Genomic DNA, 72,089 nt, shown 5'->3' with positions numbered 1-72,089 from the left:
GTTTTCCTACTATTCAGAAGGCAGGGCAACTGAGAAGTATCCCCAACACCATTAATTTCAGCATTTTTTTTTTCTCAGAAAGCAAAGAACTCCAAAGTTAAGGACGTTGCTTAGCTACCTGTATTTAATACCATGACAGAATTTCGGAGAAACTACTGTCTAATCCTTATCCCCTGAGAAGATTTGACCGCCAGGCATAGGGCAATATGATTCTGAAATATGGGGTTAAGAATGGGTTAGGCTAGAAAACTGACCCAATTGAAAGTCTGATGCCAGGAGCTGGCTAGAGGGCCTGATCATGGAGTAGATTGGTTTGTTGCGTCTGATCCATGCCTTGTTTGTACTGAGTTTAAACTAGTTGGGGTGATGATGACACCAGAAGGGTAGGAAGGAGGGAGTATAGGAGTCAGAGTCTTGGGGGCAGTGGCAATAAACATGATCCGGTGTAATGAAGTAGAAATTCCATCTTCAAGTGGCAGAATGCTCAATGTAACTTGAGGTTAGAGGGAGTGAGTCCCATCTTTAAGTGATGAAACCAAGGATTGGCAATAGTGGAGATGAGGCAGGGGCTCTCATCTTGGAAGGGAACTCAGTGTAACCAAGGTTCAGGGTGGAACTCATTGTTGCCATTGCAGGGGGAAGTGCGTTGTTGCCCAGGGAAGAGGCTGGGCTCAATTAGCCCTGTAGGCACCAAGCCCTTGGTCCGGAGAACCTGGGCTGTTGTGGAGAATGAGGACTGGGATCATGACACACTGCCAGGTTAATATCCCATGGACTCAGAAAGAGGGCAGGTTGAATACAGAGGTCAAAGTTCTTCTAGACCTATGACCAGGGTAGGAGGTACGCGCACTTGACTCACCCTTGTCCTGGCCATGACCGAGTGACAGAACCATGCCCTAACTTATGAAAATGATCTGTTAGACTTTGCCCTTAGACTTTCTCTAGTATATGTCCTGTTTTGGACTCTAATTGAAGCCATCTTTGAAGAAACTCATCCACTTGGTTTTTTATTACAAAGAAAAATGCTTTGAATCACTTGAGGATTTAATTTAGGGGTCTTCATCTGACGCAGTGTTACGTCATTTCCCTTTATGGGTATTTTGTCTTCCCCCTAGCATATAAGCTCTTTGAGGATAGAAAAAATTTTTTTAATTATTTTCACTCTTTAAAAAATAATCCCTGGACTCAAAAACAAAACAGACTAAGAGCTGAAGCCTGTATACATGACCTATTCCAGGTGACAACCAACTGCTTTCTGTGGCCAGGAGTGGGGGACAGCAGGATGGAAGAGGAGAGGAGGGTAGGGGGTGATATTATACTTAGATTATTGCTGTTTTACTCAACATGGAGCCAGGCAGCAACCAATCACAACCCCTAATACTGGAGATTATCGTATGTGACATTAATGCATGTGAAAATTGGACCTTTAAGACTGCACATTCAGAGGCTAATCACCCTCTTTAACACCCCCTCCAACAACCAAGTCTTGGTCTTTGCCTTCATTTGTAAAGACTCTGGGTACCGCTGGTTAACTGAAATTTTCCAGCAATATTTTGAATCACTGGCATTAGAACTGCAACTGAGTGGTTTACAGTATTTCAGGCAAAGGTCTTCTTTAATGGAGGCAAGGATTTTCCGCTTATCTTCCTGTAATGGTGCAGTAGCTTTGCTAGGGGGTGGATTCTGAAGTATCACTTAACAGCAATCTATTTCCTTAAGATTCTTGATAACATGGTTTGTATTTCACCACTAATAAATAGAACTAGTTTCGGGGAAAGGCTTTTAAAAACACAGAAGCGTTGGATTTGCCTGTACTTAAATATATATATATATGATTTTGTTTGTTTTTTGACCCTCTCATTGTCATTTTTAAAGCCATCTTTGAGAAGGGAGGCATCTTCCCTGTCCTCTCTGGTGAGACAAGCGAATAAAGATGCTTCTCACAGCCTCTTCTGAGATGCATCTTGTCCTGGCACTTTGCAATTCCAAACTGTAGGGCACAGCCTTCAGCTGAGAATATTTTAGCAACTACTCTGACAGGGAAATTCCTAAGACAGATGCAAACCTGGCAGATCCCAGGAAGTATTCAGATTCAAAATAGCTTCCCCGATTCTGGAATAAGCTGCTTCAGATAAATTTACTGGACTGTCTTTGAAAAACGACATTCATGATTTATCTGGATATTTATAAATAGGTCCACTCTGACTAGAAAAGTTGCTGTATAGATTTTTATCTTGCTCTCTTCTCAACATTCATTCATTCATTCATGTCGGCACTTTCTTCCCAAGCAGAGTTAATAAGGCAACCTAGGGGCCTTGCTTTTATTTCTGAGAGTTGAAGTGTGTACCTGCTCCAGGGTACAGAGGAGGCCCACCCAGCCCAGCTTAGTCATCCCAAAGCCCACAGAGATGGGTCAAATATCCTGGGAGATCCTGGAACAACTAAAATCAACTTTTGATTAGAATTAGTGTCATAGAACTTAGTATTTTTGTTTCCTTTTCAAGAATAAGACTCTTTTAGGTAATGAGATTTTGTTCTAATCTGAAGGGAAAAGAGAAAGCAATCACTGAGGGAACATTAGTTGCCTTGAGTAAAATATGAGAACAATAAACCCTAGTTATTTTGAACTTGATAAATTCCAAAGTTGTGATACTTTGACCTGGTTAGGAGAAATTTTAGGCTTCTGTTATCTTTGCACTAAGTTTGTAAATGTGGACTATGACAAAATATGATGGAGCATTTGTAGACTGAAGTAACAGAACTATTTTTAAGGGTTTGAACTAATTAATTGTGATATGCAAGTATTTAACTTTTGTTGTCTATATATCTTTTTTTTAAGGCCTTTCACATAGTTGGAAATCATTTTTTAAATTTTTGGTGATTTAGGGAATTGTGTATACAATGAAAGTGGTAAAACTGATTTTTTAAGTTAAAAAACTCTAAAATTCAGATGTTTCATGAAGAATGACCTTATTACATGGTTCACATCTGTACATTTATGTAAACTGAAACATGTTACTTGCCTTCAGTCTGCTTTCAGTAGAAAATTTTAGAATTCCAGTCTCCTGCCTTTGAAAATCAAATGGGTTCAAATTCAGTATGGAGTTGTCAGATTTAGCAAATAGAAACACAGAACACCAAGATAAATATGAATTTCAGATAAACAACAATTACCTTTTTTTAGTCTAAGTATGCCCCATATTTGTACATACTTATACTAAATATTTTATACTAAATATAGTAAATATTTTATTGTGTTACCTATATATAGTACATCCTATATTTTATCTAGTGACTCTAATTAGGGAGAAATTTAAATTGTGATTATTCCTTTTCTCTAATGATTTCGTACTGTTTTTCCCATTTAATCAAACCTTCCGAGGTACCTATATTTTAAATAAGGAACAGAATAACACCTCTCAGTCTCATGGAGTATTTTAACTGGGCCTGTCTCTAACCCGATGTATCATGAAGTGGAAATAGTGCACGCAAGTGAAATTTCAGAGGCCGTATCAGAGATCACAGACACCTCACTCTCCCCTCTCCTGGTTATGGGACCTCATTTTTAAATCACAGGTAGCATCCATGTGCCTCATGTGCTCTGGATCCCAGGAAGGTTCAGAGACTCCTTCTGAATCCCCATCTGGGGCTCCTCCTTAGCGCCTTGGAATTCCACAGGGGTTTTATCATTCTGACCTGGACCCGCTCCAAACACTCGCCTGGCAATTAAGATGATGGTGATGATGATTCAGGCTTTATGAAGTACTGACTTGATGGGGTAACATAAGAATGGAACTACAGAGCCATAAATGTAGAGAACAAGCATGAAATCAGTGGGAATCTTGGCATCCAAGAAGCATTTAAAAAATCAGCCCTGTCAGTGTCTTTATGATAAAATAGTGTTGATTTTTTTTAAAGGGCTTTGCAGCCATTCCAAGCACTGACGGGTGTAATAATGGTCTGTTTTTCTTTTCTCTGCTACCTGTATGTTGCGGTGGGGGTGGGGCGGCTGGGGAGGGGATCTTGTTTTTTAGTGTGATATTTACCCAGAGATAATAAACTGAAAATCCTTTGCACATCTGTGGTCTCTGAAAGTGGCTGTGAAAAGATTTCTGTAATTGGGAAATCGCCAGCATCTTGTGACTTATTTAACATTTGGTGTAAAAACCAGTCAATAGAAAACAAGTGAAAGCCAAACAGGGGCAAACTTGACAGACAAGCCTCGGATCATCATAACGCTGGGTTTTCCACCCCCCACCCCCCCACCCCCAGGTCTTCAGTGGATGAAATGTCAAACGAAACAAGACCTTTTAATTCTTCTATTAAATCCAGCTTTTAATAACAAGCATCCTGGAAGAGGAACAGATAATATTTGTCTTATGAAATGTAACAGCCGATTCCCTTCTTGAACACAAACCTGCTCACAGGACTTTATCACAGGCTCAGGCTTGACAGGTTTGCCAATGCTCCAGCTTGTCAATTAATCAGATCCATATGCTTCTTCCAAACGGTTTTCTCACTGTCCCTGCATCCCTTCCTATGGAGGGGATGGTGCAGGAGAGACGGATCTGGGAGACCAAGGGTTGGCTAAAGGCCTTTTTATTCTAAGAAGTTCTGCCATTTTAAAAAAATAGTAATAATTCTATGTTTGTCTCAGTCATGGAGTATTTGCACTGGCCAGCACAGAAGCATGGTGGGGGGAAGTTGCCCATCAGACATGGCTGCTTGGATTAGGTACATCTCCAGCATCTAGACTGGAGAGGCATGTGAGTCTTTATTTCCATCCTTCACTCTTCTGCCAATTCAGGTGGCCCCTATCTCCCGAGTTGAACTTGGAAGGATGCACAGACCTGGAAGAAGATCTGAAAGAGGGTAATTCCATCCAGGCCCCAGGGGCTCTTTCCAGCCATTGGATTCAGCGTCTATCAGTGTCCCACCAGCGGAGGCTTTGACTTATATTTGGAAATGGGTTGGGGGGAGGGCAGGGGCCAGAGAAGGGAGAAGAGGACAGTAGAGATAAAGATGTTCTCCTTGTGTATTGGGAGGGGATGTGAATGGAGGGCCCATCCTCTGGTTTTAGTCCCACTGCTTCACCGTGGTCTCTCCAGCCACCCACTTGTCCTCGCACCCACCATTGCCCTCCTGACACTTGGGATGAAGAACTTGGCAGCTTTCTGTATTTAATCAACGTGTCTGCATCTGCTCTGGCAAAGAGAAACAAGAGTCCCCGTCAGTTACTCCAGGCATTGTGGTAAAAGATTTCGAGCTGCCACGCTCGTGGGTAAGGAAAGGGATTGTCCTGCCACCACATGGCGCTAGTCTCTGAAAGTGCCTTCCTTTAGAAAATTCCAGGTGCTTTTGCTCTCTGAACACACCAACTGTTTATGAGGCAAAGTTGTCCTCATTTATAGGGGGTCTGTTTTCTTTCTTTCCCTCTTGAAGAAACCTGTTACTCAGTGGGCTGTAAAATGGAAAGTAAAGATCAGAGGTAGTGGAAACAATATAATGTACCTGGGTAGAAACATTAGAACTCGCCCATAAAACATAAGGCATTTAGAAGTTTTCACCCTATTATTTCCCCGCAGCCTGTCGGGAATCTCTTCTCCCTCCTGATCCCACCAGCCTTGTTCGGGGACATCTTCTTAAATGGGTGTCCTCCAGTCCTTTAATCCTCAGCTTCCTAAAAGAGGAATGTCCATTAAGAACCATTCTGGTGATTAAATTTGTTTTTCTTAGTTAGAATTGCTTTGATACAGACTCACATGTTATGCCCCCACTGAGAGACTCTGGAATAGTTTTGGTCTCTGCCTGGCCATCCTAAGTGCAGTGCTGTGATTTGGGGGATTTTGTACAGTGGGTATGTTGTTGTTTGTTTGTTTGTTTTTCCCTTTTTTCTGTATTTTGGGCTTTTTTTTTTTCCAGCCTACAAATTGTCTATCAGACAGTGCAGTACTAACAGATTTGTATTTTCCCAGAGCCCCATTTCTCTCTGCCTTTCAGTCTTCCTTCTTTGATGGCGTCAGGAGACCTTTGTTGACTGGGCGTTCACTACCTTCTGGGCAGCCCCACCACATTTGTGATCCTAGTGGTTGGCCCCCCAGCTGCTGCTGACCAGGCATTGGGGTCAACTATGCCATGGGCCCTAATGCATCCTGCCCATCCTCAAATCATCATCTGTCTCAGTTCACTGGGACTATCTTAGAACCAGTCGCATTTTTAAAACACATCCTCCAGCGGAGGGTGTTCAGCACGCAGGGTCCGGAGGGCAGGTGAGGCCACCCAGGCAACACGAGATGTCAACCCAGTTTGAATTAAGTCACCTCTCAGAACTCCTTCCTCTGGTCCCTAGATATCATCATTTTTTTCAATCCTCCTTCCTAACCACCTCCCCCCCCCCCCCCAGTAAAACCCCTGTAGGTTTCTCTGGAGAACAATAAGCCTCCGTCTTTGGTGCCCATCCAGAGAGTGGAGGGAAAGTTGAGGTCAGCGTGGCAGGCTGTACAGCTTTCTTTTGAGGCAAACAGATGGTGAAGGTTAAATGACAGATCTCTGACTGCCTCTTTTGAAGTAATTGGAGATAATTTGTATTTTGAATCAGAACTTGACCATTGTCAGAAGGGAAGAAGGTTAATATGGAAACGATTTTACATTAGCCCCTGTTTCTTGCGCTGCCCCCCTCCCCACTTCTTTCTTTCTCTCCTTCGGATCCTTGTTTCTTTAATCCTTGCTCCAGGCAATTGGTGAGATCGTCTCTGGGCTCGGTGTGCCTCGTTTTAGGCTGTGGCTGTTATGAAAGCCAACAACAGCTTATTAAGGCCAGTGATAATCTCTTCTACTGATGCATTGTTGCTTTCCAGAGGTCCAATTAAGGCTGCGCATTGGAAACAAGATCTTGTAAACCTACCGCTCCTTACCTAGGATAGTTTGCAAACAAATGCAGGGACTGCTTCTTCGTTTCTGCTTCTGAACGCGAACTGACTTCATATCACAGAGAACAGGGTGTCTGCCTTGAAGAAAGGGACATGCTTGTCTTTCACTGCCTGCGACCTTTCTTCTCTAGATGCTTAAAAAAATTTATTTTAATTTCAAAGCCTGGCTTTGGGCCCCACCTCTGATGTGAAGCGTGGTATTGTTTACCTCCTCACTGCATCCTTTCAAAGAATTTACGGTACTTCCTGAAATCCCACTCTGGGAGGGAAGGGTAAGTGAGCCCCTGAAAAATAAATGCTTTGCATGTTCTAGAAAAGAGACTTAAGGGAGTGGCCTGTGGACTTTCCCTCTTCCTATCCCCATCATAAATTTGCCCAGAGCCAGCAGGTTCTTAAAGCACAAGTGAACAAGGGAAGGAAGTTTGATATTATTGTCATTTCAGGGGAATCTGGGTAGAAAAGATGCTGCCTTTCAGAGGTGGCTCTGATATTAATGTAGCCATTTCATAAGTGCATCATCCGGGTATTGCCAAGTACCGGGGCATCTGGTTGAAGACGGGCACATTTTTAATTTCCTGGCACTTTGGACACTAAGTATCATGCCCACAGCTGATAAGAACAGGCTAGCCCGCACTTTCCTAGGCAAGCACTGTCCCTCATAGGCTTGTCCAGGGGGTGCTGGTTAAGAGGAGTACTTAGCTACCTGTGTACCCCACGTCTCCTGGGTGTCAGCAGGAGGAGGGAAATCTGACCACCAGTTGGGTGAAGATGAAAATCTTTCCTACACTGAGATCTGAAAAGCAAGACATTTGCCATACTTTGCCATAAAAAGAATCTGGATGTAATAACTTATGTTAAAAAAAATAGAAGTTTTATTTGATGCCACCATGAAAAGTTTTAATTCATAGAATCCAGAGGGAAGGCGTGAAAGCAGAGACTGAAGTCTGTCTACAGCATGTTTCAGTGCTATTTGTAACAGAAGTGCCGAAGGCAATATTGTATTTTACTCATATACATCTGGTTTATTATGAAGCATGTTTCTTCCCCCCACTAACTTCGAGAAAGAAAAGGAGATATTGTCGTGTTATCTGTGGCTTTTTCTTAACCATCCAAAGTAAAGAAATGGTTGCGAAACCTTTAGAAGCAATTCAAGTACCTCCGTCGCTTTCATCAGATGGTCTCTGTACAAGGAGAAGAAAAAAAAAATCGTTCTATCTTTTTATTTTTACTTTGCTTTAATCTTATTTGATGATGTCTCAACAGGCTGGGACATGCTTTCTTGGATGGCAATTTCCCTGCACCATATGTGTCTCTCACAAGATAGCAGAGTGAGATGAATCTTGGCAGGAAGAGAACTAAACATATCGACAAAGAAAAGAAAAAATTTATTTACTTAACTCCCTGTTGCCTGCATACATTTTCCCCCTTGTACTCCGGCTCCCAGTGCAGTAGTTCAGACTCAGTTTGTTATAAACAACTGTCTGAGATGCAGGCCCCCATTTATCACTTTTTCTGATCACCTGCCCTAGTTTCTCTGAAAACCCACATTAAGCGTTTCCGTGACCAGATGATGAAGCGCAGTGTATGGAAAGAGGAAATCTGGTTCCCCGCCTGGACCCTCTACGTGGGATAAGCCCCAGGCCTGCCCCTAGAAGCAGCAAGAGCCCCTCCCTCCCCACCCTGTACTGGGTGATGAACCTGGGTCCACTCTGCCACCTAGTCAGGAGGGATCCTCAGTTCTGCTGGGCACCCTGTCGCCATCTTGCCCTCACGTTTGCTCTGGACATTGGGTTGCCATTAGGCCATCATAAACTGATTAATGTAGCCAGTCTGTGCAGGATAGATTACCGTCTAATAACTGCTGAATAAATAGAAAGAAGTGATGGCAAGTGACATGGAGGTTACTGCCTGGTTTGAAAATGGCTCTGATAGACCAGAGTTCCATCACTTTCATCACAGGGACCAAGGGCTATTTCAAAGGACAGGCCAGAGTCCTGGTCTGAACTCCTTAGTCACCTTGAAATGGGGAAGGGGACTTGTTTGTTACCATGCACTCAGGTCATGGGGGCTAGAGTTCCTGATGACAGTGTTAAAACTCTGAATTATGTACATTTTTATACCGTGTGATATTTTCAGAGAATAGCCTGGTGACCTTGTTGTGACCTCTAGTGGCCTTTAGTGACATTCAGCACAGAGAATGAAGCTCAATGAGTTATTTCAAAATGTGTTGAGATTTAAGTGAAATCCAGAACTTAGATAAAAAATACAAATAAGGAGTACTTTTCATCTGCCATCTTTGAGAAAAAAGAAGGTACAAAACTTCTTTTCCAGGTGTCAATTTAAATTATGTTCGGAAGTGTTATTTTATGGGGGTAGAACATCCATGTTTGCTTTTTCATAGGCCTGATGAGTGAGTGGAATACGCTGCACTTGTCACCCTGGGGTCAGATTCACAGGTGACGTGACTAGGGCAGTTAGCCGAGCATGGCGACATGTGACAAAGGTGCTGAAGAATTAAGTTCCCTTGGAATACTCAAGGGTGTGAACACAGGTGGGATCACGTGAAGATGACTTAGGTCACAAGAAAAGAGAGTCAGATTCAGAATTAGCTGCCTTCAGATGTGCATGATGACTGGTATGTTATTTTCTAAGAATTTTAGAGGTCAAAATATCAGTCTAGAGCAGGGCAATTTAAGGTTTTTTTTTTTCAATACATAAAAAGGAATATAAACACAGCATGACAAACAGGTATCTAATGTTCTTTTGCTACTGGACAAAAATACTTTTCTTCTCTCACGTGTACTCAGGTCCTTAGAGAGCAGAGTTCAGAGAAAATTCTGTCTTCTATTCTCAGAAAAAAATCTACGATTTTGGAGTTGTGCAGAACCCACCCCAACAGTACTGATTTTTCAGTTGGAACTCTAATTGCAGTTATTAAATGAAAATGTAAATGTAAATGTGAAATTACAGATCCTAATTGTTTTAAAAATCAAGCGGATTTAATTAATTTAGCGGAGTCCACGTCTTAGGCATTTTAAGCTTCTCCCTCAGAAATTTACATTGGGATCAGGACAGAGTGATTTCTGAATGAAGTGGCAGAATGTTAGTCAATATGGATTTCACGACTAATTTTTAAAATACTAATGGTATACTTATTAGGTGCTAAAAACTTGTATAGGGCATAATAGATAGATATATTTCTCTTAATTGTGCACTTTCTTGGCTTAGCAAATTGAAAGGAAGAGGTGGGGAAAATTACCGAAAGCAGGGTGGAGAGAGAAGGTTACTGGCAATGATGTAATTTCCCTTTGGTATCTCGTCCCACTAAAAATTCAAGATTGCCCCATTATAAATACCGGATCAATGCAATTTATTTCTTGAGTTAGGGCTCTAGTTAGAAGTCTATTTGGATGAGATGAGTAAAAGATGCATGACCATGTGCTTTCTCTCTCTCTCCCCACCCCCAATCCCTGTCTCCCCACCTCCCTCTCTTTCTTACATGCACACACACACAAACACACACACATTCATTCAGTCACAGACATACTCACAGACATATCTGTGCTGGGATTATTTATATCCTTTCAACATAAAACATCCGAGATGGAGTTAGCAAATGTTGATGATAGCTATGCACACATTATATACATTGTACACACGATATCAATTGTACATTGAAAGAAAATGAGTTACTATAACTCCTTGTCTAAACAACATACCAAAATATAAAACCCCTTAAATCATTCAAAGTCTCCAAATCCACAAAAATCTTACTTTTAAGCTTCAGGAACAGGCTATCATAAAGCAGGGCATGGGTGTGTTTTAATTTATCCAATTTCTCTGGAATGAAACAGTACTGAAATAGATATGAAAATGAGATGTAATCTACATGGTTTGATAAACTGACTTCTTTTAGAAGCAATAATTCTGAATTTTAGTAAGCTCTAAGGATTCCAGACTGCATTAGGAGGCAAAGCTTATGAATTCTGGAAAAGTCTCTCAGGTTTAGCTCATGCAAAGTGGACAATATGAGCCCGATGGTAACTCCACCTCCCAAACTTTCTATTAAACATGTCCCACAGCTGCTTCCTTATTTATCAGAAGGGTAGTTAATATAGTTCAGTAAACAGATTATCTTGTTAATTAGATTTAAACTTTTAAGACAAAATAGATGCATAATTTGGTCAAATTATTAGCCCATTTGTTTTTTTTGTTTGTTTGTTTTTTTGTTTTTTTTTTGCCAATTGCGTAGTACTTACTAGTGTTCAAAGAATAGAGGGTTGTTTCTGTGGGATTCAGTTTTTGATGGTGGGGGCCGCTTAAAAATTCCTTCTCATTTTCCCTTCTAATGTAATATCAGTTAATTCTCAAGAGGAATCCAGACAAGGTGTTAAAACTAGGATAAAAGCATTGTAATACGAGAAAATCTGCTCTGTCAAACCAGAGGCCGCTTTGCTGGTGGGAAGGCAGAAAAAGTAAACAGTAGCAATCTCTCGTGTAACGGAAGATTTAGGTATAATTTGTTTAAATAGTAGCAATAATGATTATTAATTCACCCTTTGAATGTTAACAAAGACCTGGTTTTTGTTAGTTTGTGCTTTTGATTCATTTTCAAGCTAAAGTTTGTTTTAGGCTAATGCTGCCATCAATGGGAAATGCAATTATCTTTAACTTCCAACTCCCCTGCCCCCCCAAAATATATTTGATGTTCGGCAATACAAAATAAAGTAATTCCCTTCCAGAACACTGCCTGGCAAATGTTGTGATCTCACTGGAGTGAATTTTGTTGAATTCTTCTCTACTTCTCTGGGAAACAATAAGGAATTCTTTTTGTTCTTCACCACAGAAGGTATAACAAATGGATTTCGAAATACCTGTACTCTATCAGTGGTGCTTAGAACAAAAAGAAAAATCAAAGCAAGAAATAAAAATTATAAAATGGTAGAGCCTGACCACTTTATCCACAATTTGCGTCTGACCTCATTGTTGAAAAATTTCATGAAGGATCACAGTGGCTAGTTTTTCTCCCTTTGACGCTGTAACATTAAAACTAGTTTTAGGTATATTTTATCCTGTTTGGTATAAAAGGGATGGAATCCTTAAGGGGCCTGACCACGGGGACCCGTTGCTTCCAAAAGGCAGCCCTGTACCGGGCCTGCCGTCAGCAGAGGCTGCCTCTAGAGCGGGGTCCGGCTTGTCCCGTCAAGTTTATCGTCCACTCCATCAAAGGGCCTAATGGTCAGCCGAGGGGGCTAAATGTGTCCCCCGTGACCTGACATTAACGGAGTGGACTGGTTTAAGTGTTACTGAGGGTGTCTCAGAATGATTTGGACGCCAATACCCGTTTCCCTCAATAAGCCGTCATTTGGGTCATGACTCAATACAGCTTTTCACTGACACAGCCCAGCCCCGAAGTGCTCCTGGGGGACATGGCCTCACCTCTGAGACCAGCAGACAGCAGGGCTGATCAATGCCCTCTGACAACAAGTGAAACAATCACCTCTTCCCTCACCCCTCCACCTCTTGGCACCTCCCGCCCCCCCAGCCCGTCTGACCAGCTTGAAAATGATAAAGATAAATTGTTTTATCTAAACATAGGCTCTGACACTGAGAAAAGACAGGAGTGAGGAGAACCGCCCAGTTTGTCGAGAGTCTTAGATTCCAGCTTTTTGCTTCTCATGTAATTTTGATGGGGGAAAAAAAATCAGTCTGTATATCAAATGTACAGCTTGACTGATCCAGAAGGGAAAAAAAAAAAAAAAAAAAGCCTGCTGGAGTTGTGGTGAATATTTTCTTCTCAGATTTAAGCTGCCCTAAAAACATTAGCTTCATAGGTGTTAAGGAGACACAGGGCATTTTCTGTGTTTGGATTGGGATTTTGACAAAACCATATGCATAGGAAATAAATTTAAATTATAAGGTTCTTTAAAAAGCAGAGTATTTTTCAAAAGGAAGCCAATGACATAATACTGATGTGAGAAATCTTTAGAAAAGGCTTGAAATACTTTTAAAAAGAAGATTCCCTGCAGAGTTCTAAAATAGCCATTTAAACCATTTTTACATGCCTATTTATTTGGATTTGAAATAAAACCAAAGACAGAAAAATGTACATATTTTCTTGCTATCATGACTGTCGTTTTCTTCGTGATATTAAAAAAAAAATTTGTAATTGTACCCAAGTAAGAATTGTGATGTATATAAAAATATATATGAAAAATATTTTAACTGTTTTTTTAAATTGTTTTGTAATACTTGAAACAAATGGACTAAAATGTTGAGGAATTATGTTCCATGTACTAATGGTAATATCATTTTTTCATATAGATTTTACTGTAATATTTCTTTGTGAAATAACTTAAAAATCATTTTCCTTTAGGCATAAAAGGGGAAAAAACATTTCTGTTAGATCCAGACTTACACATCCTCATCTAAGAGTATGATTACTTCTGAATATTTAAAAGGAAAAAAAAAATCAGAAAATTTCATTTCGGAACATCATCATTTGAACAGTACTAAACATCCCTTTTATAATTCCTGAGAAGTAACTAAAATCGTATACACAATTTTTTAAAACAAATATCTTTTTTTTTTTTTGACTGGTGAGATCTGTCTCTACTAATATTTTTTCATTTGCTTAAGCAAACTGGGAACGTAAATCAATGGGAAAAGAGTCAAATAGTTTTATCTTTGATAGAGGCTTAGAATTTACTAGTGCTTGTTATCATTTGATGTCTAATTTGTTTAAACAGCAATTCAGAAGCACATTTTATTTACATAATTTATATAAGTTATCTTTCCTTCTTGGCTTTATTAATCTTTCTTTTTTTCTATTTTGTTTACGTCTTCTAATAGAGTAAATATATTGTGTATATATAAGGTTTCAGTGTGTTATTTCAAAATAGTTTATACAATTAGTTGCTTAAAGATGATATTTAGAAAATGTACATCTTTATGTGGGTTATTTATAACAGAAGATTGTATACTAGCTTTAATAACAGATTAACATTTTCCTTTTGGGAAGCACAAATATTTATTATATAATTGCACTTAAAAAAAGAAAAGGACTAAACATCCAAAGTGTCAAAAGTCAAGCTTAGCAAATTTAAAAGCAATGAAATGAAAACACAGTAAAGCACAAAAGGTCTTTTTTGAATTTAGTGAAAAGCTGTTGCAAGAACTAAGGCAAGATCTGTGCCTCCAGTACTCGGTTTATTAGGTCCAATGCTCGTCTTCAAAGGAATATCACAGCCGTGTGGCATTTAAGGATTTAGAGGAATTCTGAGAATTTGAGTGCTTTTTGCCAAAATGGATTCCGTGTACACTGTAGCCATGAAAACTGATTTAGGACCTTTTACTCACCCTTTGTCGTCCAGCTATATTTGTACAGTTCGATAACTGCAAAATTATCAATCAGCAAAGGTAGAAAAACTGCAGAGTGAGGAACCTAAACAGAAATTACACATCTTAGCAAAAGAAACATCAGACTCCTCTGTTTACTGTGAGAAGCAGGCACGTGTGGTTGCAGAGTTGGCCACCAAAATAAGAGGCTGTAAGTTTTCAGATGCTTGAGTAGCATTTGGGTATATATTTGCTCAAATCATATAAAGATGTTTGTAAACGGTTTTAAAGTAACATTTGGTATCATCCAGATTCAGAAATTCCAAAGCAATCAAGAAAATCAGATTTTTCTTGCACTTGAGAAATATAGAAGGAGCTGCAAGACTGCGGTGCGGCCCGATCATAAATGCCCCAGGGAAGCCCGGAGCCAGGACGTGGCACCAGGGCAGACTTGGTTAGTATCCACCCACGACAAGGCCCTTTCTCAATTCAGGTTTAAAGAGGGCACCTTAGACCTAGCATTTAGATTAAAAGAGCCAAGTCAAGCTTGTATCATGGAAAGCAAACCCTATTTGCTACTGAGATCGTCAGCCAGAGCTCTTTCTCCCCTTTCCACCCCACCCTCTGCTCCCTCCTTCTATGCGTGGATGGAACTTGGTTCTAGGGTTAGGAAGGAAAGTGACAGGAATCCCGAAACCTCATTTTGGAATGAGGGCTTCTTGTCCCTGGAACTAAAGGAATAAAGTCAAGGAAAGGAATATTTCGGGAAAGGGACTGAGAGGAAGAAGGGTCTGAACTTGGAATAAAAGGAATGAAGTAGGATTTAATTTAAACCAGGGCATTTCTTTCTTCTTATTAGCTTTGATTGTACATAAGGCATTGTCCAGTTTTCTTTCTTCTTTCCTTTCTTTCATTCTTTCTATTTTTAATTTAAAGCCAATTTGGTAACATGGGGGGTGTTCTATAAATACAAAAATAGAACAGTACAATAGCCCATGGGCAGGAGGGGAGGGAATGGGGCATGTACCCTGCTACCAAGATCACTGAATTTTTTACACAAAGAACAAATCTCTCTATCCTACACTGTCATTAGGACAGAAAGATTTTTTTTCCTTTTCCTTCTTTTTTTTTTTTTATCATTTCAATATAAGAAAAGGACCCCTCTCAAGATGAGGTTTCTGCTTTTGCAGGGTTGGATATGTTATTATTATAAAATGTGGTTATATTCTCTGCCTCTTACATTAACAATGGGGGCAGGGGTAGGGGGTGGGTCTGAGGGGCCTGAAATGACAGAATGAGGGACACACAATAGGATGGCCGTGACTCTGAACAAATAAATAAAACATGTGAATCACAGTCTTTGCTCTCCCTCCCTCCCCCCTCACCCCCCAACTGTGATTAAATTTGCTGTGGTCATTTCCCAAATGTCTGCCTGATAAAAAAAAAAAAAAAAAAAAAGGAAGCAGCAGCAGCAGCAGCAGCACCCAGACCCCTTTCTCACACTGTGATGTGACTCAGAGTGAGGGCCCTTCCTGGAGCTGGCAGTCTCCACTCCTGCCAGTCAATCCTACTAGCACAGACACGCATGCCGCTTTCATTAGCGAAAATGCTCCACATCTGATTGCTGTCCTCCCCTAGCCCCCTAAACAGAAAAAAGAAGAAGAAGAAAAAAAAAAAACCCTACCAACCCTATAGCACTAACTCTGCCCTCTTAATAAACAGCTTCCCAAACTACCCCCAGCTCACGCTGAAACCCTAGGCGCCTGGGGCTCAGTAATGGGATTTCTCGTACCCCTTCCTACAACCACCAACGCAGCTTCCCAGCAACCTATTGAGTGCACAGGGGGAGAAAAAGAATACATTTTAATAAATCGAGGGGAAAAATGATTTTGGTCCCGTAGCCCTGTTCTTTAGTAATAGAAAAAGGTGAGGTTGTTGGGGGGGAGGGGAGGGGGAATTTAATATTGCAAGAGATAATAGCAACTATGTTAATATCCGGAATTTTCAATGTACCATAAGTACATTTTGTTTTTCCTTTTAGCACGATTTATAATTAAAGATTTTAATCTGGCTTCACATTGAGTTAATAAGCCCTTTGATTGATTAGGATTCATAAAATTGCCATTTCCCGCTGATGCTTTGTGTTTCTGGGGATGTTCTTTTGAAAAGCTGGGTTAAGGTGAATAGGAAGCAGCCATTGTTTAGGCTGAGCTCTGCCAATTCTGGGAACTCGGAACTGCTTTATTCAGAGTTTGTCCCCTGCAATATCTTGTTGTTCAGCCAAATTAATGCAGATAGGATCTGCTGGGCTACAGTTTAGCCATTTTTAGGGGGAAACTTTCATTTTATTTTATTATTATTTCAGCAGGTGTTCCATGCAATTTCTGTCTCTGTTTCCTGGCCTGTTCTTTGGCTTAAAAAATAAAATAAAATAAAAAATCCATGATGAAAGAGCATCCAGTTGATAAGTAGAATGCTACAAACTGTTTCCAAGCGAAAGGAGAGAAAGGTACAAACCAAATACATATGAATGCAGCAAACCCAAGAAAACTGGGCTCTGCTTTTTCTTTCAAAAATTCAACCTCAGAGGCTGTGCAACCAATAAATTATCCTTTTGCATTAATGGCCAATACTGCAATATGTGGGAAGTGTCCTCCTTCAGCTAAAGGGATGTCTTAGAAATGTAAACACAAATGAATAAATAGGAGAGAGAGGCCGAGGGAGGGAGGCAGTGAGGCGGGGTGCTCACACTGTTTATCAAGTAAAATAATATAATCTGCCACCCCCTCCCGCCAAAGCCAAACCAAAATTAAGGGCAAAATCAAGAAACAACAATAAATTCTTCGAAGGGAAAAAAAAAAGGAGAGAAAGAAAGAAAGAAAGAAAAGAAAGAAAGAAAGAAATGTGAGAAAGCCAGTGATTTGAAATGTCCCGTCAAAGGGCCCCATTTCTTCAGTTCATTGTACCCCGCATGTCTATACGGGAGTGTGTACAAGAGAATTCTTTTCTCCCCCTTATTTTTAGCAGGGGGAAAAAAAGTGATTCTCTTGAGCTTCCGAAGGGCCTCACTGTGGGGACTGAACCAGAGCAAATTCCCTTTGTGTTTCCTGCTCTGAAGGGACCTGCTATTGTTGGTCGCGGGGCCTCTTGTAAGACCCAGCCAAGCCGTGGGCTGCGGGCAGAGCTGCTTCAGATAACACTCAACTTGTTTTGGAATCGATATTGCCTCTCCTCCCTGGTCATCCACCCCAATTTACTTGGCACAACTACTATTTTCCTATCCTTTTATCGTCATTCAGATGTTCTCCAAATGCAAACGTTTTTAGGGCTTCATGACAAAAACCAGAAGCCACAGCCAGGGCATGTCCAGCCTGGAGAAGGAGCCCAGAAAGCCGCCCGCAGGTGGGCTGGGAGGTGATGCTGGATTCGCTTCTCTCCCACACCTTTACCTGGGGCTCTGCCTGGCTTTCATTCCTAACATGCAGTCCCCATCCTGATGCCCATGTTGCCAAAGACCTCATCCCAGGCGGCATCCCCAGTCCTTTCTCACTCAGTCCCCATCACACATCCCCATCGGCCCCCTATCTGGCCCCCTTTTCCCCTGAGGTTTCTGTTTTTGCCATAAAATAGCAAACACCAGCACAAAGTAGATAGCGGCTAAATCATCGGGGAGAAAACGGGTTTTGGTTTGCAAACAGGCAGCGATGTTGCTACCTACCCCAGGAGTCCTTGCTTTGCCATCACTGACCTCATGAATCCTGGACCGGCGGGTCTGATTGGTGGGCTTTTAAACATGACTAATGAAGAAAATTTACTCGGGGTGGGGCAGGACCCCCTCCCTACAACCAAATAGAATGTGCCCTGATGCGTTCTCTTTTTTTAACAAGAAAATAATGAAAAAGAATACAAAGCCCAACAGACATGTTTGTGGCAATGCAGAAATAAATTTAAAACAAACTCCCTTTTATTCCCCCCACCCCAGGTCCTAGGCAGTGACAGCAGAGAACGAATAATTCCCGGTGCAGTGCCTTACATCAGTTAAAGGTACCTTTGAATGAATGTCAGCTCCTTTCTACCTTAGTGCCAGTCGATCGATGCTTCATTAGGGCCGAATTGTCTTTTGCCCATGCAACCTTGAAAACAGTCCCTTTAATTACCTGTGAGGAAGTCGGGGACCTTCCTTTTCCCTCTCTCTCCCTCTCTCCCTCCACCACCTTCTTCTCCAGCAGAAGGCTCAGGGAAGTGGGGGTGGCTAGAGTTGGGGGGGGTCACTCACATTTTTATTCACAGCCAGTCTGAGTACATCACTCCTGGATGGAGAAGCTGGGAGGAGAGGAGAAAGGTGGGGGAAGGGGGAAAGAAAGGAGAAGAAAGAAATATCAGACCCTGAGGTGAGAGGGCAGGGTTCAAGTCCAGACTACAGATCTATTGAAGAGGTTTCAGCCAGGCAGGCCTTCACTTGACTTTCTCATCAGCCAGCTTTCCGGATTCTCAGCTGCTCCCTTCACACCATGGCTTCGTGCCTCTCCCTGCAGCTAATTACCAGGGATTTCTCAAGGACACAGAGCCTGGCCTTGCCAGGGATCCCAGAGGATTTTGTTCATCCAGGTCACCAGGAAAACAGGGAACCTGTTGACTAAATATTTTACTGGGATTGGGGAGAGAAAACAAGGAACCTCACAGCTTGATTTAATCCCTCCCATTGAAACTGAAGGCATTGGCCTGGCAAGTTGAGTACAGGAAGAAAGTGCATAAGTAATCGTGTTTGTTATGCACTATTAAAAATTCAGAAAGATTTTAAATTCAAGTGATAATCTGGTCATCCTGAGGGATAGGCTTGTATTTAATAGCCAGGTATTTTTACCTATTCAATTATGATGAGAAATATTCTAATGAAGTCATAAACCTCAGTGGAGGAATGTTAATCACTGTGCATGCTCTGTCAGTGCCGTGTTGAAAAACATACCTGCCTGAGCTGAGCGGCCTCCTAACGTGGTAATTCAGTATCGCCTTTGGAACCCTTTTCCCTTCAGAGGTCCCCAGGCATCTGGAAATACCTGGCTGAAGACTCTGAAGCTCATCTGATCTTCTCTCCAGTGGCCATATTGCTATCCGAGCAAGGAGTCAGGGGTCAAGGATGCACATCCCCCCAAATTTACACACAAGGGTGAAGTTACATGGCACTGCCCCCTTCCCCAGCCTCCTACCACCTCCACATGCATGCGCACAAACTCATGCATGTGCACAAACTCTGCAGATAAAATATGGGACGCCAGTTCAATATGATTTTCAGGTAAATAAATAATTTTTATATAAGTATGTCTCAAATATTATACCCCCAAATTATTCATTGTTCATCTGAAATTCAGATTAAACTGGGCATCTTGGTTTTTTTATTTTTGTTTCTGTTTTTTATTTTTGTTTTTGTTTTTGTTTTTTCATTTGCTAAGTCTGGCAGCCAAGTTTCCTCTTAAACGCTGGTATTTCCTGCAAACAAATGAGGGTAGCAATGATTTCAAGTCACTTAGAAGATACATAATTATAAAAGAACTTAATTTGGATATTTGGGGGTCTAGCTTGTGACACAGAAACATGAGTTGTTATGCTGTGTGCAGTTGCCCTGCTGTGTCAAAAGCCATCTCATTCAGTCTCGACATGTAAACTCCACCAATTGAAGAGGTGATAATAGGCATGTGTCTGCCGATTCAGCTCAGTTGTATAAAAATGAGGACGCTGGATAAAAAGTCACCAAGCCCCGTGTACACAGGCTGGGGCCAGGCTGTCATCGTCACCTGTCAGTCCTGGTGTATTAGCCGAGTCCTGCCCAGCCTGCGTCGGAGGCATGTGGGCACACACATCTCCGTGCAGCCCCCACACGGGCCTGCATCTTCCAGTCCAGCAATGGACAGTGAGCCTTCACGTACACTGCATCTGGTCACTGGAAAGTGCGTGGGGAGGAGGGAGGAATCTATCCTGCATCTGTGCGCAGCACTTGACCTCACTCAGGAACCTGTGATGTCATCACATTAAGCTAAAAGAACCACCTCACAGGAGAGCAGGAGCCCAGGGCTGGGAGGGGAGGCTGAGGAGGAAGGGGAAACACACTTCTGTGTCTGCATTGCCAGTGGGACTGTGAGCAGATTTGTACTCAAGAGTGTCCCAAGTAAGAAGGGAGGAGGGCGGGACCCAGGCCTCGGTCTCAGCATGCAGGGTCCTCATGCTTGCTCTCAGCTGGGAGGTCAGAGGGCGTTTTCCTAGCCTTTATTTAGTCTGCTAAATAAATAGAAGATTTGATTTCTATTTATGTGTTTCTGCCTGCATGTTTTTAGTACTTTGTGCAAGGCAGGCGACATGTCAAATCTCACAGAAGTTTTCTGAGCACAATATAAATATTCATGAAAATAAGAATGTGTTTCAGGATGCAGACGAGTGGGTCAGGCTGACCTGATGCTTCTGGATAACTCCTGCCCGGTGGGCAAGGGGCAGTGCTGTCATTTCCGGGAGGAGCGGAGGAGATGTGGTCTTTGAGGTGACTGCACTGCCTGTTCCGAAACACCATCTGTCTCATTTGCCTGGATCCCAGATTCCCCTCATGTATGAAGCATAAGCAGAGCAGCGCATGCCCGCACCTAGGTGTGCGCACAGGCTCAGCCTGGCTCACACCAGCGTCGGTAGCGACTTCAGACAGTGAGCATGTTGACGGATTCTGCTTGCAGCTGGTTGTGGAGATGTGCAGAAACGGTGCTTCTGGTCTTGGTTGCAGTCAAGGCATGTGTTCATCAACCAGCACAGTATTTGATCTAGAAAACAGTGACCGCGATGATTGATAAGATGACTTTCAGAATGTTACTGTTTCTGAAGTGGGGGAAAGAGCAAGTAGTCCACAGATAATTAAAAAAGAAAAGGGAAAGGGTGTGTCTGTGACTTCTTTTGGGAGCCCAGGAATGGAATTTTCTCCAGAGGAGAAAATAACTTATCTTTTTCCCCCCATTTTGATCAATGGTGAAATGATTTATCCCTCACAGGATGTTTAGAAACTAAGACTACCCTCTAAGAAAATTTGGGGGAAACAAAAAGGTAGGATTGAGACCTTTAGGCTCTTGAAGCCAAAAGGGGTTATCACCTTTGTGGAATTCCTCATTATGAGAGAAAACATGTTTTTGCTGAAAGTAGATTAAAAAAAAAGAGCGCCACCTGCAAAGTATTTTTGTTCTATTTCGTTTTTCCTCATCTAGGAGCTGAACTAGCCCAGGTGGCTCTGGAAGGAGTTACTCGTGAGGGCCACTGAAGGCTTTGTCTTCTTGCGCTCGTATCATGTGACAGCCAGGAGCCACGTCACACCAAAGAAAAATGTGTTTCCTTTGAATGCAATGTGTCTACATTACAAATTATGTCAATGAGCTCCAAAAACCTCACCCTGATATAAGTCCCTGAAATATGTAGCTTGTAGCTGCACAAGGAGAGCTGATTAACATCTGTAACATTTGGAATACAGACTTCTACTCTCATAGATAGCATGGACGTCCACTGAGTAGTCTGTGAATTCCTACTTCTAGTCATACACGCGTGTGTGGATGTGTGTGTGCGCGCGCGCAGAGAAAAACAGTGTCTGTGTATACCGGGCGTCAAAAAGCAATTTCTTGCTGCAGTGAGTTTAATGTATTCAGTAACCTTCTGTTTATTTGGGTATTATTTGCTGCAAACACTTGGAAAGCTTTGGCCTAAAAGTGGAGGAAAAGCCAGATCGAGTGTTGATCCAGAGCTTCCCTCTTCATTCACACACCAGTGGCCAAGACCCGCACGGGCAGACGGCGGACGAACCGTCTCTTTACTGCACAGCATCAAATAAGGTCAGTAATGCTGCTTGTGCTCCTTCTTCTTTTATTGTCCATGTTATCGAGGAAACCTATAAAAGTTCCCTCTTTTGATATCGTGACCCACAGTGTTGCTCGCATGCTGCTTTGTGGCTTAGAGATTTAAAGAAACAGAGAGGGAAAAGGAGTGAGAGGGAGAGTTTGCCTTAGGTGATAAACAGCAGTGCAAGGCCAGAGGCCTTATAAAAAAAAAAAAGCAGAAGAAGAAGAATAAAAATAGAGAAGCAGCTGTAGCAACAGGGAAGTTTGGAAATGATCAGGGGTGTGGGGCGCTTGCAGGAAGAGGTGGGGCCACGTAAGGGAGGATGCAAAATCAGTTTCATCCAATAACAATGTAAAATAGAATTCTGGGCATTCACAAAGTCATTTACACCCTAGCTGGAAGGCAGAGATAGGTATGTGCCATACGTGCCTCCAGGGCCATGCAGTCACATAAGAAACTCTGGAAACCCACAGGTGCACTTGCAACTCTCCCAGTTTTCACAAAGAATCTTGTTTGATAAGATAGGTTATTGGTGCTGTTTGTGGGAATTTGAAATTAGTCGCCGCCATCCCCCACCTCCATCCTCCACCTCCATCCTCCACTCAACACATGCAGTCTTCCAGGTTAGATGGCACGTTCCCAGGCAGACCTCATTGCCTGTGCCCCACTGTCATCGTGTTACCGGTGGTGTTTTTTCAAGTAAGGTGTCTCAGTGACTTTGGATTCGACAGATGTCACTACGTTGGTTTACTGGAGTAACCATTGTCCACTACGTGTGTCTCGCAGTGCGTGTCCATCCTGGACAACCTGGTTTATTGAAACACTGGTGGAGGGAGGTGCTGCTGCTGTTGGGGGTTTGTCCACTGACTAGAAGGGCAGACCTACTTGTTCATTTTTTTCTATGTGGGGTGTCAGGGTAGGCAACACCATGGTTCTGAATTTCTAAATTGTCATGTTCCTACTGTGTTAGCAGGTGTGCATGTGCTAGGAGTGAGGAATTAGGGACCATGTGAGGAACAGGACCACTTAGGTAGGAGATGGTGATGCTCTGTGTTTCATCTTCTGTCTGGACTTCTCCTCTGATCCCTTCTTTGATGGGAGGTAGGATTGTTTCCTTGGAAAGAAGAGAAAATTCAGAGAGATGTGACTTTAGAAATAAAGACTGAGGCTTGGTTTCTGGAATGCAGTCCGTACTGATTTTGGGTTGGTGTACCTTCAGAGCTGGGATTTGGATTTAGCCCTCAAGCAGGGTGACTTTTTCCTTTTTCCAGGGACTTTTTGTTAAGTTTTATTCCAATATTCCTTGGTGAAGTTTTTTTGCCACACCCTTTATAACAGAGGAAACAGAACAGGGCCTAAGATGAAGAGCTGGAGGCAGTGACATGGAAGCTTTTTCATTTTTTAGTTTAGGTAGTGAAAAAATAACAAATAAAACAGTGAGACAAGAGTCACTGGCATGACGTGTACGTATGCCGGCTGATAATCACTGCTCACGTTCAACCCTTAGAATGTTCTCCTGTGATCACTTGGCTGCTCTGTCTCTTTTATTCTCACAGTTTACTCAGTCCAAAAAAAAAAAAATTAGAATATAGAAATAACTAGTTAATATCATCCCAGAAAACGTGTAAAGCGGTGAGCCCCGTATATGAAGACTGGCAATGGGGAGAAAGGTTGAAGTGTGACATTTAGTACTGTATAAGCAAGTACCAAATTCTTTCTTTGTATAGTTCAGTACATGGTTGACCCTTGAACAGCACTGGGTGCTGACTCCCCACATAGCCAAAAATTGTACATCGTTACAGTCGGCCCACCAGCCCTCTGTACCTGTAGCTCCTCCATATCTGGGGTTCCACATTCAAGGATTCAACTAATGGCAGAAAACCCATGTTTTAGTGGATGTTCACAGTTCAAACCCCTGTTGTTGAAGAGTCAACTGTTACTACTTTGTGGCTTGAAAGTCCATACAATTTCACTAAAGCCAAGACCCTAAATAGCCAGCTTTGATCATCTCCCTTCATCACATGTCAGTTTTTTTCTGATAATGTACAAGAGGCTGGTTTTTGCACCACCATCATTTCATGGGGTTCCTGAAGGGTCCTGAGCCACTCCAGTGTGGAGAGGGGCTTGGACTGGCTGGTCTCAGGTGTTCCCAGTAAGCACGATGGTAGCCTCTGTGTTTGCAGGTCTCAGAGGCACCCTGTGTCATTTAATAGTGATTTTAGAGCTGGAATCAAAACATGAGAAAACACCCCCCAGCTTTCTTATCTTAGGGATGTAAGTAATATTGGTGATGCCGAACTGTAAGCCATCAGCACCTCAAGTTTTGAAGACAGACATCAGCCAGCAACATCATGTCTACTCAGGCCTTAGACACTCTGTGTTGAGTGAACAAATCAATTGGTCATAACTGAGTCAGGTTTCTTATTTGCCCAGCATGTGATGAGAAAGATAACTTACTGTTGGTATCTTTTGGATGCTGAGGTCTGGTAAACACTGAGACAAATTAACATGAACTTGAAAGGTGAGATTGGTTGATGTTCACCATTTGAGTTTCTTTCTTTTTTTTTTAAGTAAAGAATGTCATTGAATTAACCTATGCAAATACATCTTTCCAAATAATAAAACACAGATCCTTCAGTTACATGCATGCCTACCTTGTATTGCTTTCATTTTAATAACAGCAGATTAGTTCCTCAGGTCCTAGAGCCTTGAGACATAGTCCTCTGACAAATCCAAAGCCTTGTGTGTAATGCAAAAGGGCCTAGAAGAAAACCACATGAGAACAGAGACAGCTTTAGAGAATCTGGCCTGCCTGGGGCTGTATTTGCTGAGTGTGCCCTGGGTACCACTTTAGGTGACATACACAGCAGCATTTTTTAATTGTGTATTTATTTTAAAGTGTATTAAAGTATAATTAACACATTATATCCATGCTTTTGTGAATATTTTGGCTGAGGCTGCAATTAAATTAGGTTGCATTCTATGCAGATGGACTGAATCGCATTTCTTTTCTGCAGTATATTGACTTTGATGATACACAGTTACAGCAGGAATCATAGAAGTGGCACAAGAACATCTGAAGTTGAGAAATGGTAACTTTTGGGGTAACACTGGCCAGGAGAAACTTAAGCTGTAGCTTCTACAATTGTCTGCTCCAAGAACCTGTGTTATTTTTTTTTTCCTGCTGTAAATTTCACATTTTGAAAGATTTTTTTCAGTGTACATAAATGCACTCATTATGTAATCATTCATTTTTCTGTTTTAAGATATCTATACTTGCTGATAAGCATGAAGTAGTCAGTGTTACCAACCAAACTGGTGTAACTCCAGCAAACTCCAAACAACTAACCCGAAACAAAAACATAGTATGTCCTGAAGACAGTCGTTAGCCAGTGTTGGTAACCACCTGACACTTGCCCACTGATGGGGAATTTATCTGAAACGGAGAGGGACATATCATGGAACCCAAGGGCCAATATCAGGAACAGCTGGATCCAGGAGTTGGGAGGTGACCAGCACCTCAGGAAGAATTTTCTCTTGATCTCTTGGTCTCTTCTCCTTGGTTATCTTTGCGGATCTTTTTTCTCTCAGCACACTACCTTTTTCCTGCTACCCTGCCCTCGTAGGAGACGAAAAATAGCTGTCCACAGTTCCCAGGTTACCTTCCAGCAATGTAAAGGACAAGCTCTCCCAGCTCTGATTTGCTGTCTGTGGGGAAGAGATTCTGATTGGCCCTTCTTGGGTCAGATGTCCATTCTGGTCTTGCCAGCGATGTTCCATAGCTGTTCAATACAACCATTATTGAAGAGCAAATTATTGAAACTTACATTTTAAAATAATTTATCTAATTATAATAATTCCTTAAAAATAATCCCTTTACTCCATTTAACTATTATTTATGCTCTTGAGGTTGGTTGTGGCTATTGCATTCATATGGTAGAACTATGATATAATGGTATGCTACCACACCTCTCTTCTCAACTCTCCATTCAGTGATACCATGTTGAAAGCTTGCAGTCAGCCATGGTGGGCGTATTTACACCATAGAAATTGGCAAACACCACAAATCAGGGTGTTGTTGCTGTTGTCTCCTGGAGAGCTGATTGTTAAGTAATTATCAGTACACCACTGAATCTAATCCACTCCAAGTGGCTACTGGGCCTGGGTCCCTTTCTCTGTAAAAGGAATAATGGCACATCCTACCTCCAATGGATCAGAGGAATAGGACTGTTAAGAGAATCCTTGTAAACTGGACTTCACCCATCAAAATCTGAAGTCTTTCTATTTTGCACAGAGTCAATATCCTGGCTCTTATTTATTTTTATACTTTCTGCTACATAATGACACAAGAAAGATGCAGACACCATTTTTATTTGGCAGGTGCGATGGTGATGATGGTGATGATAGTTAACATGTTGAGCACTGTTTGAAGACTCTTTACAAGTGGGATCTTACATGATCTTCATAACAGCTATCATTGAAACTGAATTTATTTTAATTCAACAAGGATTTATTGAGCATCTACAAATGCTAGGCTCTGTTCTAGGTGCATAAGATACATTTGTGAGGAAACAGAGATCCTTGGTGTTGACATTCTGTCTGGGGCAGACAGAAAAACAATACACATAGTGAAGTGACACATGGCAGAGTACAGCAGAGGGGATGTATCTTATATAAGGAATAAACTGAGGATTGAGCAGGGCAAGAGGAACTGAAAGGTCTAGGGATGGGGACAGGAATGGGGTGATCAGAATAGAACTCCATGAGAAGTTGTTTACACAAAGACTTGGAGGAGGTGAGAGAGTTGCTTTTGTGGATACTTAAAGGAAGAGTGTTCTAGGCAGAGGGAGCTGTAGGTGGCAAGGCCCTAGGGTAGAAGTGTGCTTGATGTGTCAAAGAAACATCAAGGAGATCAGTGTGGCTGGAGCCTAATGAACAAGAGGAAGAGAAATAGGTACTCAGAGAGATAAGGGGGGTGGTGGTGTGCAGATCACCTTGCAGACCTTTGAAAGAACTTTGGCTTTGACCTTGAGTGAAAGGGGGAGTTATTAGAGGATCTTGAGTAGAGGAGGAACATGACCTCACCCAGGTTTCAAAAGGACCACTCTGGCTTCTGGGTTGAGAACAAAGGGCAGAAAGAGACAGCCTACTGCTCTAACCTGGGCGAGTGATGACATCAACTCTGACCAGCAGCCACGAGGGTGATAAGAAGTGGTGGTGGGGGGGTGAGATTCTGTATGCATTTTGAAGGTAGGATGAGAACATGGCCTGATGGTTTAGATGAAGGCTATAAGAGAGACAAAATTCAAGGATGACTCCAGCCAGTGCTTCTGTCCTGAGCATCCAGGAGGGTGAAGTTGCCATCAACTAAGGTAGTTACCACTGGGCAATGGGAAGATTCAGAGGAGAAAAACAGCTTAGCCAAGTTGATTTTCAGATGGCTATTAAAGATCCAAGTGAAGATGTTAAATCAGTCATTGGACATTAAATTTTGGAGTTTGCAAGAGAAGTCTGGCCTAGAGATGCAAATGCAGGAATCCTTGAGACATAGATGGTATTTAAACCATGAAATGAATGTGGTCACCAAGACAATGAGGGTAATGACCCAAGGAGAGAGAAATTGATGATACAAGAGAGGAAGGGAGACTAGCTGGAGAGAGATGCTTCAGTAGGCAGGAGGGGTAGGATCTGGTATGAAGTGAAGGGATTGGCTTTAGAGAAGAGAGTGACTAGTCTAAACAAGACAGCAGGACATGAATGTGCAGATGCTGGTTGATGGGTGGATGGGGTCATTAGGAGTCTTTGGAAATTCACTTCTGTTTGCTTCATTTTTCTTAGTGGAGTAGGAAACAAAGTCCTCAGCTAAGAGTGGGGATGGAGAAGGCATTGATGGTTTGAGATGAGAGGAGAAAATGTCATCATCATCTTTGGAGAATGAAATGGTAAAAGAACTATAAAAACACAATGTGGTCACCAGGCAGCATAAAAGGTCTACTTGATGTTGATGGTCATGATATGGGTACAATTATTATTTTCCCAATATATGAGGAAACCTAAGTTCAGAGAGTTTAAGTTACTTGCCTAAGGTTGCACAGCCAGTATGTGGCAGAGTCATGGTTTGAATTCATGTGGTCTGGCTCCAAGATCCATCCTCTAAAGCACCCCAAGATAGACTTTAGAGTTAACTAACGAATGACTGTGATTCTACTTTTTTTGATGGTTACTAAAACAACAGCATTCTAGTTATAGAATATAGCAAATCCACAACTCAGATCCATCAAAAGTAACAGCTTTGATTAATAAGACAAAACAAGTCCTATATGCAAATTCTCAGATAAGAAAGTTGTGAGATAAGTTCTGAATTAGTGTTTCTGGAAGGGAAAATTGTTATTGAAAGGTTTTCAAAAACCTTTCATTTAAATAGTAGGAGACGCTGACCTGGAAGGTAGGAAGAAACCAGTCTAGACATTGGGTGGTCAGGGTCTGTTAAGCAGAACTGAAGGGCAGAGAAATCTGTCTAGGGCCATGCCAGGCCTGAGCCCCAAACCAACTATACATAAAACACAGATTTCCATTAGGAAAGGCATGGTATCTTGATTCTTTTAAAAGCCATGCAGTTTGTAAGTTTCCCGACAAATAATGATGGTTTGGAAGAAAAAGCTATTGGGTGTATTTGACCAAAAGTAATTATGACTCATCCTCCTTGGTAAATCAACAGCTTTAAGACAGCTTGTAGGTTCTCAATGTGTTGGCATGTTTCTCCCAGTTGGCCACTGGATGAATGTTTGGCCTTCACCAAGGGACAGAATTCAGCTCACATATACACCTGGATGTCAAACATTTTTGTGTGCCAGACACTGAGATTATGGAGATGCATCAGATACAGACCTGACCTCATGAAGATCATAATATGAAACAATATAGATATGTGAACAGAAAATTATTGTATAGTATGAAAAGTGCATGGACAGCAAAATATGTAAACAGCACTTCACAATCCATAATGACCTTACCTTAAACAACAAAAACTTCCAGAAAAATACAGGAATGTTGATAGGGTTAAAATCATAATTTAAAACCTTGCTCTTCAACAAGTGGTCCACGCCCCAATACACTGGCATCCTTTGGGCAGTTTAGTAGGCACATTCCAACTGGAGAAGCTGTGTCGTAACTTTTGGGATAAGGGAAGTAGATTTGCAGCCAGGCAAATGGATCTCTGGAAGTTCTGATCACATCTGAACTGTTCAGGAAGATAATTTATCTGGAGCACAAGGAATACATTTTCATTGCCAAATATGAGGTGGTTGTTGAATCCCCCTAAAAATTTCCTTATAGAGCTAAATCTTGGATAAGAAGAGAATTGTTTTCCAAGAAGTTTCTGTTGTCCAATTGCTGCGTGTTATCACCTAGCCCAAGATCACCTCATTAAGCCACTAAGAAGCAGGTGCATCAGTTGGGGTGTAACAGCAACAATCACCAATTATTATTTCCCAGCACTTGAAATTGAAATTTTAGAGTGAGAAAATCATTTTCCACCGAATCACTATCTAAGTTAAGGCATAAAGTTAAGATGCCATCAACTTCCCTGGACTCTTTCTGGAAGTGTTTTTTTGCAGATTCTGATGGCTACTTTCTCATTTGTCACCTGGGAACGAGCAGGGGCCAGAGAGCAGGTTCAGCAAGCCTGCTGGCTGACCTCTGCCTGGCGGGGAGAAGGCGGGGGCCAGGCGGGTCTCTTCTCCGGTGGCACCGCTGCTGGAGACTGCCAGCGTCCTCCTCCGGTGAGGGGGTGCCACGCCGTTTCTCACAGGGGGAAGCCAGTTGAACACATCACAAGAGTAAAACCTGCTGAACTGGCTTTTCCAGAAGGTCTAGAATATTTTTTATTAATCCTATTCCTTGGCATCAAACTCTGATTTCTTCTCCTTTCCCATATAGGCTTTTTTATGAGCTTACTTGAAATTAATAGCAAATCTTTTGACTAGGGCAGCTTTTTCTGAGCAGCTTCTCTGTCCAATGGGTAGAATTATTGTCTACATACAAGGAATCTAAACAGCAGAGTGAAATACAGAACTGACCAATGTCCAAACTGACACCCCCCAATCTATTTTACTCTATCTTCAAAGTAGAGGAAAAGCTACTCACCCACCCTCAACCACACCTCAAGCCTCACCCCACATACTGTTTTCATACAAATGCATTTACGCTGTGTGACCTCTTCCTTGCTATGCTCATATTTTATTCTTTGCTGTCCTCAAGGAAACCCTGGCTTATTAATTGTTAAACATGTTAAGGAACTGGGGATTCATTACATGCTGTTCTCAATTCAGAAGGCTGGACAGCCAGATGCCTGTCCTATATCCAGGAGGCGGATGTTCAGTAATGTATCATTATAATGTAGCTGGTGTAACGAGGCTGAGGCCCTGGGTGTGATTCCCAGGGTGCCGGTTACCTTGGCACTCTGGCTGCAGACCATAACTCTGTTCTGATACTGCACTTCAAATGTATGAGTTGGTCAAAGCAAGGCTGCATGAGAGGCTATGACCAACCCATCATCGCTACTTCAGGAACAAGATCTCACAGCACCTTTCTCGGTGCTAGCGTGTGTGCCAGTTCTTTCTCTGAGCCACCCCCAGCCTGAGCTGAATTCTGGCCCCCTCTGAATTCCTTCCACACTTTTCTATTCTCATGAAACTTACCACATTCTGCTTTAGATTCCAGTAATTAGCGTCCACATATTATCTTCCCTGCTGGGTTGTAAACTCCTTGAAGACATAAACCATATTGAATACATTTTTATATCTCTTGCAATGCTCATGCATGCTCAATAAATATTTGTTGAAAGAATGGATGGTTGGAAAAATGGATGGATGAGTAAGTGCATGAGTTGTCTTTGCCAATTTGCTGGCTAGTGTCTCTATTGATACCTGTCAAGGACAGATAACTCAGGGAATGTAAAATATGGTGTAATAGTCATGCCTGATAATAATGCTACATCTTCCACAAAACTGATAGATCTGATGATGTAGGTAGGGGACATCGATTATTCACAATATGCTGATAATGCAGAGAACTTCCCCTCACAACAACAGAACCAAATCCTCGCAAGCACCTAATTCACATCTGAAGGCTCTCTGGGAGACTGCTCCCCTTTTAGAGAAAAGGAATCGAACACAGAGCAGCTGAATTGTTCTGTACAACATCATGCTATACGCAGCAGGATCAGTGGGATCAGCAGGTGTAGTAGTCACGTGTTGCTACAACAAATTACCCTAACATTTAGCAGCCTCACAAAAACCAATATTTGTTATCTCGGTTGCCCCGGGTCAGGAACTTGGGTGCAGTTTAGCTGGCTGCCTGTGTCATAGGGCGGTGATCATGGGGTCAGCTGGGGCTGCTGTCACTTGTAGGCTCGGCTGGGGAGAATTCGTTCCAAGGTCACTCCCCTCACGTGGCTGTTGACATATCGTAGGTCATCACTGGCTGGAGTCATCAACTCCTGGCTTTGGTTTTCACAAGGCAGTTCATATGTGGCAACTTGCTGCCTCCAGACAGAAGGCTCCAAGGGAGAGTGAGAGAGAACAAGCAAGACAAGTCACAGTCTTTTTGTAACCTAACCTCAGAAGTGACATGCCATCACGTTGGCTGCAGGCTGCTGGATAGAAGTGAGTTGGTAGTTCCTACCTCACATAAGGGGTGACGATGGTATAAGGCCTGAGTACCAGGAGGTGGGGTCCTTGGGGGGGCCACCTCAGATGCCGTTGACTGTGGTGGGCCCCCAGAGCTCACAGAGGGACCATCTGTGTGTGAGCTGCCTCTTGCCTGACTGTACAGTGTTGGGTCAGAAGGTGGTGCCAAATAAGAGATCACAGAGGCAACATGCCTCAAAAGTGAAATCTAATTTCACCATTTGGACAGAATACTAAGGTGGATGTGGCTTCTTGCTAGGAAGTTCTGCCAACAGACCCTCACATCCTGAGTGGCACCTCGGCCTCTTACCTCCACGGCCTGAGCAATGGATTTCTGGGAAATTCAAACAAATCTTTAGCCTTGCTCTGTATCCACAGTGAGCACCGTAGGCTGGGACCTCCAAGATGGCAGGCCTGCTTTCCCACTGGGATCAGTGATCAAAATGTTGAGGGTGGGTGTGGAGGAAGGAGGAATCCTTCCTGATGGTTGGAGAAGACCAAACTCCAGTTGGAAACCAGTTGTCTCTTGGGTTGGAAATGAATGCCTTGAGTTGACTCAAGTCCCCTAGGAATTTATTCCTTTGTGCCTCTTAAAGCGAGGCTTTAGGAGAGACATAATCAAAGAGTCAGTATAGTGGACAAGGAGCAGAGAGTATTTGAAAGCCCCTTTTGCTTCGAATGGTCATTTGCCCTGAAAGTCCACTGTTACTGCCAGATCTCCTTAACTCCTTAGGCAAGATAATGACATTTTATTAAAGAGCAGTTGCTAGATTATTAGCCACTGGGCTGCAAACACTAACATGTCATCATTCTCCTGCTTCCCTTGGCTCAGGCCAACATGGTTTCAGCTGCTTCTGGGATGTGATGTTCTTAGCAAGCAGCTCTCTCCATCCCTGCTCAGAATTAACCAATAAATTAGAATAACTAAGTGAGAAAAGGTTAGACAAAGGCAGTGTCGAAGCTGGAGGCCAGGGCCTGGGTCATTTTGAATATGAAATGAAGCATGGTTTATGTTTGTATTTTATAGGTTTTAAAACAAAGCTAAAGGATAGCTTTAAGGATCAAGGTCAGGGTGTTATCTTTTGTGGGGTGAACGGGGTGGAGGTGGCGAGGTCACAGCTTATGCCAAAGACTTGGCCCCTCCTTTCTCCGTCACATTTATTTTCCCGAGCTTCTGTCTAATTAATATAAGGCCTTGCTCGAGCACACTGGCCCTCATTGGGCCTGTCACTCGTTAATCAAGCGACCCTTCTAGCCTTGGGTAATGACCTTGAAAGAATATATCAGCCCATGATGGCGGAAGTGAGGAATTAAATTGTTTCTCTGAGTGCTTATGGTCATTGCTGACAATTTATATCTCGCAGCTGCCCTGGGCTGGCCATGCCGGCCATTGTGCAGCAATCATTTTCCTGGCCAGGAATGGATTGTGTGCCGGACAGGGACCAAGCTGGCCTCCTGTACATCTCCATCTTGATGTTATTTCCCCTCCCCCCACCTTCTTTTAATCATGTCTTTGTTTGAGAGGCAGGGATGGAACAAAGTTAAAAGCTTTGTCATTAAGGCCACCAAGAGCCAAAAGCTAGGGGTAAATCGTGCGTCTGGCTGGACCCTGCTTTGTCTCCGAGCACACTGCTTTCGCCTCCGCCAATGTCAGGCTTAAAAGGGAAGTGTCTTGAGAATTATGTGAGCTCAAAACTCATAAGAGAAAAATTACTGGAAATATTAAAAGGCTGTAAAGGGTGTATTGTATACAAGTGATTAAGTCTGAACCCTTTCTGGGTCTTTCTAGGAGGTCAGGGAGATATTGGTTGCTGGTCCTGAGGGGACTGGGCGAGGACAGGGACTTTTCCCTTTTCCCTTTTATGGTTGTCTATTCAGACTTAGTGGTGTCTGGGGGTGTACTGGTGTGCAGCTAAAATCAGAACCTCATACCAAGATAAATATTATCTGTACCTGAAATGAAGCCTTGTATATCCACTCAGAATCTGTGGACCCCCTTCTCTTTTTCTGTTTGTTCTTCTTGAAATCAAGTAAGTGAATCTTAAGAGGACTCTTCCTGTGAGAAGGTCTTTTTCATTGTTTTATGACACCACCATTTGGGTTTCCAAGAGAATTGAGAGATTTTTTTCCCCATTAGCTAAAATTCACCAAATAAATAATAAACCTTTCCACAGATGCAGTGACTGGGTTTTGTGTGTGCAGCTTTATAGGTACAATGGCATAGCTTTTATCTGTCCTGGGTTTTCTCTTGTATAAAGACATTTACTGGTTATCAATAAGTGTAGGTGCTAAAACTTCAAAGAAGAGAAATCACCAACAGGGGCATCCAGAGGTGGGGACAGAGTTTGTGTTTATAAAACCTGAATTGTGATTTCTTCCTTTCACTGGCTCCTGGCTTGGCACTTGGGTCTGTTGGTCATTATTGGACAATGCCTTCCATATACAGGAAAAATTCTTTTTCCTGGGGTCTCCGTGGTTTGAGAGCTTCTGCAGGTCACAGCTTACTCTTGAACTTGGGGACTATCCTTATGTGACCATATTATGTACGGTGTTTGGCAGAAGGGATGGGGGATGAGTTGAGCTTCTGTCTAATTGCTCAAGTACCCTGGCCCTCTGTGAAACTAGGACACACATTCGTTCTGTTCTCAGCCCAGCTGAGGAAAGACTGGACGAACATGGAAAGCAAAGACTTCTGACCACACAAGGCAGGTTCATAGAATGCAAGGTGACCACACGTGCTCATCCTAACTGGATTCATATCAAGATGTTTGCCCTTTAAGGGGGGAGCTCATGGATGGCAAAGTCCACATCATTTTTATCTTTGGATTTTTTTACAACAGGCAGTGGCTTACAAATAGTAGGCACCAAAGAAAAACAAAAAAGAATTGTTGAGTGATGGGATTAATCCATCCATTCCATGATCAAAACATATGAGTCAAGCTAGTTCTTCAGATCTTAGGGAAATGGGACAAAACTAACTGCCATGGAAGTGATTCTTACCCCTCTGTCTCCCTGTTTTAATTACATGCACAGATGCTAATGGAAAGGGCACAAAACTGAAAGTCAGAGGCCTCCCTCCCAGTCCTGATGCCACCACTCACTCAAGCATCACCAGTTTGCAAGAGGCCTCCCTTCTCTGGGAGCATCAGAGTCTGTAAATCTTTTTTTTTCTCCTACTTCCCCATTTTTTTTTTATTGAAGTACAGTCAGTTACAATGTGTCAATTTCTGGTGTACAGCACAATATCCTAGTTATGCATATATATATATATACACACACATATATTTGTTTTCATATTCTCTTTTATTACAAGTTATTACAAGATGTTGATTATAGTTCGCTGTGCTATACAGATAAAATTTGTTGTTTATTTTATATATAGTAGTTAGTATCTGCAAATCTCAAGCTTCCAATTTATCCCTTCCCACCTGCTTTCCCCTCTGGTAACCTTAAGTTTGTTTTCTGTGTCTGTGAGTCTATTTCTGTTTTGTAAATAAGTTCATTTTTTTTTTTTAGATTCCGCATATAAGTGATATCATATGGTATTTTTCTTTCTCTTTATTGCTTATTTCACTTAGAATGACAATCTCCAGGTACATCCATGTTGCTGCAAATGATACTATTTTATTCTTTTTTATGGCTGAGTAGTATTCCACTATATATATATACCACAACTTCTTTTATTTTAACCACAACTTCTTTATCCTGTCATCTGTCAGTGTTAATGATGGAGGTCTTAATTGCTGCATCTAAATATTATAAGTTTGCATGCTTGTTTTGATAAGGGAGAGGGTTTCTTCAAGACAGGAATGTCCTCTTTGTGAACAGCATGTAAGAAGCAAGGCAAAGTCAAGGAGAAGAAACTTCCAGAAGGGGTGAAAGAGAAAACTTCACCCATCTTCTGTCTTACTTTCTTTGTCATCCCTTCTTTCAGGACATACACATGCAGAAAACTGAGCTTTCTTCCCCCCACACCCCGGCACCACATAAATTACAGTGAAAGGTGCCAAGCATCTGGTGTGAGCATCCATATGCAAGGCTGATTATGCCCTCAGGGCCTGTGGGAAGATGCCACGAGTAAGGGAGTAGGGAGCATGCTCCCAAATCTACCAGTGAACTCTGCCTGGAGGACAGGGCCGCCATGTCACTGGAAACATAGCACCACCCCTGTCCCTGAGCTGCCCCCCTCCTCCAGATGCTATTGGTAGAGAGTGTGCAAATCTGGGGAGGATGCCTGTGGTCACAAGTTTGGAAACCACTTAGGGTTACTGCTTAAATCAGACTGGTGAGTAATCTCGTTGTACCAGGCAGGGACTGTGTCCCAAAAGTTCTTTGCTAAATAGCTTTCATGTGTTTTCATTTGTTTAGCCTTAATTTTTTTTCAAATTGTAAATAATCCCAAATTATTTAATAGGAAGTCATGCATATTTGTTATGCTCAAAAACAATGAACATTCATGCTCTGATGCCAAACTTCACCAATTGAATAATAATGAATTCTTCTTCCTATATTCTTTAAGTGCGGACATCTATACCTGACAGTCAGAACTTCTGTGAATCATTGGATAACCAAGGCTTCCCTGCAAACTTACTATACTTTTAGCCGAAGGAAAAGGAACTTGGCATTTTCATCAAGGCTTGAAATCTTTATTGTGAGAAAGTAGTACCCTTGCAGACCCAGGATTCTAAGGACTCAGGGCTAGAAACCACTGGGGTGTTTTTGTTTTTGTTTTTGTTTATTTGTTTGTTTCTGGTGGAAGTTTAAGCACCATAATAAGCAGAAGTGAAAAGATTTGGTCACTGTGTGAGTTCCCCTTTTTGAGCAGGATCCCAACTAATAGGGAAACCTATTCTTAGAGTTTTCCCAGATTTCTCCCTTTGTCTACTTTTACTACATTTTCTCAAGGGGCTTGCACAAGAGTCGCCAGGGGAGAGGGGTGATGGGGAGGTTGGGAGTAGAACAGGTGTGGGGTTCAGTGTGAGCCAGAGACACCACTCTTCCCCCAAACTGTCTCTAGGATCTATCGGTTCATATAAGTAAAACTTTACAGGTGCTGTTGGATAGGTTCAGAGTTAGAGACACAGTGACTTAATGGAACAAATGCTTATTACTATTATTAATGACAGTTCATATCCGTTGAGCTTGGCGATGTACCAAACTCCATTCTAAACTCTTCACAATTCTTTAAGATAGATACTATTTTCTGCATTTTACTGATGAGATTCCTCAAGTAGAAAGGGACAGCCACCGTAACATCTGCTTTCCAATCAATACGGTAATCCAACCAAACAACCAACACAGAAATGTAATTTAAGCTTGATAATTGAAGGCTAAGATTCCCTACCCACTTTGAAAAGCAGGGAGCTGTTTGGGATTTGTTTGTTTGTTCATTTTCTGCAGTACTGTATTTGGTAATCTGACATCTTTAACGGTCCAAAAATTATTTTGTGTATTGTTATCTTGTGATAATTTCCCTGGTGCCTTTAACCTTACTTGAGAGTCTCTGTCTCCCTTCTGTTCAGGAATATGAGCTTGTGCCAACATATTATTGACATCACTCCAGTATACGATGATCTCTGTCCTTTTCCCTATGTGATATTTTATGGATTCTTCTAAGGCAGAATCTATGTCTTCATAGCCCCCTTTTATTTTTTTAGTATAAATAGTATATGCTAAATAAATGTCTAACTAAATTGATTTTTTTTTCTAAATTTGCACTTAACTCCATAGATGACCCAATTTATTTCTTCAGTGAACATTAATTTCACTTCTACTATGTACCCTTGCTAGACGTCAGATGTTTTTGGAAAGACTGATTGGAGACAGTGGACTTCCAGAGCAGAAGGGGCTGGAAGGTGAGGAAGCTGGGTGGGGACTTTGATAGGGAGCTCAGCTGCTCTTCTAATGCAGGAAGAAAGGAAGGAAGGAGGGAAGGAAGGAAGGCAGGGAGGAAAGAGGGAGGGAGGGAGGAAGTAAACCATTATTTGTGAGCTGAAATTTACCAAAGCAACTATTTTATAAGCTATTTTCCAAAATTCTATCTCCTTAAATGAAAGCCCATGGTCAGTCTTTGCTTTAATACATGAATTTAGACAATTTTCAGACAGGTTCGTTCAATTATGCCTTAATAATTATAGTTTTCATCCTTAATGAAGACAAAAGATTATATAATTCCAAATCAAATTTATAGAGTGTGGGGCAGTTTATGGAAAGTTTCAGAAAATGGAACTTTGGGGATTAGACATAAAAATAGAGCAATTGTTGAAAGACACAATAATATTTCATTAAATCTTTTTTAAAATGAGATCTGAAACAACACTTCTTAAAAAACTGTTTTTTAGAGCAATTTTTACAATAAAATTGCAAGGAAGTTACAAGCATTTGCCATATGCTCTTTTACCCCAGTACAGGCTCTCCAATTATCAACATCACTCACCAGATGGTCCATTTTTTTTTAATCAAGGATGAACCTACATTGACACATCATAATCTCACAAAGTTCATAGTTCACCTAAGGGTTCACTCTTGGTGTGGCACATTCAGTGGGTTTGGACACTTGTATAATGACATTTATCCATCATTATAATATCATATGGAGTACTTTCACTGCTCTGAAATTCTTTTGTGCTCTGCTTATTCATCTCCCCTGGCAAGAAATGATCTTGTTACCGTCTCCATAGGTTTGCCTTTCCCAGAATGTCATGTAGTTGGAATCACACAGCATGTACATTTTCAGATTGATTTCTTTCACTTAATAGTATGCATTTAAAGTTTCTCCATGTCTTTTCATGGCTTGATAACTCATTTCTTTGTAGTGCTAAATAATATTTCATTGTCCAGATGTACCAGCTTATTTAGCCCTCATCTACTGAAAGACATCTTGGTAGCTCACAAGTTTTTATTGTTATGAATCAAGCCGCTATAAAAACTGTGTGCAAGTTTTTGTGTGAACATAAGTTTCCAACTCATCTGGGTAAATACAAAGGAGTGGGATTTCTTCGTCATATGTTAAGATTTGTTTAGTTTTGTAAGAAACCATCAAAATATCTTCCAAAGTGGCCATGCCAGCAATGAATGAGTGTTCCTATTGGTCCATATGCTTGACAACATTTGGTATTACCAGTGTTCTGGATTTTGGCCATTCTACTAGGTGTGTAGTGGCATCTCGTTGTTTTAATTTAAATTTCTCTGATGACATAGGATGTGGGGCATCTTTTCATATTCTTATTTGCCATCTGTATATCTTCTTTCATGAGGTGTCTGTTAATGTCTTTGGCTCATTTTTAAATCAGATTGTTTGCTGTCTTACTGTTGAGTTTTAAGTGTTCTTTGTGTATTTTGGATAATGATCCTTTTTCAGATGTGACTTTTCCAAATATTTTCTCCCAGTCTGTGGCTTGTCTTCTATAATGCAACACTTTTTAAAATAGGTTCATGATCTAAAAGAAAGCCTCACTCTTCCATCCCAGACTTGAGTTTTGAAAAAGTGCCTGGCATGAAACTAAATCAAGTATACAATGTGTCCATGTAAACCACTCACAAATGGCAGCAGTTTCCATCTTTTCTTCTATCTTTAAATATGTAATTTGCCTTGTACCTAAAATACTATAATTTTAGTTTCTAAAGAAAGGGATCAGATTTTTTTTTCACTCCAAGCACACTGCTGATAAACCTACTTCTTTTCCTAGAAGTTTTTGCATTGAAAATGAAACAGCCTTAATTCCTAGTAGTCTGTGAGCCATACTACTTAAATACCTGAGTAAGGTTTATTATTCAAATTATTTGTTAGTGGCAAGTAACTCTTGGTACAAGGAGTATAACTAGGTGTAAGGGTGCCACCTCACTGTCCTCTAGAAGAAGGACAGGGAATTGTTAGGGCTGCCTTCTGAACCACTAAATCACTGAAGTCCCTGGGAAAAGAGACTCTGGTGAAATGAGAACAGCAAGACTAGACAGGTGAAATGTGACCAGGAAGAACCAGGGACAGAGAAGGGTGATCTCATTTAGAAGGTAGAAAAATGAAAGGAAAGAAATTCCAACTGACTGAAGTAAGAGCTCAAAGATACATGATTTTGAAAGTAGGACAATTTATAAACGAGAATGAATAATAGACCCAAGGTAGGGAGAAATGGAAAGAAGTTAAAAAGAAAAAAATAATTATTAAAAGAAAGGCGAATCATATTTTCAAAATAAGTGAGATTATAGAGAAATGTAGGAAAAAAAGGATTCCAGAAAGAGAAAGTTCATAGAAAATCTTAAAAAGAGACATTAACTATACATTCAGTTTTAGAGAAAGGTAGAGGGAAAAAAGTGAGTCTATAGACCCAATTATAAAAACCAATAAGGAAGAAAATATCTTTTTTCCCAATGGAAACTTTTCATCTTCTGATTTACTGATGGTTTGTTTATTTGTCACAAATATCCGTTAGAAATACTGGAACATTTTTAAGCTTAAGACCAAGAAGGATGTCATTTTGAATCCTCTGGAATTCAGCAGATCCCCTCTTTTTTCCTAAGATGATGGGTGTAGGAATGTTTATATCTGTATGCTTACTTAAAGAAGACTTGGGAAATTCATGTTTCCCATTAGCAGACAACGAACACCACTTAGTGCCTCTGAGACTTTCCTGGACTTTGCACAGTCTCCTTGCCTTGGTTGCTTTGCCTCTTTCGTGCCACACATCTTGATGTTTTTTGCTCTGTGGCATAATGGCCACTGTTCTTTTTAGCTGGGAAGACATGTTAACCCTTTAATGGCCAAGTGATCACCAAGTGACCACCATCCTATGCTTTTCAAAGACCTCTTTAGACTCAGAAATGAAGGCAGGCAATAAGCAGAACAGGGGGAAAAAAACAGCATAAGGATAATTTAGGTTAGACAGATGGAAATTTTTGTCACACAACAAAATCTGTTAAATATTCCAGTTTGTTATTGGAAGACTTTGTTGAATCTCCCTCTGTGGAGGTCTTTAAAAATTCTTGTCTCTGTGAAGTGGTTGACTACATCTTACTCAGGACAAGGTCTCCATGCCCCAGAACTAACTGTCCTTCTCTGCTGAGGCCTAAGCCAGCAGGTCTCTTCTTGCTCCCCTGAGTGGGAAATTTGCAGTGCTTTCTCCTCACAGAAGGTTAGAGACCTGTGGATAAGGTGACTTCTGAGAATCAGACATTTGACAAAAGGCAATTGAACAAAGCAATAAAAAAGGAACTAATGGGAACGTAATACAAGTAAATCCTAGAAGTATACTACTTTATTCAGGGAAACAAGACTCAACCACATGAAAAAGTAAATAACACTTATAAACAATGTGTGGTGAGTCTTAGATCAGTACTTTAAATAGTCAATCAAAAGATGATCTCAGTGACTAGAAATTATCAGTGTAGCAGACATTCTACATGGCCTGCCTATATACCTTAATCCACACTGTCCAAAAACAGCAGGCACTAGCCATATGTGATTATTAAGCGCATGAAATGTGGCTCGTCCTAATTGAGATATGTTCTACATATAAAATGCATGCCAGCTTTCAAACACTTACTACAAAAAATGTAAAATATCTCAGTAAATTGATTATGTAACTACATGTTGAAATGTATTTGCGGAACAGGTTGAATAAAATGTGTAGTATTAAATAATGAAAATATATTATTGGCATTAATTTTACCTGTTTCTTTGGACCCCTTTAAAAGTAGTTACTAGAAAATTTAAAATTACATATGCAGGCTGCCTTTGGGACTCACATTATATTTCTATTGACCAGCACTGCTCAGACCCAAACTATTTAGGATCTAACATGTCTGTGCTGAGGGCTTCTTCTGCAATTATGACAGAGGGAAGTAACTGGGAGTTGTCATTCTTCCTTCTCTACATTGTCACTCAACCAGTAACTTTTAGGAGTTGGTGTATAAATACCCTAGCTCCCTTACCTCACTGGTAAGAGATCTAAGGGGTACGTTTTGTACCATTTGCAATATTTTTCGCACAGTTGCCCACTCTCTGATTTTCCTTTCTCTTCCCAAATAAACCATTTGCCCTCAGATTTTTTGTCTCACACACTAAGTCTACTAACCCCAACTCAGGCAGTCAGGGAAGAAGGCTGTAGAGTTAGATATGGTGTTCAAAATGTGGATGAGATTTGTGAAAGTAGATGGAAAGGAACATTTATCTGTGTGTTTGTTCACCCATGACTTTTATTGATGAATGTAAAGGCAGACATTGTGAAGGGAGAGGTGGCCATGCCTGTTAGAGATGACAAGTATTTTTAGCACACAGGAGATGAGTCGGGGACACAGGTAGACAAACATGGGTGGTCTCAATTGCTTTGGAATCTTAGAGGCCACAGGGAGCTTCTTACAGAAGGTGTTAGACAGTGGAATGACATAATCACCACAGAGCTTTGGGAGGTTTTACTCTCGTGGAAATGTGAGGATGACATGAAGGGAAATTCTGAAAGAAAGCAGACCAATTCAGCTTGTTAGATCTGTTTTGAGATGAGGAAGGTCTCAACCAGGAGGCTGGCAAACAGAAGTGGAAAGGAATAATGACCTGTACGTTCATCAAGCATTTTCTGGTGCTTGATGTCACTTTATCCACCGTCAACCCAGTGAGGTAAACAGATGCAAAGAAGCATTGTGAAGAAAGCTGTGACAGGCTTGGTGGGAAAGCATCAGAGATGAGCCCCAAGATGGGGCAGGTAGTGAAACCAGTGCTCTGTCCATCTCTCCATCCACTCAAATCATTCAGCATGAGTTTATTGAGCACCTACGGTGTGCCAGACACTGCTCTGCGCCTTGGAAATACAGGTGTAAGCAAATGAGACAAAGCCCCTTGCCCCATTGAGGGTCACATGATGAAAATCATGGGTAATGGAGGAAGGAGAAATTGTTTTGGGGAGAAGATGATGATTTTATTTTTAAATATATTGGGTCCAAGGTACAATTTTCCCATGAAAATGCCTAGTTCTGCAGGCATTTTGAGCTGTCATTCTAGACAAAATGCTGAGCTGAAGGTATGCTGAACATTACCTGCAAAGGGGTGGAATTTGAAACTTCTAATCACCACCCTATGGCACTTTTGTGTCATGTGTTGGAACATTCAAACAGTTAAATTTGCATGCAGTGTAGAGATGATAGACTTTGGGTACTTGAATTTTTTTTACAAGTGTGTGAGTGTATGTATCTCTTGTGTATGGACATATTTGCATTTATATGTACACACACACACACACACACACACACTTGTATTTTCTTTTCTAACCGTGCAGTTCCATGGCAGAACATAAGAATGTAAGCCCTGATTGCAAAGGAGGACATGCTGCTTAACTTCCTCTGTATAGCCTCAGCTACACAAGGTGATTTCATGCTGCTATCTTTTCTAACAGTGATTGTGCCTAGTATTAGGGTTTTGTGTGACTCATTTAACATTTCAAAATGCATTCATATAGGTCCTGGCATTGTATTCTTTAAAGAGCCCATGGGTCAGTGTTTAACAATGGTTGTGAAGAGTTCACAGTAGAGGTGCTGACATGCTTCCCCCGGCTTTCTGTCTTTGAATGTAAATTTATATCATAGGGATTACTTAGTTCCAGTCATATCCCACGAATGGCAAATGACCAATGGAAACAATGTGTTTGCGTTTGCACAGAAAATGTAATATTTTGACTGACTCTACATCATCTTCCAGATGGGCTTGTTTGACTGATTCAGTCCATCAGTCCAGCCACACAATCAGTCCGTTTAAACAGCTGGTCAGATGATCAAAATGGTTAGACATAGATACAGCTCAAAGAAATGTCTCCCAAATTGAGTCCCAGATTCCTCCATGACAGATTTTAAATGGTCCCAGATTCCCCCTAGCCATAAATCATTTCAAGGGATTATTTTCCAGCCTCTTCTCCATTACGTACTTCTAAAGAAACTATTTCCTCAGATTCTTGTATTTGTTCTCACTCTACTCACTCTGTCCCTCCCCTTCCCCTCCTCCTCTCCCATTTCCTCCCCACCCCACCCCCCTTTTCTGCCTTCCTTTGGCCTCTCCATCCTTGTTTAGCCCTATCTTACTGGCTTCAGACCTCCACTTCATCTTTGTTACCCATGAATCTCTTTACATATTTGACTGGGTTATCATTAGCCAGTACATTCTGTTCCAATTTAATGTGCTGTGTCCTGTGCATCCCCAAGTGCACAGAATTGGTAATTGGCAGCCTGGGAAGCTTAACAAAAAGACGACAAGATTTGCCGAGCCTCAATTGTGCTGCTCTTCTACACACAAATCCGATTTAGGTCAATGAAAGTTATGTAGATAAAGGCATGGAAAGGGGGCCTTCACAAAGCACATTTCCTGGCCTATATGAGATTCAAAGCATTCTGGGAAGCAGCATGCAAAAGCCTCTGGAAACACTTGGGATATATACCTTGCACGGAATGTGCTACAGTTCTCTTTATTTTTCTTTGTTTCTTAAATGTGAGTCCTTTTGGTTTATAAGAAAGAAGGAAATCAGAATAAAATATTGAGATGGTAAAAATGACTAAGACCAGCTCAATGGTCATTATATTTTGTCCATCATCACATGTGTGGGAGAGAGAGGGAAGGGGTGGTCATGACAGTTGAATCAAGCCAGTGGTCACCAACCTTTCATCTCTGACCTCTAGGCAGGGATAAGAGTACTTGGGCAAAAGTTAGTTTTAGATCCGGGAGACCTTGGTAACTAAGGCAGATAAATGTTCAGCTTCTTTGAGCTTCAGTTCATGACTTGTAGAACAGTGAAAATAACACTTATCTCACAGGGTTACTGAAGATCGAGCAAGGTAACAGGTGCTAAGTTTGCTCTTAACCAATGTTGCTAGTATCATTACTGGAAGTATAGAATAATAATAATAATATTTCAAGATATTCAACTTCGTCATATATAAAATGATAATTCATAATAAAAGGACCTAATTCATAGAGTTATTGTGAATAATAAATTTGAAAACAAGCCTAAAATGCTTAGTGTGGTATTCGGCCCATTATATACCATCAATAAATGATAGTCAGTAGTAGTCGTAAGAGAAGGAGGAGTCGTTGCCATCACCTACCAAATACAGTTTCATCCTTTGTTACAGCTGAAATATCACTTTCTCTGTGAAAAGTCCCCTTCCACACCAACCCATCCTGACTCTGCAGAACCTGGCATAGCTGGGGGTGGAGAACGGCTGATAACCCCCAGGGTGAATCCTCCTGCTTATTCATTGCCTCCCCTGTGGTGGACATGAGTGTAAGATCCACATGCTTTGTGCTCCCTCTCGGGTATATCCATATGTTACGTTCTTAAATCTCCTTGTTTCTGCTATTCCAATCCTGCTCCTTCCAAGCTCCTGACTAGCCAGGCACTTGCCACTGCACATGAGTCTTTGTCTACCCCATCTCAGACATTTCTTCACCCCAAATCAATGACCACGTGTGCTACTCAGGGCTCTGTCCTGTGGGAGAATGACCCATCATCACTGTCTTGTGGGCTACCCTCAAATGAGGCTATCAGATCATTTACAGTTCACACCAACATGTTGTGCCAGCATATCTATGAACCAACCCCAAGTTCTTTCCTCTTCCTTCAACTATTCCTAGAAAAATACCCCTACTGTGAGACAAGGGATATGGATTGATGGAAGTGTCAGGACAACAGATTTCATTATATGAGGACCTTAGCTACCTGTTCATGTACCTCTGGACCTTCCCAGGCCTGATCCTGGATGTACCTGCCAATTCCATGGTATGATGTTATGTCAATCTGTCTATCCAATCTTACAGCTCAGTGGATCTGATAATACCCAGCTCATGAAGGGCAACTCCAGTCACATAGTGACTTAGAGTCCCATGATCAGACTCAGTCACTACTAAGCCTCAGTTGCATACCAAGGACTGCTTTTCAAAGAGCTGTCCATCTATCTCACCCATCAGAACAACATGTTTTTTAGCCATCTTCATAGATCTCTGGTTGTCAGCTCAGCTTTGCTGCCCATTACAATGTTTATAACCATTCTGCCTTGAATGGTTAAGTACCACTTTCTGACCTCTGCCATTCAAGAATCCTATCCTACTCACTGAATTAGGGAACCCTGTTCTGTGATGGCATTTCTTTTTGTCCATCCTGACTGAAAGTGGATAGCCATCATTGAGTTTTTATACAGATGTCAGTGGCCCTCTCACAGTGGGTATTCCTTACTGATTCAGTGAAGGGAGTGTTCCCCGGGCCTTCCCAGGCAGTGTCGTCAGGGAGAGACGTTATCTGTCTATTCTGGTTATATTGGTTAGATCCAATACCAGAATGACAAGAAGGAACCAGCCGTCCCAAGCTCCTAGAAAACAGCACTCTGGGAGCGGGGACCACTAGCACAAACTCTCTAAGAAACATGCTAGACACACTTGAGAAAGGGAGAGAAAGCAAAACTGTCTAGACCAAGGTGGGAGTGGAAAGAAAGGAAGTGGGAGAGGTCGTCAGAGCCCAGAACATGCAGGACTGTGCATGGTGACTCTTACTCTCAAGGGTGTCAAAAGGCCTGGCCGATGGATTGGCGTTGAGGTGGATGCAGTGGAGAAGAAATGGGAACTGGGTGGGTGGTAGTGTGGTCATGCCATTTAAAAAAACAGAGGAATCTGGGTTTTAATGGATATGTAGAAGTCATTCAGATGGGGGAGAAGAAAGGGTATTTTACAAAGAAGGAACAGAATTGACAAAGCCCAAATAAGAAAACATATCATTCTAGTAGCTACCATTACAACCAACTTGCACCCGTGAGAATCAAGGCCAAAGTCAAAGAAGCTATGCCAGAGAAGACCTTGAAAATATCTAATTAATTACTATCAGCTGTATGTGAACTTGTATTTCTCCATGAAACTGCACTTGGAATTGATTTGATCCATTGGCACCATCCATCAAAGAGTCTAAAAGGTGCCTTGAGTGTTTGTGTTTGAGCCTTTGCACATTCGGCACTGGGATATCTTTTCCCAAGATTTATTCAAAACACATCACAGACCCTCAGCACAGTTCTTATTTTGGTAGAAGTGTCCAACACACACAGCCTTCTATGACAAAGGAGGAGAGAAACATACTGCTCCTCTTTTTGCCATTTAAGGCCTAAGCCAGAGTTTTCAATCGTGTCTGGAGAGTAATACACCATTGCATCTGTGTGTATTTCCAGTGGGTACTATTCTCCCTGGACTGTGTTTGGTCTGCTTTTGATGATAACGTGTTGGATGATGGAGGGTAAATTGAGGATGATTCAAGGTTGTCCAAAGTTCAGCTCACGCTATTCCACTTAACTGGTTCCATGTGATAAAATGTAAGCTGTTTTCATGCTCTCCTCTGCCTCCCTTACACATGTGCAATGACAGTCCTGAGCAGCTGCATGTCTGTGCCTGACATAAAATACCCTTTCACCTGCGTGGAGTAGTCCGCAGTAGGATACTCAGATCTTTTTCACTCAGCATGCTTCCCCTCCCCCCTTAACAAGGTTAAGACGTATGAAGAGGAACAAAAGTAGCCCTCACTAACTGATCTGACTACTTTCCATAAAATGTAGACAGTCACCCAAAGGCATGTATGATTAACCTAAACCCCAATGTTTTCTCATGGCCCATTTTACCCATTTCACAGATAGAGGAGTTGAGGCCTAGGGAGAAAAATCAGCATATTAGAGGCAGAACGAATTCACTAACACCTTTGTGAGCCTTGATAAGCAATTCCTAGAGTGTCGAGTGGATTGTGATGGGTCTGGTTAGCTAATAGTATCAATGGGCATTTGGGGAAAGTCACTTTCTAACAAAACCAAATTATCATCTTTAAGCATTTGCAAAAAGACTGCATATATTATCCTTGCCTTCTTGCCTTGGGCCTAACATTTTTGAGCATCTATCATGTCTAGGTCCTAATCTATCACGAGATTTTTAAGCTCATTGTAATTATTACATTTTATTGATGGGGTGGCTGAGCATTAAATAGGTGAAAAACTTGTCTCTAGTCTCAGAAGTAAGAAGTCATGGAGCTGAATTCCGTGGCTCTTCTGCCACGGAAATCTATGACTCTTCGTGTTGTGTCTGATGCTAGGGTGTGCGTGGCTGTCAGGTTCAAGTAGTCCTAGGAGTCACTGCAGGGCGGCAGGATGAGAGGTATTTTGTATTGAACTGAATGGAGTATGACCTTCAGCCCAGAAACCCAGGATTGACTGTGTATACATAGGCACAACCCATTCTGGATACGCTATACCACTTTACTTTTCTACTTATTCCCCACCCTCACCCTCTTTACTGATACAATTTCACTCTTTTCCCCTAAAAAGAGAATACCCAAATCAGGTTGCCCATCTAAAGGGGAAAAAAAAAAAGCTGTAGGCAGATATTAGAACAGAAGCTCTGCTAACAGTGAAAAGGGTGTTGAATCTGTCTCAACAGCGTGGATATAAAACTGGAGAACCTAGAGGCGAAGGAGGAAGCAGTCCACATGTAGGTCTGTGGAAAAGGCCCGGCAAGAACCCTTTGGGAAATGCTGAGTATTCCAGGTGGCACAGGTTAGAATGGATTTCTGGACACAAAATATACATTATTGCCTTGGTTTGGCCAAGAAGAGGGCTCTTTGAGGCCGCATGCTTATTAAAGTGTGTAATCTCGCTGTTACTACGAGAAAATAATTTACAGGATCATACAGCCTGCTGCCTCCTGTCATCTGCTGGGACCCCGTGGTTGCCGTGGCTGCACATGGGGACTCAGCTACCAAGTTAATGTCACCTACTGTGTAAAATTGCACCTTACCAGAAGAAGAAGGCTGACTGGGTCTCGGTCAAGGCTACGTATGCTGAAGGCTTTACTAGGAGAAAAGCCATCTGAATCCCTGTGGTTCCCGGTGAGGGGGTGTTGGAGCCAGGCCTGACACAGAGACCTGATTGGTGTCATAGTGTAGGATCATTCTGGCTAATATGCATGGGCATTCTGTTAGCAGATCTGTGCTTAACTTCAGAGCATTTCCTTGGGACTTTTTGTTAACCTAAGACAGTGAGTGTTCAACAGGAGAAGGAAATCTGGAAACCAAGTCTATATGTCCACAGTATGCTACTTATTTTATGGGAACAGATTTAAGAGGGAGTAGGGTGTGTAAAAAGAGGTGAGATGGAAAAAACAGGCAAGAACTTGTCTGTTGGATTTCGTTGGCATCCCTAAATATCTGGGGCAGGTCCAGGTAAAGTGGCACCATGGGGGTTTTGGAACTAGTAGTTTTTCATGAAAAGATAGATAAACTTGCTATGAAAAATCTTGGCATCTCAGATCAGATCAGACCCCAGGCTTAGAAGATTCTTCACAAAATCTAGTCTACAGCAACACCGTTGTGGACTGGAAGCAAATCCTTGATCCACTGGGCTTCTGATGTCTTCATCTGCAAATGATGAAGTTTGAATAAGATTGAACTTCAAGGTTCCTGCCTTCCTGACCCCCATCCATAACGCAAGCTCCTCAGTCTCCATATCCCACACACACTGTCCACTAGGGTGCCTCACACATAGTAGGAACTCAGAAAATATTGAATGGAAGAGAAAACCCCTAGCATCAGAGTGCCATCCTTGTGCATTGAGAAGGGAAGATTCTGCTCCAGTAAGCGTTAGTGTTAATGCACCCATGCTCCTTGGTTCTGCTCCACAGGTCCTCCAGTTCTCCATCATGGGAACAGTGACAGTACAGTTAAAGGCAGGCAGGAGCATCTCACAGTGTCAGCTGCTGGGGGTAAAGTGAGAAACAAAATCTAGGATATAGAGATGACCAGGTGCTGCTACTAAGATGTACAGCTGGGACAAGAAATGAAGTTTTAAGGATCCTTTAGACTCACAGCCAAACTGAGTGGAATCCCTCCATTCTTACCTTGACTTAGTGGGTTCTGATTTTATTTACACGTATTTTTGTCTTTTTTTTCCCCCTTCAGTATATTTCAGCTTTAGGTAATGTGCAAGGGTGACTGGTTAGTGGATGGGGTTCCTAGGAATGAGGAGACAGCCCCTGACTTTGCAATCAAGCGAGATGTTAGAGTTCATTATTGAAAGGGGTAAGGGAAGTGGTTAGCCCCACCGTTCGTGCCCTGCCTACCGTCATTGATGGAAGCCTTCTCCAAGAGGCAAGACTTTTTTAAAAATGTGTTTATCCCCACTATCAGGTGGTGGACTGGCTGGCATCCTGCATTTAGACAGCAGAACAGAGAGGATATACACATATATTTATATTTATTGTATTTTTCCAAGCACATTCATCTGAAAAGGCTTGGGTTGATTAATATTTTCCGCTGTCCGGTAACCATGGCAATAGGGTCAGCAGATATAATACTTAATTTAATCTTCCAGCTGCCTCAGTGTGCTTCACCCGTGTCCCAAATAATAGAAAGCCTTCTGCTTCTCTCTCTCTCTCTCTCTCTCTTCCTCTCTCTTTCCCCACTCGTATATTATCATCTTTGCCAGTGGCTCCCTCACATGACCCAAAAGGAATACACTGGGTTTTTTTCCTCATTTCATTTTGTATATGCACTTAAAAGAAATTCCTGTGTGATTCTGCTTCCCATCAGAGCCAGTTCCCCCTTCAACAAACCAACCACCCTCTTCCCCCTCCACCCCTCCCCCCACCCAACACTCCAGCAGCCAATCTCCACGGAATGACAGGAAACGTGGGAAGATCCTGATAGCTTTCATAGCCGCACCGTTAGGTTTATGAAACACACTCCTCGGCCAAATGAACCCATGCGGACTCTCCTCCCCGCAGCAGACCCAGGCGATTGGCTGAGAGCGCCTTGCTGGTCCGACTTGCTCTCCAGGTGGGTTAAGCGCGTTGCTTTGTCTTCGTCTGGTCCATTTCCCTTGTGTCATAACTCTTTATTTTCTTTTTCTTTCCTTCCTCCTCCTTCCCTCTGATAATTATCTTTTTTTTTTCAAGCTACCATCTTTTTGCACACACTCAGTATTTGGTTGGTTCTAGGTAAAAGGAGAAATGGGTTTTGAAACTGAGGTAGACTTTTGTATAGGAGCAAATAAAGAAAAAGACAGTTTGGGGAGAATAAGGGTTTGGGATTTGTTTTTCCCGCTTTCAGAAAGCTGATGTGAGTTCTCTGACTTGAGTTCACTTGTTTCCTTCCTCCTTCGGTTTATCTTACTGCCACTGTTTATTCCATACCTATTAAAAGAAAACATTAAGATTAAAATAATACTTTCTTCCCAAAGCTGGGGGTGGGTGGGGTGGTGAGGAGAGATATTTAAAAGAGAGAGAGAGAAAAAAAAGGAGAGAAATGGTTGGACTATGGGGTATAAGAAAACTGTAACATTTTTCCATTTCTGTTTATTTATTAATCAGACTTTAATTCATCCTGTCGTCAACTCAAACAATAAGCATATTTTCCCATTTTTGCCCTCCTTCCACTTTTTGTTGTTGTTTTTAGAATAAAGAGCAATTTCCAGAGCAGAACAGTTTTTTTTTGTTTTTTTTTTAAGAAGAAATGAACAATTATCACCCTCATTTCTTCCTTTAAGGAGCATAAGCCCCAGTTCATTCTTTCAGGAATTTTTATTTTCCTTTTTGGAAGAAACAGGTCAAAAATGTCACCAAAAAAAATGCCAGTTGTGCATCCATTGACCTTAGGCTGAAATTGGGCCAGTTCTGTTGATTGCATTTTCCCAAAATGGAGGAAGCATCCCCCATCTTTCTTTGATCACGTGTTTCACATAGATATGCATTCAGTATCTTCACTCTTCCAGGGCAACTCCCCATTCCTCACCTGGCCCCTCTATTCTTCCATTCTGTAAATGGTGCTCCCAGCTAAATCATAACACAGTCTGTAATTGACACTTTGGTAAGCGGAAGCCATATGCGTCGGATTGGGGCCTGGAGGAGGGTGGATGCATGGCTGTCAATCTCATGAATTAGGTGCCACTGTTGAACCACCCCCACCAAGAGTGGACATGTGCAGTCAATACCCTTTGCAAGTGGGTCTCATGTTAAGACACGTGACAGATCCCAGGAAGGTCCTGTGTGTGCGAACAGTTACGACTTGAAGTAAAAGGAGGCCCGTAGTTGTCAATGTGTCCAACATCTCAGACATCCCCAGAGACAAAGGTACCCAGAGATTTACCCATGGCTGCTAATGCTGTTTACCTAAGTGACCGTGACATACAGACCCTGGAACGTGAGGCACTCACTCAGTCAGCTAAGTAGGATTTAGAGACAAAGGCCTCTAGTTCATCACCATGGCTACCTCCCAGATGAAACTGGGTATCCACAGGCCACAGGCCCAGTGCTGTGAATGCTGACTCCCATTTGAGGTGTGCGCTGTCCAACTCTGATTAGAACATCTCTTGAGAAAGCAGGAAAGGGGACCCACAGTTCTGAGTAAACACGACACAACAGGCTTGATCATTCCAGTCCTTGGAGCCCCAGGACACATCAGTGATGATGCACTGTGGACACTGCCATCACGTTGCACACTATTTGCTGATGTATCAGGAAGGTGCTTTGGGGTTACAAGGACCGAGACGATCCAAGCTCACTTCAATTAACAGAGTGCATTTGAACAATTCCCAGGGAAATGAGAAGAGGGAGCCATTTCCTAAGCACACAACTAAGGTTGAGAAAGAACTAGAACATGGCTTGGGGGCATTCAGTATCTCTAGCAGTTTTACTTGCTGGTGGTTTGGCAGCTCTAACCACATTCTTCATTTCTTCAGGTTACAGGGCATCCTCTCTAGCAGCTGATGGCCCTTGCTTCTACTCAAGCACTGGGGCTCGAAAGATCCACTAATCTCTTTCTCTGCTTCTGTTTCTGTTCTCTCTGCTCTCCTCCCCCACGGTTTTGGCCTTCTTTCTGTGGGGTTCTCAGCTTCTGCTCTGCCTACCCTCTGGATGGGTCTGAACTCCACACTCCCCACGAGCAAGGGTCTGAGTGCTTAGTCTCATTGCAGTGCCACAGGCCAGGTCACTTCATGGACCGCTGCCCCAATATCTGTTACTGTCTTGGGATCAGGGCGCCATCTCTGACCCTTTTAATTGTGGTCAATAGTTGGGGCCATGAGATAAAAGTGAGACAGGATGACCTCTTCAAAAAGGGAACATGGGCACCACTGGCCCCCTAGATTTCTCAGCTGTTACCTTTAATCTTACAAGTCCCAGGTTCCTTGACTTAATACTTCCAGGCAGAATTTGTTGGCACTGGACACAAGGCTTAATCAAAGAAAACCAAAGCAATAACCAATACAATTTCCAGGTCACTTTCCTTAATGACCTCTTACACGTTCCCATTTATATTCAAAATGGAATAACCACAGGTTTCTTGAATCTTCAGCCACTTTTCAGAGGGTTTACCGCCTAGTGGAAAGAAACACAAAAGAGAGATAACCTGCTGGTTGTGGGAGGCATAGTTTATCAAAGTAAACAAGTAACTTTTGTTTTAAAAAAAAAATCCTACACAATAGCAACCAAACCCTTCCTTCAGAGAGCCTCTCCCCAGAGGCATATGGAGGGCACCTTCAGTGGCACCCCATCTTCCTGAGAGAGAGAGGGTGGATGTGGTCTCTCACGCCAGGCATGGCTCCCTGAGGTGGAGGCAGGCTGACTCTCTGAACTTCCATCTTCCCCCCACAGCCACTTTCCTGTTAGGTTTCTTTTAATTTTTCTAATTAATTTTGAGAGCTCTTTGAGACATTTTCCATTTTGTTCACAGTTTGAGTCCTGCTCTGAGGTGTTCTCAATAAATGTCTTGGTGTCTTCTGCAGAATTCTTTCAGTGTATTAGATTCTTCCAAAGAGACTCATGCTCCTATTTAATTTAGATGCCTGATCTGATTGTCATTTTCAGTCCAGCGATGGCTTTGATTATCGACGGGACCTATAAGTCAGGAGCACTCCCAGCTCAGTTCAGACGGGGTGGGAGGTGCTGCTTACAGGTCCTAGCACTGAGGGGCTCGTACACAACACGGTTTCTTCGTGAGTTGCTGGGACAGCTTAGGGAGAGGACTGAAGTACGTGGCTTGTTTCATGCTGAAGGCAGGTCCATCCCAGAGCCTCGGAGAGTCAGTGGTGTATGGCAGTATGTTTTTAAGGAGAGACAAAACATGTGAAATTTTTAGTGTAAATTTTTGTGACCATTGTGTATTTTTTCTATTTCCATATTTTTTCGAATTGCTGAGATCGCCTCTTAAAATACTTCTAGTCTCCACTCATCAAGTTCCTATCTGGATTTCCACAGACTTGGTTTAGTTGGTTCTAGCAGAGAGCTATGTCTCTCTCATGTTTTCTCGTTGGGTGGATATTTGTACCATAACATGAGGAACTTAGAAGGCAATTCAGCTGTTTTCCTAAATGTGTGACTTGGAAAGATCCAGTGTTCCACAGGGTGACAAACACCAATGTCCTCTCCACTTTGGAGAAGGCCTGTCATTCAGTTGCCACCTGTTCAGACAGGGAACTGCCAAATGCAAAGTGACAGCTTGTCCCCAACTTCCCAGATCCAAGGACACGAATGAACTCATGTCCCCTCACACAAACACATTTGCAACCTGTGCAGAGACACCCCTCCCTCTAGCCTGGTGCCGCTCAGGGATGCCTGCAGGTTGACTAGACTGTAGCTCTGCTCACCTCTCCTGGCTGTGAGCCAACAGGTGAAATCATGGGCATGAGGACTAGGAAGGAAGGCGCCTCTGAGTTTCTGCTGCAGGCTGTCCAGTTCTCTTTCGCTCCATAGTATTTGCAGGCTCCATATCCTAATACCCGTGAGTCCAAATGAGGTCCTTAAATTATTTAAATGAACTAGTTCTGTAGTTTTGCCCCTGACTGCAAGCCCAACTCCAGCTCTCATAAATAAGCTCACACATTTGGGGGGTTAATTTTAGGAGTGGAGAGGGGTACCTGCTCCTTCCTTCTTGCTTCTACCCTGTAGTGGAATCTTTGAGCACCATCCAGATCCCCCACTGCAGAAGGGAAGCACTCATTTCCCTGGCTGTTGGAAATGGTGGACAGCTCTCAGCTGAGTCCTCCCCTGGTAGCTACACCAGGTTAATCACCCCTCTTACCCAGAGGCAGACTGTGTCCCATTCTGGAGCTCCCTCTCCCATAAGGCCTTGGTTTTATCCACGTCACAGTTTGACTTCTTCCTCTCCCCCATCCTTCCTTACTCCATCAAGGACAGTGTTGATCCCAGGCACACTGCTCAATAAAATTCATTTAATGGAAATACCCCTCACAGAATCTCCATCCCAAAGACTCACTCCCAGTAAGATCTTTAGTGTGGTGCCCTGCAGGCAACTCCAGGCATTCCCAGACAACCCTGGGACCTGAGAGACAGGGTCTGATGTACTTGGCCCCCTGTTCACCCAGTGGTTATTCCTTGAGCTAACCTGTGGGTCTACCATGACTACCACATGTCATGAAAATACCTATCCTTTAAAAAGATGATGTAACCATCATTTTTCTTTGAAGGAATCTTTTCTTCAGCTGTTCAGGGCTTGAAGTTGCAGAACTTTCAGAAAGTAATTATTTTCACGTTTTGATTGGTGTGTACATTCTTACAGTAGAGAGTGCAGATCTTGAGTAAGAGCTTACACTTTTTCTTTGTCATACATACATACTCATGTAGCCAAACCCACATCACTATGTCGAACGCATCCAGCGTTCAGATAGCTCACTCATGCCCCCCAGCCAGTTCCTCCACCAAAGGCCAATACTGTTCCAAACTCTACCCACATAAATTAATTGGAAAGTGGTAGTTTTATGCATTTTGACTTTCTACCTTTCATCGATGGTCTTCAAAATTTGGTGAGTGCTGGTGACAGAGTCACCATTTCTGTCATGCAATCTAAGTTCTGGATATATTGTCATTTTTGTTTTCCAAAGGAGTCATGCATTTTATAAGGTAGCGCCTTATAATTCTTTTAAGCCTTCTCTCCCAAGCACTGTTGAAATTCCCTACCTGTTTCTAACCATATCCTTGGGGGTGCTTCAACCTTCGGTCCCACTTCTTCCAATGCTGTTACCAGAATTCCCAGAGAGTTTCAAGTTGCATTTATTGAGGTCCACAGTTAAGGCTTTCTTTCTCTAGAGGGAAGAGCAAATAAAAAGACTGTGTAATAAATGTGGTTGCAGTGAATTTGTCAGACAGTCTTCGAGTGGCTGAAGATCGGGTGAGGCTGGAAGCAGATTTGTATCTTACTCCTCGTCTGTATGCTGATCAACTGGAGATGGTAGTCTGGTCTCCCCTGAATCAGTCAGGTCCCAGCCAGAAAAAGAGAGCCTATGTACTTGATACAGGGAGTTTAATATGGGATCTGGTTTCAAAGGTGCTGGAAGGGTATGGCAGAGATTAGCAGCAGCTAGAAGCTGTTACTACCCCTTGCCTAGAGGAACAAAGGGAGGAGGTGGTACAGAGCTCAGGGACCAGGGGTCTTTGGTGAGAGCCTGAATCACAAGAGGGCTGTCTGGCAGAAGCTGGAGTGTGCAGGAGATGCAGCACCTGCCAGCGGGGCCACCCAAAGCAAAGGCAACAGGAGAGTGGAAGTAGGAGAAATACCTGGCTTCTCTCTTACTCCCATCCTCCAGGTTCCTGCCAACGGCTCCCATTGGCTGATCCCAGCCAGAAGCCATTTGGCAAGGGAGCTCTTGGGAAATAGAGTTTGCACAGGGCTGCCCTCTGGAATGTAGGGCAGGAAGGGAGGGTTCGGATTTGAGAGCAAAGAGGCCAGTGACCAACAACCCCCTTTCCCATCCCTCGTTAACTGATGAAGAGAAACCCTTCCTGCCACTTGGGTGTAGAACTGATTTTTTTTAGAATGCGTTTCTAAGGAAAGCGAAAGGCTCAGCATTTCATGTGCCTTTGTTCTCGGGCTCGGGCTCGGGACTTCCAGCTGAAAGCTGTGCTCAGGGGCTCTGTCTCTTGCTCTTTGGGAGCTTATGGATGCAGCACCCGACTTTAGGATTTACGGGCTATCTCCGTTTCATAAATCAGCAATGTGCGCGCTGTGTGTGAGAGTCTGCAAATTCTAAACTAATATGTCGCTCTCTTTCTGTCTAGCATCATATTTATGTTAAGGCTGCATAAATCGTGCTCTACGTTTCTGCAGCACAACTGCGATGAAAAAGTGATGTAACCAACAATAAGGAAGAATGGAAATTAAAATGCAGGGAAAGAAAATGAAGTAAAACATTCATGTGACCTGCGAGTTAAAGCCACTGATTTCAGAAATGTGCATTGATTAGGGGAAGGAAATCAAGTATTTAGTCTGCATTTACCCCCTTGGCTGCTAAGCCATTCAGCCTGTTCTCTTCCCCTGTCAAATTGCCTCTTGCCAGGGCCCCAAGGATTGTTGCTGGATCAGAGGTGGTGGTGGTAACATTCTGAGCCTTAACGTCTTCTGAGGGGCAGAACTTCCAGAGGGAGCTTAGAGTTCAGTGTATTGAAGAGGAATTGTAAGAGCAAAACTGCCCTTTTCAGAGACCAAATTTCCCCCCAGCAGGTGAAGACAGAAATGGGACTCAGGGAAGCACTTCTCAGGCATGAGTCAGGAATTTTGCTATTTCTTGCCTAGATTTGCAGACCAGAACAAGTTGGATTTCAGCTGCTCCATTTTAGTGGAAGCATTTTTTGCCATATAGGTTTTAGTGTATTTTTACCGGCACAGATTTTTTTTTTCCTTTGTATCAAACTCCTAGAAGGAGTGAATGTCCCAAAGCAAAAGAACCAGACTGCTAAGCAAGTGGTTCCCTTGGCTGGTAGAGGGCAGAGATTTCAAAGTGAACCCACCTAGAGACCAAGTACCTTCCTTCCCTTTAGGGGTATTTGCTTTTCATGTTGGTTTATTACGTTTGAAAACTCACCAAAACATCAGCTTATGCATTAGACCAAGGAATAAAAGGTAATATTTTAACATGCTAAAGGAATTCTGCCAGCCAGTCATAAGTATCAATCCATCACAATTATTAGGAACAACGTACTCTGCAGTCGTCAAGAGATACAGCCAATACGCAGACACACACTAAATAAATTCCCTCTTAGACTGACTGTTTCCTCCCCTGCCCAGGCAAATGCAGAAACTGTTTATACGAAAGACAAACGTGGGGAGAGGTGGAACTCAACATCACACTTCTTCTTTTTTTTTTTTTTTTTCTGATTTCAGTCATTCTTATGTCTCTAAGTAGGGCTTATATTGGCACCCCAGTTTCTGTCTTAAAAACACAGATTGACCCTGGATCTGGGGGTTTAATAGAAAAGGAATATGATTATAATACTCATGATTACATTTAAGCATCAACAAAAACAGCCACTGGGGAGAAAGAAACGGGGGATGGGTTGAAGAGACATTGATTCAACCCAGCAAACGGACCTCCCTGTGTGTTTATGCACGTATAGATGCCACTTTTGTTTCTCTCTGCTTTCCTTTCTTTTCCAGCCTATGATCATTAGCAGAGAGAACGCTGGAGGCAGCCCCTCTTTCCTGTAGCCGTTTGCTTTACGTAAACCAGCTAGCAAACCGCTCCGTTCATATTGATGTAGACATTACCACAAATCGCCACTTAGGGACCTGAACGAATTGACTAACTGGTTTCAGATCCAATACACATAACTTGATCAGACACAAAGTTTAAGTACACTTGCAGGCGTGCCAACTGCACCTACCGGGAAGTGACTCTTTGGCTGCCAGTTTAAAGAGGCCCTAAGGGAAACCCAGGAGGAAGGCACGCAAACCTCAGGGTGAGGCAGCAAGTCTGGAGGTTTCAAGAAGAACAGCCCAGGGTGGAAAGAATTAAAGCATTCTGGACAGGAAGCAAGGGAATTTCAAAAGCCACATGGACACTGCAGTCCAGGGTGCACTTGATACAACCTTCATTAATTTGGCTTTTTATCCTCCCTTCCAGTGGCTCAGAGGTCTCAGAGACTGAGTGTCAGATGACATGGGAGATGACTGAATTCAGATCAGAGAAATCTCAGCTGGTCAGGGGTCAGCTGCGTGCACATCTGCCCATCAGGCTGCCAGGCACCCAGGAACAATGGCTTTTGAGTTAATTGTCTTCTCAGTAGCCAGGAAATTACCTGGGTAGAACTGGGCAAAGGCCTTGGGAAGAACGAACAGCACTGACCCTGCAGGTCAGAGCTGATCTGTGGTGTGGCCGGGGCCGAGGACCACGTGAGCCTGGTCTTTGAGTGCACGGGGGCCAGCCCAGCCTGGATTAAGTCTCCGGCCATACCGGAAGCCATCACTCCTTTTTGACCCAACGTGTTGTCGCCTTAACTGGCTCTCACTCCTTTGGGGTACACATTTTTGTTTTTGCCAGTCACCTTGGGAGTAGGAATGCTGCTTTTCCATGACACAAAGCTTTACCTTGGAGTACTGTGTGACAGAATTTACAAGGTTGGATGTGCAAGTGGAGGGAATGGTTGAATTTGTAGCCATGGAAGTTTCTGGGGGAAAAAAAAAAGAATCAGTGAGAAAAATCTGTCACTTCAACAGATATGCATAAATCTGTTTGCCTGTGGGTGTGTGTTGGAATGGGGCAATATTAGTAAAAGTGAACCAGATAGGATCCTGGCCAAGACAGGAATATACAGTCTATTTGAAGCAAATGAGGTTACCAACTGCAAAACAATAGGTGACTCAAAAAAGACTGAACGTTAGTTGCAAGAGAGAAGTAGATCTGGGTGGATTTCGAGAAGAAGGGTTGTATTAGAGTGAGAAGCCCTTCAAATCTGAAAGAATAATCCTGGTTTAAATAGAGAAAAAGTATTTGTTACTTCACTTACAATTGGGTATTTATAGTACTATGTGTATATTTAGCATTTCATTTATTTTAATATTCATTTGTTCAGTGTGTACTTATTGACCACCTGCTGGGTATTGAAAGCATTGTGGGTACAGTGAGAAATAATACAGACATGGTTGGTGGCCAGGTCGAGTTTACAGCCTCACAACAGTTGTCTAGAAGCAGATTACTGAAGGCTTAAGGCATTTGGCAGTGAAAGCTTAATCCTTACACATTGAAATGATTTAACATTAAAGGTGATTTTACAAGTGATATAATAATAAGAGCAAACAATGGTGAGACATATCGAACACCTGTATGTGCCCAGGAATTGTGCTGAGCAATCTCTATACATTACAGCATTTAATCCTCACAACCATTTCATAAGGGAGAGGCTTTCAGTACCATTTTACATGTGTGGCTTGGAGAGGTTAAGTTATATGCCCCAAGTTACGGAGGTGGATAAGGGCTTCGAATTTAGGTGTATCTGACCCCAGATGCTTCACCCATTCTCCTCTACCATGCAGCTTCCCTGATGGCAGTGTGGAGTTGGGCCAGGGTGGAGAGAGACTAGTGTTTGAGACCAGCAAGGGGAATAATGACATTATTATCCTATGAGAATAACGGTGAACAAATAAGGAAATGTATGGTGTATGAGTGACAAGAAAGTGGGAGATGAGTGTCAGGTTCAGTACTCTTCTCAAAGCTCTGCATAGGATTGGGGGGCAGGTAGAGTTGTGAGGCTGGAGGAGTCCAGAAATAGCCTTTAAGGTGCCCAGCTTGAGGGACTGGAAGGGAAGTGACATCAGAGGATGTGGAGAGAGGGTTGGAATCAGAGGCAGGAGATGGCAGTGAATTTTGTTTTGAACAGGTTTCATGTAAGGAGATGATTAGATATCCAGATAAACATAACTAATAGTAGTTGGATGTATGGCATTTGAGAGAGATCAAAGGTAGATATGCAGCCTTGGAGACCAGCAACATAAGGGCCAAGAAAGCGGGAGTACATAGCCACAAACAAGCAGTTGTCTCTGGAGGCTTTGTTCACAAGCACTCAATGGGCACAACGGGCATCTGGCATTCCATGGACCCACGGGCAGACAAGGGTTTCTCAGCCATTGACCATTTGGGCCAGATAATTCATGGTTGTGACATTTAGCAGCATACCTGGCCTTGACCCCCGAGATGCCAACAATAACACCTCACCCTCCAGCTGTGGCAAACAAAAATGTCTCTGGACACTGCCCAGGTCCCTCAGGGGACAAAGTTGCCCCCAGCTGAAAACCGCTGAAATAGACCAAAGAGTTTTCATTCTAGTTCCTGTGACTGTCTATAAGCATGGGTGTCACGACACACACACACACAAATTTGTGTGATTTTTTACATATATTATGTACGCTTGTGCTGCTTTTCCAGTCAATGGGACTCGGAGCCACTCTTGTAATCACATACACAATGCCAGATGGTAAGAGTACTGAATATTTCTAAATGCTTTGGCACCAGTCATTGCCTGTACTTTGAAACTTTTTGAGGCATGTTCAAAATCACTTAAACAATTTTATTTTAGTGCCCGTGTCAAAGACAGTTGGTGCTCACCAACCACCCATGTGCTCTCTTATATTTCTCAAATGACTTAGAGTCAGGCAACTATTTTAGTTAATGAATTGGTGGGGGGGGTAGAAATTGACATGTATAACTTCTGGGCTGAAATAGACAAAAACTAGTTATCTTTTCCATGTCCTTTGCCCTGACACACTATCATCGGAAGCCATATCCCAGATGACTTAGCTTCAAAAAGGACTGCCTTGACTGCATTTGACTTTGTATGGATGTGATGTGTCAAGTCCCTAAGGCGTAGGGGGTTATTTGTAATTGCAGCAGAGCTTGGCTTTATCCTGACTAATAGAAATCCTATTAGTATAGTAGGTAGGAGGTGCAAAAAAACTTTAATGAGGTTTTGCAAAATGTATATCCACTTTATAGGAACATGACAGCCATGTATAAAAACTGCACCTAATAGAATAGTAAGATAAATGTTAGTCACATTGAGAAATTTGACATCATATTATATATTCCTTCAAAGAAATATCAGTTAGCTGTTACTCTGTAGTCTCCTGGTTTCAGTGGAGTTGGTTTTATTTTATTTTTTCAATACAACATGACTCCGTTAAGTGGAGCTTGTGTCAGGCAGTGAAAGGTAGAACTATGCAGCACACCAATTCAGTCTTGATTTCAGATGTATCATGTGCACCTTGAAACTAATTTCCACATTGCTTAAATCACAACAAAATCTTCACCAGTGTGAACAATAAGGGAGTCACCTTTGGTTTCTTCCTGTGCACTTAAAAATTTTACAATAGGAATCGGGAAAAACTTTCCAACACTGTGTTATAAAAAAATATGAAAAACTTCCTGTCTTTGGAAAATATGTTTGTGGAAGTACCAGAGTTAACATGATGCTTCTTGCACTTTATTTATATCACTAGAGGAAGGAACTGGAGTTACTCCTTCACTCTGAGCTGCAGTGGAATTCTTGATAAAATTGTTAGCATGTTGGCTGATGGTATTTTTGTTAAGTTAACTTTAAGGTACAAAATGTAAAGGTTTAAGATACTCTTCCACAAGTATTTGAATAACTACAAAGGAATTTTGTGGGAATTAGTTGTATAACAGAAATTTGTGACAATTGCATAAGTGGTAAAACAATTACATAAGTGGTAACTACATCTCATGCTTTTTACACATGATATGATTTTTTTTTTGTATTTATATGGCATGAATGGAGACGCTGCTATTTTGTGATTTTATTAAAGTGCAGTTCAGACAAATTTTGACATTGTAGAACATGAGTTCCATGACAGGACCCTGCTCTTAAAAGAATGCTAATAATATTGCAGTTATCATGAGTTTTTGTTTTATTCAGTTGAAAAAAATCTGAAAACTGCATTCTGAATCAAAATTCAGATTCTTTTTAGTTTCCCTACAGTTTTATTCTTAAGAAAATAAGGGGAATTATATGGAATTTGGAAATTATTTGTGAATATTTCCCCTTAGAACTGAATTTAGAAGGAGGAAAGATTCCTAAGATAATGCTGCTTAAAATTAGAAAGTTGCAGGAGAAAGTTACTAATAGTGGAATTTGTTACAATTTGGATCCAGTGCATCCATCTGGTAACCAGGGTGTGTGATGTTAATTGTCGAATTATTCCAGGGCTTTGAAAGGCAAATCTCAGTGCTTGTATGAATTATGCTGGATTCAGTTGGAAAAAAGCCCTAAATGGGATGGTCTGGAGAAGATATGGAATCATCCCTACGTTGCTCATCTCACTTTGTCATAAAACGATCTTTTTAATGAACTTTCAGTTCTTAAATCATATCTTAATGAGAACTTGCTACCCAGATGCGAGAGAAATAAAGATCAAATAGAGTTGAATGTATATAAAGATTTTCATCAGGAATATATTAGAATCCCAAACACAAGGAGAGTACAGAACTTCCTTCTCTCCTTGACAGTTTCAAATGCTGAGATCAAGAGGGCATCTTCCCTAACTAATTTATTTTAGGTAGCAGAGATGGTATTGATGGTATTCAAATGGTGAAATATTTCTGGATAATCCACATTAATTACTCAGAACCTTAAGAAAATATGGATGACCAAATAAGTGTTGAAAATAATGATAATACAAAAAGTTTGCTGTGTACCGGATACTGTGCTCAACACTGTGAGTGTACGATTTTATTTAATCCTCACAACCACCATGTGAGAGAAAGGCTTTTATTATCTCCATTTTACAGATGAGGAAACTGGTGTTAAATAAGTTGCCCAGGGCCATCAGCCAGTAGGTGTTTAAGCTGGCATTTGGTTCTAGAACCTCTAACAACTGGCATGTAATTGTATATCAGCTTCACTGGTGGATGGGGTGATGGAAATAAAAGCAAAGTTAGTGTCTAGGCTCTCAGACAATTTTTGCTGGGTTTTGTCTGCCCTCTTTATTCTCTGGGCATCCCGTGCTTTCCTAAATCACAGCCATCTGCTTAGAATGGGGAGAACTTTATCAGTGAACCTTTTCCCAGTAGAGTCAAACTATCACCCCTCCCATCCATGTTTCTTGTCCCAGCAGGATCGTAAGAGGCAGCCACTCACATTAGCCCACTGTATCCATCCATGTCAATGTTAACTTCTACGCTGTTTTCCCTGTGGTTCCTCCACTGTGTGCTGACCTTGCTGAGGGCTGCCATTTGGCCATGAGATCCCTGTTAATGTGGGCTCTTTTATTCTTTCCATCCTCTGGCCTTCCCTTAACCCCACTCCAACCAACGCTGGTCCATGTTGCTTTTCTCATCACCACCAGAGTGGGCTGTCTCTCCTTCCTTTGCCACCTCATGGTTGCTGCCCCCAACCTGCCGTGGTATTGTGAGAACCCTAAGCAGGCAGCACTAAGGGATGTCTTTTAGCTTTCTTAAACTGTCCACAGCTCTTGTATCCATCCCCAAAAGAGATGCTCTGTTCTCTCAAGTTCTTCTAGGCCCTTCTCTTGAGGACTTTGTATTGGTTATCTACTGCTGAGTAACAAATTACCACCCCCCACCCCCAATTAGAAGCTAAAGACAAAAATGATACAGGAGCTCATGCTTCTGTAGATAGGTTGGGCTCAGCTGAGACAGCTTATTTTTGCCCCACATAGTGTTGGCTGAGCTCACTTACATGTCTAGGACTGCAGTTGGATCAGCTGGAAGGGCTGGATCTCTCTCTCTATTCAGTCTCACTGTCAAGGAGGCTAGCCTAGGCTTTTGTCACCTGGTGCTAGAAAGATTCCCAGCAAGCAGCAAGAGAAGATAAACTCCAGTGTGAGAACACTTTTCAAAACTTCTGCTTGGATCCCATTTGCTAAGATCCATTGGCCAAAGCAAGTCAGAGGGTCAAGCCCAGAGTCAGTGCGAGAAGGTCTACATAAAAATGTGGCTACACAGAGATGTGACCCATTGGGCCATTACTATAACAGACCTTAATCAAAGTCATCCCAGAATTGGTTCAGAAGACATTTGAGTGACTCTGACCGACAACACCAAACCCAAACTGCCCACCATCAACGAAAATCCTCAGTTTGATTTTCAAGGCTCTCTCCCACCAATGTGGCTCTCTTCTAAAATCATCATTTTATAAACTTCTTCAGGAATCCTCTCCTCTGGCCATTGTACCTTTTCACTGTCTCTTCCCATTTCCTCAAGGTCAAACCCTGGCTATTTCTAAATAGTAAGCTATTTCAGCCGAAGGAATGCTATTCTCCTACCAAACTCCAATCTCCAGTCCCCATTTCCCATCATTTCATTTCTGCTATTGCTGTCATCTCATAAGCCTTATTTTTCCAAGTACATCTTATGCCCTAACACACACTTAAGATATAAATACCCAGTGACCTGCACTGAATTGGGCTTCTGGTGAAAAGAAGTTGCCTGGGTGTCTGTGAATTCCCTGCAGGGGTTGAAATGGTCTCATTCTGGGTTATGGGGGAAGCCTGAGATCCAGAAGCGTGTAGAGCAGAGCACAGTATGTTGAAGGAGGCATTCTTTGCCACATTTGCAGATAAAAATGAATTCCACTCCTGAAGGGAAGAAATAGAGAAGAGAGGCTCCAGTTGCAGCAGGAAGTGAGGAAGGTTCTGGGCTAGAGTGAAACCTGCATGACAAAACCCATAGGGCCAACAAGCACTGTCAAGCTAATTTGGTATCTGGAAGATACACTGGTCTCCCTTTATGTTGGGATCTTGCTGGGATTCTAGAATTGAGAGGCTTTCCTGGCAATGCAAAATCTGTTTTCCCAGGTGCGAAAACAGAGCAATGGAGAAGTGTTAGCAAGTGACACTTTAAGCCCTCAGTTAAGCTTCTGGATAATCAGTTAAGCTTTTGGATAATCAGATGGCATTTATTCAGTGCATGTTTATGGCCCAACTACTAAAAGCCAGGCATCCTGCTAGGTACTAGGGGCACAAGGTGAACTAGAGAGAGATGGTCCCTGCTCTCGTGGGGCTCACAGCCTGGGAAAATGGATCAATTAGAGAACTTTGTTATCAGTTCTAGCACTGGGCACTGTGCTAGGGCGCTTCCCCCAGGCTGGGGAGGTCAGAGAAAGCTGTCAGACAAAGTAGCATCTAAGCAGAGAGCCATGGAAGAGGATTCAGATGAGACAGCCTGAGGTGGGTGTGTGTGTGCGTGTGTGTGTCTGTGCACGCATGTGCTCACATGTCCACTGGTGTGCCTGCAGGTGCTTGTGTGACAGAGCAGAACAGTGAACGGGACATCCCAGTGGGCCAAGGCAGTAATTTGCGTGAAGGTAAGAGGCGAGAGAGAGCATGTTGGATTCCAGACACTGATATATATTTAGAGTGGTTGGAATTCTGAGGAGGGAGGAGAAAGAAATCAGATTGGAGGGCAAGTGGGAGCTTGGCGGCCACAGGCCCCATCAGCCATGTCAAGGGGCGAAACTAAAACAAAAGCCTAAACACAAACACAAAATGAAAGGGCATTTTCATCAAATACATTTTTTTTCCTTAAAAAAATTTGTAAATGCTGAAGAAGTTCCCCTTGCCCCTTCAAGTTTCTCTCCAAAGAGACTTGAAACCTCGATCATACCAAGCAGTTGAGAGTTCACTTATAACTAGCCAGGAATGGGTTGCAGGCAGATTGCGGAGAGAAACACCAGGCCACTTGTGCCCTGTCTACTAAATGGGTTTGAACATCACAGGACGAACGGAGCCCTACCTCCTCACTCAGCCCCGTTTCCTAGATCGCCCTTTGGTCCCCTCTGCAGAGACATTGTACAAGAGGTTTGTCATTTCCTCTTACTCATTTTTCAGCCCTCTGCTTGACTTTGCTATGACCTGCTCTATTTTTAGCCTTTCTTATGTTTTTGTTAATTTTCCAAATGTGCAAAACTAGCCATTAGTTCTTTCTTTACACTTTGGAGGACACAATTGACAGGATCCTTCTGTAGCTGTGTCTCTGAGGATACTTCAAACCTCATAAAAATTCCATTTTTTCCCCCTTATGGGAAATGCTGTCTGGTTTTAAAGGCGTGTATGTGGCTGTATCTTTCCAGTCATGCAAGTGGAAGGTTCCTGTGCCTTTCCATTGAACATTGAACATTTTTGCGAAATGTATAATAAAAAATAAAGTGCCAAAGCAATGCATGTAATATTCTCTGCTGCTGGAGGAATATAAATGAAAGAAGTCATATTTCCGGAGAGGCCTTTTTCATGGAAGGCATTCCTCCCACAGAACACACAGAGGCTACAACAACGGAAGTTGTAAGTGATTGCTTTACAGGATAGAGTCTTTGGGAAGTGTGGTCCTTCACGCTGTAGCTTCTGCAACAGTTTTGACTGTCCCCACTGATGCCATCCCTCCATCTGGGGCAGGTTGGCCCTCAGCTGACCGTTCCCCTTCACTCACCCACACCACACCTCTGGTGAGCTCATCCTAAAGTCATCTGATATTCCGGTGGCCCATCTGGTAACCAGGCACCCAGCTCCTAGGGACATGGAATTAGGCTGTCTCAAGGGACTGCCCAGGGCAAAAGTCTCCAAGCCTTTTCTGTGTGAGTTTGGGGCTTAATGCATCCCAGTTGGAGCTTTGCAGGCTAGTGTCTGAACTGTTAGGGCAGCCAGAACTTTCAAGTCTCTGGGTGTGAGATGGAGGACAAAACCCAGCTGTGACCCAAGAGGCCAGGTTCTCTGAACCATTGGACTCAGGAGAGGATACTCTTTGAAGAGAGCACTTTCTCTGCCCCATCAATCCCAGAGCCTCTCTCATCATTCAGGGCTCTGGGCTACAGCACTGGCCCAGGACATCTGTACCTTTCTTACCTGCAGACCTCGGTCTCCAGCACAGAAAAGGAGCTCACCACCCGAACTGGATTCTTCCCCCTTGCAAACCTGACATTCTTGCAATCAAGTCTGGGCACCGTCTAGTGGGGGATTTCAGACTGTTTTCTTATTACTAAATGGAGAGGTATTAACACAATGCAGAAATTTAAAAAAAAAAGGCGGAGAGTGAAGAGTGGGGGGAGAAAAGAAAAGACAGCCGCCTGCTCTTTTCTTCTTGGTATTATTATTTGTGACAAAGCCCTCGGTCCATTTTTCTTCATAATTTGCAGGACTCCTAATGGGAACAGCACCTCCCAATTACCATGGCTGCCAAAGGCTAATTTGGTTACCCTCTGGATCCACAATAGCGGAACTGTGTCGAGCCTTTGTCGATATTTGCATACTATACATACCAGGAATGTAAAACAGCTGCCTGGCCCCTCTCCCACTATCATGGCAATTATGGGTCATTAGCTCCCACCCCCCCTCCCCCTTTCTTGTTCTGTCTTCCAGGGTCTGGTAGGCAGTGGTAGGCAGCTGACGGATTTGCAGAGACAGGAAATGAGAGAGCGGAGCTGCGTGGCCTATTTGTTAAGAGTCGGAGGCTGACGGACTGCCACTTGAATTGCGCTCACAGGGCCCGGCGCTATTATTCATGGTTCCCTCCTCCTCTTCTTTTCTTCCATCCCCTCCAGCCCCCGCCCTGGCTCCCCCTTCTCTTTGGGGAAGACTCTCGGAGGGGCAGCGTCAGCCCCGCACGTGTCTATGTGTACACATTTGTCCTGCAGCTCGGACCTCTGTGCCAGGCGTGTGCAGGCACTTGGCACTGGGGACACGCTCTTCCGGGGACACCTGCCAAGGGACCAGACTTGCACTGCCAGGCCCCAGCACCCAGGCTGATCCGTATTAAGAGGAGAGAGTGCTTTACATTTAAGTTTTCTTACTGAATCTTAGCCCTAAGGAGGGGGTAGAGGAGAGGGAGGAGACGAGAATAAGAAAGGGGCTTAACCATGACGTGCTCTCTCCTTTGGAACAATGTGTTGTGTCTTGCGGTAGTTAATGGGAAGTTATGGTTTTGAATATAATTTTTCCCCCTTCGAGCTGCTAATTTTATTGACAATATGGATAGATTGAAAGACCCAAAGCTTTTGTGTTGTTTTGTTAAAGCAAATAAGTGAGGCACAAATGTAAATTACATCTCCAGGTTCGCATTAGAGGTTTGCAAATAATACTGAGCTAATGGTTATTGCAAAGGAAAATAGCACTGGGATCAATATTCTATACAGTGGAAGGCGATACCTCTCTCTCTTTTAATCACCTCATTGCAGAAATGGCATTGAAATTTGAAATCTCATTTTCTCCATTTGTCCAAATTGAACATAAATCACTATGAGTGAGGGGAGGTGGCAGGCAGCTTCACTCTTTGCAGGATTGCATTACTAATTAGTGTTGGGCTGAAGCAGTGCACAGCCCTGGAGAGGCTTTGCTAGACCTCTGGCCAAAGGCAGGATGCTCTGGAAAGCCTGGCCACGTGCGGGGAGGGGCCTGCCCATCTACTGGGGAGTGGATGAGGCTGGGATCAGCCCTGCAAAAGGACAGAGACCAAGGGCAGAACACATTTCAGAGCCTCACTAGCTTGTACCATATTCTGTGCCAAGATGGCAGCTACCCCCACCCCCTTAGAAGTCAATGGGGTCCAAATGTAGAGGACATCACTCCTTCCATTAAGAATCAAGTGAGATGACAGCTTTCAAGCCTTGCCTTTGTCTGTGTCTAAGCGAGTCGAGGATGGGGTACCTGAGGATAGAAAAGCCCTGCTCAAACTGTAACCGCTGTTACCTCCCCAAGCCCACCTCCTGCCAGCCAACACCAGACCCCACTTCCTTTCCTCCGCCTGTCCCTTCCTTCATTCCTGACTTCACACACTGGCGTTGAGTGACTGTCACAGCACTAAGCTGGGTGCCAGAGGCTATCTACAAAGCATATTCAGAGATGTCAGAGGGCACCTGGTACTATACCCACCTCAGCTACAATTTCTCAGTGTCACAGGGTACTTGACCTTGGCTCTGGGAGAAGCACTCAAGACTGTTTTCTCCCTCGCCGGGCTGAAACATCCCACGATCTTGCCTTTCCAGGACTGGCCAGATAGGAGGGAAGAATGATTGTTAAGTTGACAGAAGGGAGGGGAGAAAGTTGGTATATGAAATGTGGTGAACGGGGAGAGAAGAGGGCAGGGGAGCGAGGTGTCAACTCAGCTTGCAGACCTGCTGGATTTAAGACTTGGTTCTTAAAGATTTGGGAATACGTGGCTTAAGGAAGAGTGCAGACAGAGAGAGCCCTTGCCCCATTTTTGCGGCTGGCCACTTAACCTCTCACCAGAAGTAAATAATGTTCTGCTGGGTGATTAATGGAGGGTGTTTAGTTCATTGAACTTGATACCCTGAGGGCAGGATGGACTGGTAAAATATTTATATATTTATAGGCAAGGCTGCTCCCATAAGGGCCAGTGCATGCAGATTACCCGAAAATGGGACAAGCTAGTGTCCATCAAGTGGGGCCTCAGCAGTGACCAGTGACACCCACATCCCCTGTTACAGCCAATGTGTCACCATTAGAACAACGAAAGATACCCATTCATTCCCAACCAGAAGGCCATTTAGAAGGCCAAGCAGGATGGTCAGACAGTCTCAGAGACGGCCAGGGCATGTGCAACTTTCCAGGCACAATTCTGTCCTCTTCCACCTGCCACTCCTTCTCAACACCTGGGGAGAAAGGCAGAGGGACTCCAGTAGACCTAGCAACACCCCAGGAATTTTCCATCCTTTTCCTCATCCTTAGCAGTAGCAGGAGGAGTTAAAAATAGGGGAGTTAGGGGGAAGAGGGGAAACAAGTTTCATTACCTAAGGTCCCTCTCAGCCATTTCAACAGATGAAAGCAAAGAAAATACAGCAGACCCCATCCAAACCGTAAGCAGGTGGACGCCCGCTAATCGAGAAGAAATAAAAACCTTTTAGAAATCAGAGCTGACTACAAAAAGCACTGACAAAGTAGAATGAAAGTTCTGAACAATCAGTTCAAAGAAAAGGATGTTTGAAATAAACCCTTAAAAACATTTCAGATGCTGAAGAAAAAAAAAAGATGCTTTAGATATTTGAAGCCAGGATGACTTAATCTGGAGAGAGGACTTTTTGGATTCTACTGAAAGAAAAAAAAAAAAAGAGAGAGAGCGAGAGATAGAACTAATGAGGCCTTGGAGGTGGCTGGGCTTGGAGGACAGACACCCATCAGTGCCTGTGGACTGCCTGCCAGGATTGCCAGTCACAGGGCCATCACCAGCTCCTGGGTTGACCTGAGGCTTTTAACCTCCCTGTGCCTCCATTTGCCCAGCTATAAACTTGGGTTACTAATAGGTGTATCTTCCCACCCTGCGGGTCCCTGAGGAGGTATAATAGGATAATGGGGCTGGTCCTATTGATGGAGAGTGAGTAACTGCCATTTTGTGACCTTTGCCTTTAGGGACCAAGAAGGTATCCTCCCAGTGGCCTTTGGGGGACCCTTCCTTTTCTGGTGAGTTTCAGCATTTATTCATTTCACATGAGGTGTGCTACTCTGTACCAAGTATGGTGGTGCATGATGACGAACGAGGAAAGCACCCTATTCCCTCCCTCAGTTTGATCACAGGTTGAAGGAGGCAGGCTGGTGATTATAGAACAGTGTGAGGGAGCAAGCATGGGATGTTGTGGGAGCTCAGTTTGGAGAGGCTTCCTGGAGGAGGTGATGACAACGCTCATTTCTGGCAGACGTGTCTAGGTGTCGAGGCTGGGAAAGACATCTCAGTCAAGGGAATAGCATGTGCGAAAGCTGAGGGAGCAAGTTGGGAAACCGTTGAAAAGACTCTTATGACAAAGAAATTGGGGCACAAAGGACAGACTGGAGACAGAGGAGCTGGAGTGGACAGCAGAAACTGCACCAGAGGGTGTTCTGGTAAGTCAGGAGTTGCATGAGTTGCGGGTCTGGAGGTCAGCAATTCATAGTTGTGGAGGCTCTACAGTCATCAGTGACCCACAATCCTTTTATTTTTCTCAGCCACTGTTCTAAGCAGGTGGCTTCCATCTTCAAATCTATCTTACTAGGAGGGAAGGGGTGGCACAGCAGAAATGCCACGGGCACCCAAGAGGCTCTAGTACAGCCTTTTGCAACAGATGAGGGGTGAGGATTTCTCTTGGGTGTGGGCTCTGGCCATTATCTTGATGAAATTTGCAATCATCTTGCATCCACACCCTATCAGATATTTGCACCTTGCTTTTCTGTTTTATGAAAGATCTAGGCGTCCTAAGGGATGTGTGGGTGCACAGGAAAACACTTAGGAGAGAAAGGGTAAGAAATTTAGAGATTTGCTGCAGTGAAAATAAAACCCAAGAGCCCTAAAACATCCCACTTTGCCCAAGGGATTCCTGGTGTATGCCTATAGACTCAGCATTCGTGCCGTTTAGTATTTCTCCCGGATTTTACTTTTATCATTACTTTTAAATAAAATGTCCCGATTAATTGTTGCATTAAAATAAGTCAGGGGGGCCGATGGACCATCACTTCATTCTGCTGGTGCCTGCTAGGGTCTCAACCAGTTGTGTGTGAGA

This window comes from Camelus bactrianus, chromosome 9 (assembly GCF_048773025.1).
Source record: "Camelus bactrianus isolate YW-2024 breed Bactrian camel chromosome 9, ASM4877302v1, whole genome shotgun sequence".
Classification (NCBI taxonomy): domain Eukaryota; kingdom Metazoa; phylum Chordata; class Mammalia; order Artiodactyla; family Camelidae; genus Camelus; species Camelus bactrianus.
The sequence above is the reverse complement of the archived record's forward strand: the minus strand, read 5'-3'. Positions refer to the sequence as shown.